A 60,948-nucleotide genomic window follows, 5' to 3' on the forward strand; every position below is an offset into this window, starting at 1 on the left:
ATTTTCACTCCCATGATCTAAGCTCTACACAAAGTTCCATTTGCAAAATTTCAGTTTGGAGAATGCAGCTGTTAGTATTGCTCTCTCTCAAAGGTTAAGCAAGCAACTTGCTCACCATTCATGGACAAATCGATAATGTATCATCATCACCATATGTGATGATGTACAGTAGGTAACTGTATCAAACAAGTAAATAGTTCCTGCCACAAAGAACACAAATCTAAAGACATGAGTGGTTACAACAAAGCATAGTCCAATACAGAACAGAGTAGGGTATGGTCATTAGAGCTAGAATGCTGAAGAGTTTAATCATTAATACGTGTCTAAATAGCATGTAACAGTATGAACAGGCCGGTTCAAAAGTTGGGCCTCAGTCACAGTGTAATTGTATTGCACCTCTTTTAAAATGAAAAAGGGAATAAATTCACTAGTCAAAGCTGAGACAGATTCACCAGCTCTTGGTTTTAGTGCAAAAATAAATACTGATTCCTTTTGCCAGAATTAGGTGAGTTACTTTCATTCCTTGTATTCCAGCAGAAACAAATATCTGTCGGCATCATTAGGCATGGAACTTTGTCACAAGAGTGTGAGAGAATCGTTCAATATTTAGTTGTCTTTTCAGCCTGTTTGCGTGTCTGAAACTGTGCTGATCTTAGGGAGTTTATTTCAGCTGAAGTGAGCTTGCTTGGCTCCCTGTCGAACAAGGCTGTTAGGCAAGACAGCTGCATGACATTTGTTTTAATTTGTTGATACTAAAAATCCTTGCATTCATAACTGATGGGAGGCAGAATATGTAATGCCTCAGTGAAGGACTTAGAGCATTCTTAGCTGAGCGATTTCAGACCAGAATGCATTGAACTAATGCTAAATGAATAGGAAGTCATAGAGATTTGGTAATTCTCATATTAATGGAAATCTGATTTTTTGTTTTGGTAGTCATATTTGGAGATGTTTTTAAAGTATAGAACAGTGGAGGTTTGAGAGAGTGAGATGCTGCAGGAGGAAAAAAGAAGGCTACAAACAGAAGTGTAAAATTTTACCTCATGACATATTTCATACATGCCTTGTTAAGCTTCTGAACAAATTACTTAAGTACCAAGGTTTTATATTATTACTCCAAACGGATACTATAGCCAGTTGCATATCCAAGCAAAGAATATTTCCATACCTGTCTGCCTAACAGGCATCAAACAATCTGCTTTATTTCTGCATCGCTAATAGGCATAAAAATGTTAAAAAAATTAGAAAAGTCTTTACTAGGCAAGAACATAATGGTTCTGACTTACAGTACTTTACCACCTGGTAAAGCATAGATGTATCTTATTTTGTTCCATATAGTAGCTTTCCTAGATATTTTTAATAATCATCTTCTAATTTCAACCAAAGGGTTGTTTTATCTATTCCCATGTTTAAAGAAATGTGACTGTTCAATGAAAGTACTGGTGTGGGGGTCTATTTTTCAATATGAGGTATTTTACTTATTATAGGGGAAATGGTGACGATAAAGATACACTGAAATGCAGATTGAATTCCCCTTACTAGTCATTTATCCCTCTGTTAACCCCATCAGTACTAATTTTTACTTTAGTCATACATTGAGATTTTAGAGTAGCAGCCGTGTTAGTCTGTATCCGCAAAAGATACAGACTATTATTGAGATTTTGCAAGTTTTCTACCTACCAAAAGCTCTTGTATTAGTTTAAGGGTGTACAGCCCTGGGAAGATGTACAAAATCATATTATTGAATTCTTACGTCTGACAAATTAATTTAGACTTAAACCTTAATCAACACTGTATTCTTATTCATTTTGACATAGCACCTAGAGATCAATCAGATCAGGGCTCTATAGTGCTAGTTGCTGAAGACATAGAGTAGAATGACAATCCCTGACCCAAAGAGAATACAAGCTAAAAGACAAGACATAACAGGTGGATGGGACAAACAAGAGGGGGTTGGAGGAGATGGAGTAACAAAAATAATAGGATTGCACAATTCTTAACCAATCAGGAGCAGTAATCACATGCTGTCACCTGTTTAGCCATAATCAGCTGGCAGTTTTCTGTATGCATTACAGAAGATGTGAGTTTTGAGGAGGGACTTGAAGGGAGATAGAGTGTCTTTACAGATTTTGTATTTAAGCATGCATGTCAGCCTTTATACACATACAGTAAGACTAACTGTAGCCGGAGAACACAAATGCAGACATTTTATTTTTTGTACTCTGGTACATGCCAATCCTATTTCTTATTTTTCTTTCATTTTAAGTTTTTGGGTCACATTCAGAGAAAAAGCTCACATGTATTCCTTCAGTGTTGTTGGGATTTTTTTTCTACTGCAATGTTTTGCCAACTTGTGGGCAGGCTGTATTAGCCTAAGGGGAATGGGGCAGAGGAGAACAGCATTGGTGAAGAAAGTAGTATGCCCTGGATCTGCCAATCTCCAGTGCAAATGTGCTCTTGCAGCCATGGCTAATGCAGTGAATGGCTGCTTGAAAGCCAGAGACCTTCTGTCCCTGCTGTGACAGCAGCACCTAATGCAGTCAGCCACAGGAGCCGCTCACATGTACAGTACAGGGCTGCAGGCTCTCAGTCTGTTCCCATGGCACTCATCTAAGCTGCAATATTGTATGAGTCTGGCCTCCCAGAGCCTCCAATGGATACCCTCCCTCCACCAAGCATCATGGAGCCTTTTGCTGAGAGAGGAACAGAGAGGAAAAAGAGAGGAGAGAGTGAGGCCACATAGTAAGAGAGGAAAAAATGAGAAATCACCCATCCCAAACAAATTCAGAGGTGGAAAAGTGATAGGAAAAATAGTTTGGGCCTATCTCTTAATAGAGACTAATGGCCCAGGCCTTTCCTGACTCGTTGAAAACAAGAGTTCAGCAACAGGAATCCAAAACTGCAGTCATAACTGGTGCCAAACTCCCACTGGTGTCACAAGGAGCTTTGCCTGAGCAGTGTAGAGTCAGACTACCATGTTTAAACGTTTAGTTTTGGATAATTGGCATCAAAAATCTTTCAGCAGTTAGTTGGTTAACAGGCTACATATACACTACCACTGCAATTTTAAATCATTTTTTTACAGTGTCATCTGAAGGCAGCCAATGCGGACCATTACAATCCACTGTAATTCAATCTAGTAATTACATTACTACTGTAAACAGACTATTAAAAGAAATGTACAAGTCAGGCTATATAACATCACTGAAGAACAATAGACATGCCAACAGATAGTGTAACATAGAAATGCACAATTAAAAGAAAACAATAGATTCCCTCATTAATTGTATTCTTGTAACAGCTAACGTGGCATTATGATGACATGCACATTTTACTATTAGATATGCCTGGTTCCTCTTGAATAATTGTAGGCTTTTGGCTAGGTTTACCTACAGCTATTCCAGAATGTGATCACACATGAAATTAGGTGTCATCCATGAGGATTTCACTTGGCAGGCAATGGCAGTGCTGAGAACTCTGGGTGTTTAGCCCTATCTATCTAGGTATTTATAAAGCACCCATTACTGCAGTATCCGGATACCTGGGAAAACAGAGGGCCTCTTGTTATTAAACATGAATCCCCTCCAACTAATTACTGTTATTTATTTACTTGTATTTATTTTACAATCAGATGCAGGGGTTTATTATTTAGTAACAGGAGGCACTTCTATTCCTCTGATCCTTAGCATTTTTAGTGACTGCAAGATTAAATTAAGGAACAACACTAGTGGGTTCTCAACCTCACCCAGGAAGCTAGTGCCTATGGAGTGAGGCATTGAGAATGGCGTTAAATTTATTAGAAGTCAGGACTCAGCAGGCAAGAGGAAGGGCTCTCCCCAATTGGGGGGAAAATAAGAATTTAATTTTGATTTAATAAGACAAAAAATTGTATTATAAGGGGAACTGGCTATGTAGGTTACCTCATGCTTCATTATAAAAGATTCTTGTAGTCATTTTCTGAGGAGCTCTAACAGCCTCCATTATTTGCAGCAGGCCTTTGAAATTCAGCAAAAAGAACACACTTTGGCCAGAGAAGAGCCTTTTTTCTGTCCCATGCAGTTTAACTGGGCTATAAACTATTGATAATTGCTATTTCCCTGCTGTCACTTGCATTCCTCAGGAGAAGATTGGCAATGTGTCAAAGCAATAACTGAACAAGAGCATTCTAAAAGGTCAGGCCCATCCTGCCCCCAGAGCAGCAGCAGCACACATTGGAGCTGTGCTGTCTCTCTCCTGTCCTCCCCAGGGGAGAAAAGAGCTGGGCTCCCCTGACAATGCCAGTTGGACCTAGCAATAGTCCTAGTGGCCCATCCCTGACCTCTGGAAACACCACATGGGACAGTAGCTCCCCCTACATCCAGAAGCAGGGAGAGACAGTGAGTCTGGGCTCCAATATATGGCCTCATTAGCCCTTCCTCCACTTTGGATGGACCACATGGAGCAGAACCCTCTCCCCCATCTCCTGGATGGGGGAAAAAGAGAAAGCCAGGCTGGGCTCACTTTGATCATCGCTCCAGACCCAGCACATGGCCCTTGCAGCCTATGCCCCTATGGGATAACAGCCTTCTCCTGCTGCTAGATAATGTAGTTAATCCGATAGCTCAAGCTACACTGCAGCGCTGAAGGTTCAAGTTTCAAATTCTACTGATCATGCAGCCATGGGGGAGGGGATGGTTCAGTTTTCAGCACATAACAACATTAGTTATCAGTTATCATTTTTCCTTTAAAAATACCCAGGAAATTACACACAAAAAATGATGTTAAAAGAATGTTATTACGGTTGTAAAATCAAGCATTCAAAGCTAGGAAATGCCAGATTTAAGATTGCTTGTGCAATACTAATCTGGGCCCCCCTTGTGCACATGCATTAGGATATACTCTTTATTTACATGATTACCTATTATTTTTCTCCATAGGTCACTATCTAAGTGGTGTATATTTATTGTCTCTTTTATCAAAAAGCAAGGAAAGGACATTCCCAGATGCAAATAATTTCCATCGGCCTAAATCCTCCTCCTTACCTCAGGACCTGAGAAAAGACATGGGTCTTGTACTGTGCCCTGAAAATCAACAAACCTGAGATCCGTTGCACCACTAGGCGCAATGCATTCTGGAGTCCTTTTAGCCCTCAACTAGGGATTCTTTGTTCCAAAATTGCAGGCAGTTAAGTCACGAGATTTAATTTGCGTGCTGCAGCTAGGGTGACCAGATGTCCTGATTTTATAGGGACAGTCCCAATATTTGGGGCTTTGTCTTATATAGGCACCTATTACCCTGCACCCCCATCCCAATTTTTCACACTTGCTGTCTGGTCACCCTGCAACTGATATTGGGAGAGAGGAGGCTCCAAGATAGACAGGACCAAAGCTACACAGGGCTTTATTGGTCAATCTCAATGCTTTGAAATGCAATGAGAAGCAAATAGAAAACCAGTGCAGTTGTCAAAGAAATGTTATAATATGTTCCTTGTGGCTAATACTACATAACGAGCAGGCAGCTGCATTCTGCATGACCTCTGGTTTCCAAATGCTTTTCAAATATAACCCCAAGTATAGCACATGACAGTCACTGAGTCAAGAAGCAATCGTGGTAAAACCTACCATGGCAAGATCTGAGTCCAATGGGAAAGGCTGTAAACACCTTGCTAGATGCAGATGACACAAGTCACTCTCAGTCGCTGATACCATAAGGGATTCCAGAAGCAGTTGGAGGTACAAGAGCAGACCCAAACAGCGACTCTCTTGGACAAAGGTTGGCTAGACTCCAATGGAATGGGGAATGGGCTGGCGATATGCCCATTAAAACTGAGGCAACTGGGTATATGAAAGCTGTTATCTTCAAAGCATGATCCTGAACACCTTACATGCTGCACCAGTATAAAAGGGCTAGAGCAGAGGGGAGAATGCTTCCATGCATTGTTTGGTAGGTCGTGGATAAAGGGGAACACAATGGATCAAGGACTGAACTCTTTGAACCACAAAAAATTAGTTTCAAAAGCAGATTGAGTGTTCCCAATTGATAACCTTGCTGTTGATTTGACAGCTATTATCTGGACCTGAACGTTCAGTGACAATTTGGGTGATAAACTCTATGCTGACAATTTTACACATAAAATCCCATGGACCACTTTGTTGTAAATTTATTTTTTGATCCTGAAATATCCCAGAGGTTGTCAGTGTGTTAGAGTCTCTGCAGAGAACATGTCTGTAGTAATTTCCAACAAGGCGTTTTATGATTACAAAAATTTCAGGATTTAGAAAGCTTTTCATGAGTAAACAGGTGGTCATCCAAATGCTAGTGAACAACAACTAATAGTGGTGTGAACTCACCATGTGTATTAATACAAAGCTTTCTTAACACACTTTGTATTATTTTTGTATGGTTCTAACAGCTCAACTCCTAGTGTAACCAACTGGTGAGTGTATACTCTCCCAGCCTTGATGTTTTCACTGTAAAACAGAAAACAGCCAGATGCTGATATAACAACAGCTTTGTCTCCTTTCATACTATGTGGTTGTTTTGCCTGCCTCTAAACAATGGCCCTGGTAATATGCATTGTGACCTCTGCAGATAGACTGTTGTGCCTGCATGGACCACAATGCAGTACTGTGGCCAAGGTTGTTTATCTCTGTGATGAGTTTTTGTCATAAATGAAAGCTCCGTAATTATTAAAAGTTTATATTTTAACATGAGCTTGCTGGATAAAGTGCTTTCCTGCATGCATAAAAAATGCACTCTACCATTTGCCTACTCATAACATTCTTCTGATCTCCAAGGTTTTGAATCAACTTCTGGAGTCAAATTCGTAACTCGCTGGATTTTAGTCACAAACTTTGACATGAATTACACAGTTCCCTGAACTGAAGTCATTTCTTAAACAAACTTTATCTCTGGGGGAGTAAAAGCTATTCATCACTTCCTTCCCCAAGTTATCTTCCATGCTGATTAGCACACATTGGGTAAATAAGTTACCGATGCCAAGGAGCCACACTAGCTGTTCTGCAGAAGGTGAATATAGTGCCACTTCCAATGCTGAGAATTTGAGGATGCTTGTGTTGAATTATACATTACAGACATCTTTACCCACTATGCAGTGTCTGTATCCTAGGCCATTATCTTCATTCCTTGGGGAATTACAGGGAACTAGCGAGACGGAAGCTTAAAAAAAAATTTAAAACTTGTTTGTTGCTTGAGGCATGTTTTCTTTTCTTGTTCAGCTCAGTTCATTTCAATGTTACACTTGATCAGGACATGCAGACAAATGAAGGACAGACACATGGGATGGATTTAAGTGGCAGGTTGCATCTTTATTAATTTAACACTAAGAAGTGATGCTGTGCTCACCCCCTGCTTTCATAGACCAGACATGGAACCCCATTGGTTCCAGCATGGGGTAACAGGGTTCCTACCATATAACCAATTGCTCAGGGAAGACCTGCCTAGGACTCAGTTTGATTCTAAATTCTCTCTGCCTCCCCCCCAGGTGAAGGGTGGCATTACCAAGTGGGAGGAGGGCATCAGTTTGCCAAGACTTCAAGTCGCCCATTCTCCTATAGGCACAAGGTCCAGCAGTGAAATCCCAGGTCTCTTTTAGTGGTGCTTGGGACACCACATTGCAATGCAGCACTCTCATCTTTATGCAGTTCTGTAAAATATGATGTGATCCAACCCCCCAGAAATCTACATCATTTGTTCCCAACAATAAGTACATGTGCCAATTCTGACACTGTAAGCTTTTGTGACAGGTACTTTATTCTCTGCCTCTCCATCTCTTTATGCGACTTTGTGCTGGACCCCACTGCAACTATATATGCTTTTACTTGCAACAGAGCTGGATTTCGGAGAAGCAGTAGCTCCACTGTGGTTTCGAAAATACACAGTTCAATGGAAGGTAGCAAGTACTGGTTAATACTGCTGAGGCCTTAGTCTGGTAAACTGATGCAATTTCAGTAAAAAGCTGGAACTACTTGTCGACAGGAGCAAGGGAATTTAGCTTATTAATGAAAATAAATATTTTAGAGGCAAGGTTTTTGTGAACAATCATATTTGATGATGGTGGTGCTCAAGCTCAGGCAGACCACTTGATCGTGCACTGGGTCCTTCCCAGAAGGCTTTGTTTCCACATTGGAAAAGTGCATGTCCCTTTCTTATGAATTATTTTCATATATATGGGCAGCTTTTTTTGTTTTTTTTGTTATACACACACTCAGACTACCATGGAAAATTACATACAGGTAGAACTGGGCCACACAAAGTAGATGATGCAGATAATTGGACCCAGAATTTGAGTGGCACACTACTGACCTTTTCACATCAGGATTTCTTTATATCAAGATGTGCATGATTAAAGATGAAGAAATAGGCTTGTGCTAAGAAAAGTGGTTTGTTTTTAAGCAAATGATATTATTGCTGCCTATTCCTGTTTTTTTTTTAAAAAATCTGGTTAGTACTGCATTACATTTGAGAACCGCTCTTATAAAGTGCTTTATCCCCTCAAAAACCCTCATTAAGCAATTTTACATCTAAGTTAATTTTGGAAGAATGTATCAAAATTTCACACATGGATCATACTACTTGTATAAATTGTGAATAACTGAAAAAGTTTAGGGTTTTTTGCAAATATTTTGCAAAGTATAGTATATTTTTACCCATGATCATGCAATATAGTAAGAAGAACAAAAAAGCCAATAATTCTTTATATTTGGAGCCAAACAACTTCTGTGAACTGGAATAACTTTTGCTACTTCACACTCCAGTGAAACAATACCTTGACAAAATGGTTCACTGAGAACAGATGCTGGCAGTCTGGCTAGGAAGCCTGTAGCAAGTTTAAGCAACTTTACATCTATCTGATCTAAGCCCTTTGATTGGAGTAGTGGAAAGGCCCTCAACCCCTTTTTTATGGATTAGAGTGGAAGAGGTAACATAAGCTTTCTGATTAACTTTATGGAGTGGTGGAAACTGCTGCAAGCGGAGAACCTGTTCGGTCTGGGGGATGAAGGAGGGGAAAATGGGAAGAAGAAAACCTGGTGAAAAGTTTGCAAGTTTATCATCTCTTTAAGAACAAGATTTTAGGGGTTGAGGTGAAGCAGTGTCTTCAGCAAAAAGCACACATGGGCCTATCCCCTCTCAAGACCTGGGTTCAGATCTTAAACTGTCACACGCACAAAGGAGTTAAACTGGTCGGTGGTCTTCTCTTAGCCCCCATTTGTGTGCACCAGACAAACATCATATATGACAATGGCTAGCCTGCTGCTATGCTGAAAATGCTGCTTGTCATGCTGATCAATATTGTCTCATTTCCTGTGCTCCCCCATCTGTCTATAGCCATCTGTTGTCTCTTTTCTTACGCTTAAGAGTGTAAGCTCTGTGGGGCAGGAACCATCTTTTTGTTCTGTATTTATACAGCACTTAACACAATGGGATCTGGCATGATGACTGAGACTCGTAGGTGCTATAACAATACTGTTTTGACACAATTGGTTGCCAGTGCCTGCTAAAGGGAAAGCCACGACTAGCGCAGCAAAAAAGATACAGGTCAGGACTGAGAAACCCTGGAGCCTGTTATATAGCATCCGACTGGCTAAAGTCAGTGCTCTGCTTTTCACTGTTAAAGGAAATAAATTTACCCTCAACTATTGAATAGTAGAAAAAATAGATTTCTCATAAGAGCAGTAAAGAGCAATGTTTCAATATCAGAAATGAAAAATTGTCCATCCTTCATTCTTACCAATGGAATATTTGCCGAAAGTCAAAAAAGAAGTGCAAACACCACTGAAGCAAAGTCAGGCTTTTATCAAATGAATATGGATTTTTTTTTAAAAAATATTCATCCTCCTCTGTTAATTTGGAATTGGGATTCCAGCACTCTACAATACATTCCTTCCTGAGCTATATGAATATTGCCACTGGTCCAAAGTCCAAACAGGGCCCAAATTGTGCCTACGGATACACACTCAAATCCCACTGATGTTAATGTTATTTGTATATGTGTATTTAAGGGTAAATTTTGACCTATAGTCAGAAGGTCAACTTTATATTTAGCGTATATAGCAATGACACTGTTTTTCATCTACTGCACCTTTAAATGTAAGGAGCTGGCTTGCTTGCCTTTCTCCTGGGGGTAAGGTAGTGTGGAGATTCAAAATGAAGGATCCTACAGTGATAGAGTCACATTTATTTCTCTCTCTCAGGGGGATTTTATCTTTGTTCTTTCTTTCTTTGCCGTTTTTCTTAATGTAAAATCTCTTAAATCAATTTGGACACCGAAGCTAGTGCAAAAGGAAGCAGCTCACGTTACTGAGCGGAGCTTGTTCTCCCCATGAGCATCTGACACCAGCACCCTGGGATCTGCACCGGCTGCCTGTGCATCTCCAGCTGGAGTTTTGAATATTGGTAGTGACATATAAAGCTCCATATGGCCTGGGACCTGCCTACTTGTGAATGACCGGTCTTTCTATGATATAGTGGCACAGCTGGGGTCAGCTGAGGTGACTGAGCTTTACTCCCCTTAATTTATTAGAGAGAATGCTGCTAGCAGGGCATTCTCTGTGAGGGGCCCAAGGCTCTGAATGAAATTTTATCTCCTCATCCATCTCACCTCTTGGTCCAAAATAGCTCAGATTTGTTTATCTTCAGGGCACGTTGCAAACTCCAGGCTTTTGGGAAGGAGGAGGAATAGAGTTGCTGGGGCTATAATAGGCATAATCAGTGTGGATGATGTGGCTAGAATTAGACTCTTGGGAGCTTTTTCTCCCTTTTTGGGTTGCCACAATTGTTGCCATTGTTTTGAAACTTTAATGGATGCTGAAAGCCCCTTGTGCTATTCGAAAAATGTTCTTTTTTTAAATGTTGACAAATCTAAAGAAAGAAAAATAAAAGTCTTTTAGATTTTACTCTTGGAATCTGGAAAACATATTCTCACTGGTAAAAATACACCTCTACCTCGATATAACGCGATCCGATATAACACGAACTCGGATATAACGCGGTAAAGGGGGGGGGGGGAGAGGAGACAGGGCTGCGCACTCCGGTGGATCAAAGCAAGTTCAATATAATGCGGTTTCACCTATAACGCGGTAAGATTTTTTGGCTCCTGAGGACAGTGTTATATCAAGGTAGAGGTGTAACAATTTCATCCCAATTACCAAGTCTGGTTTACATGCCATATATCGCACATGTTTGCCAGTTAGGTACAGTGTAAATAACAGTTGCCTTACTGTACTAGAAACCTTTCTGACTGGCATGAAATGAACCTGTGTCATTCACCGTTGAACTAGCTGGCCCTGTCAATACACAGGAGGATTCCAATATGTGGTTTGTTTGCTTGTTCTCACCTTATTTTGGCAGCAGCAGCTCTACATAACACCTATCTTGACCATATGAATCTTGATTTTTGTTGCTGAAATCTTCAAAACACCAGCTGTTGTGTTTTTTAAAGGTTTAATACATTTTGAACACGTGAAGAATAAGATTAAATGCTAACACCATGCAGGAGACCCTGACTTTGACAGTAATCCAGGAAATCATTTCAGAATAAGAAATGTAACACTGAGATACAATAGAATCCATCTCTAGGAAACAGTCTCCTTCCCAGGAGACTTAGCCTTTTAGCCAGATGTACCTATTAATGGAAACCTACAAGGATATGTTGCTAAAAAGAAATTTTCAGCTTATTTTTATCAGCACATCTACTTGCAGAGAAGAGTAAGATATTTTAAACTTGCTTAAAACGTTCTAAAAATGGATAGTTATGTAATGTTGGATATGCACAGACATCCTAGCTGCAAAGAGATGATATTCCTCCTTTATCTGGTTCTGTGTTCAATCCTGAGCATTTCAATACCAGGAACATTCCACAATATTGTTTAATATATTGAGGAATAAACTTTTCTTCACCTGGCCTTTGACATCTATTCAATTCCCAGGAGTGCACCTATCGAGTTAAATGTCTGACCTTTGAAAATTAAATTACCCTCCCATGGTGAATCAGATTAAAAGTGATTTTACAAATTGGGATAATCTCAATTTATCCTGGTTTTTCAGATTAAATATTATTTAAATCCTCCCTTGTTTGAATCACCTTTTCAAGTCCTTCCTGTTTCTGCCCTTGAGAGATTTAACAACATTTGTTTGGGCAATGGGACTATACCAATATGTTAATTGATATAGGAATCATTACATCAAAAATAAAACTATTGTGCTCTGGCATTTCCTTATTTTATTTCTTTATTGTTTGGCTTCATCATCCTATACTGCACTGGTGTAACAATGATCAATAGCAACAGTGAATTAATATAGAATAAATAAAGCATCCAGAGACACCTCGACTATATTCCATTTTTGTCTTGGTCAAATTCTTATAGACCTAAACTAACAAATCTATATTCAACATGTACCATATCAAATAGTTCAAAGCAGCTGTAAATTCTCAATATCCCCCTTTGGGAACCAGTGATTAATCACTGAAATCATTGGGAGTTTTGCCATTAACTTCATTGATATCAGGATTGATCCTCTATTGCCTTTTGTAATAATCCACTGTTTCTCCCATGTAAAAATATCTCCTAATTTGAAGACTGGCATAAGAAGATTAAGGTGTTTTATACAACTTCTAGATAAACAGGAAAAACTATAGGATAAAATCCAATTTAGGAAACAATATCATTATATTGAAATAACCTTGTCAGAGTATTTTCAAATTCAATGTTTTCTTAAAAATGTGACAGAGATAGCTAACAGAATTTGAACTTTTGATACAAAATGTTGATGTAAAAAAAGAGTAGAGTATTCCAAGTCTATGTTATATTATTTAAAAAGCAAGAGTAAAACAAAGAAAAATCCTCACATTAATAGTTGGAAAGCTGATCTTAGAATCTCAGAGTTTAGCGGGGAGAGGAAGGATAGAGACTTTTATGATGTCTTTGTGTTTGCTAACATGAAATGCTTCAAGGGCCTTCTTGAATCAACCACTCACAGGGTAATATGAAATGGAAAATGTTAAAGCAAACCTTTTACACTGGTGTTCTTCAGCATTCAGGAATGTGGTTCGATTATACTTGAGATTGATCTTTTGGGAACAAATTAATACAATTTTTCAGGTTGAATTTTATTGATTTTGGTTTCTCAAAGAAGATTAGGGTTGGAAGAGACCTTGGGGGATCATCTAGTCCAACCCCCGGCTTAAAGCTCAAAGAAGATCTGGGGCTCTGACTGGAAGAACCATCCCAAGCCATGACTATTGCAAAAAAGTTTTAGGGATGCTTTGCTTGTTCCTCCTCTCAGCTTGGTTCTGCAGTGGATGAAAAACTTCCACAGAACAATGAGGCCACTGCTTGGGATGGGGGCTGTAATAGGAGTGCTCTCTCTCTCTCTCTCTCTCTGTATGTATGTATATATGTAAATAGTAAATTAATAGATTAGGTACCAGTAAGTGGCACTCAAGAATACGTAGCAAGTTCCTAAATTTTGTGGGACCAATAATACTTCGTGTTGGGTTCTGCAAGTGCAAGTGAATGTGGGAATCATTCTATGCAGCAGGTTGAAGATCCTTGCTTTGAGGTCAGGATTCTTGATCTACATGGAAAATTCAGGCCCTTCCCCAATGGAGGAAGGAATATTACAGATTCGGGCTCCTTCCACAGAGCCACCAGCTCCCAAAGACAGGATGCTGCATCAGAACAGGAGACTCTGAAACCTCACTCAGTTTTAAGGTAAGTGTCCATCTCCTGGTCACGTTTACATGGAAATACAGGGAATTTTCCTTATGAAGGGGGATATCTTTCTGTTGCTATTCATTAATAATTCAGTCTCTTTGCTCCTATCACTTCCCCTTTCTTACTTCCTGCCCAAGCTGGATACTGGTGGTTATTAACCACAAGTTCTAAAATACTTTACTAGGTTTTTGAGGAGATTTAGAAGGTATTTGATGAGGAACACATTTACCATCCTCCCACCCTTCCAGTTCTAAAGACAGTTTATAGAGCTGTTTATGTTTGGGATACTGGATTATTGATATTTTAATTAAAATACCTCAGGGACCTAGTTTTAGATATCAAACTAAATATTTCTATGGATCTAATATATTCATTAACAGCCCTATAATCCTCACAATAAAGATTTTAGCTGTCGTGTAGCCATATCTGTCCTTGTATCAAAGAACTGAATACCAAGAATAAGACAGTGTGTAAATCCCACAATAGAGACCTTACACAAGTACCTTTGCAGATATAAACAGGGAATCCCCACACCCATATATGTTTTCCATATGCAAATGTTGCTGAGGATGGTACTGTATCTCTGCCTGAATGCTTGTAGGAACACATAAATCAGATAACACTTTCATGAACCATAAACACATTCCACACCCTACTCACACTCATGACTTCATAATTCAATGTGATCCAACTGTCTATGCCAACTTTTTTTTATTAATTGACTCCTTGACAATCATTGATTTATTTCGGTTTTTGAAATTATCAAAAATATTTAAAATAGCTTTTTTTTTTTTAGTTTCTACATTAAATGAAGCATTTCCTAAAATCTTGTTTATTTTTTTAAAATGCCTTTCATAATAAACCTAACATCTACAGTCTAGGCACATTATCTGACTAGTTTTATTATAACAACAAGTACAATGTAAACGCTGTAGAAACCATGTTAAAATTCATCCCTAGAAGGAAGGCTAAATTGCTTTTAGGACATTGTGGAATAGAAAATTTCCTGCTAAAATGGTCACTCTTTCGTTTCTTCGCTCTTCCTTTTTATAAACCATTTCTCAAACATCAGTCACTCACAGCTGAATTTTTCCACTCTGTGTGCATTCTGGGAAGGCCTCCTGCAGGACTTTGCAGTGTAGCATGAGGGCCACTTACCCTAGCTGCTTTCAGCAGACTTAAGGTTAAACATTGCTATAAATTAATGATTACATCTAAGCTAAAACCAAATCCTTTATTTTCAATTATGCATAAGGCAAAGCTTTTGCATGTTGCCAAAGTCTGTGGGTCAAGTAAATAAAATGAGATACTCATGATTTGAAAAGTTGACTTTGGAAGAAGTTACACAGTGGAGGGTAGATAGGGACAAGCCACAGGCTTAACTTCTGTAAGTTTTATTTTTAGGAGAGTAGATTTGTTTTGTCTTAAGGTATGTCTACACTACAAAATTAGGTTGATTTAATAGAAGTCGTTTTTTTAGAAATCGATTAGATACAGTCGATTGTGTGTCCCCCCACTAAGTGCATTAAGTCTGCGGTGTGCGTCCACAGTATTGAGGCTAGCGTCAACTTTTGGACCGTTGCACTGTGGTAGCTATCCCACAGTTCCCGCAGTCTCCGCTGCCCATTGGAATTCTGGGTTGAGCCCCCAATGCCTGATGGGACAAAAACATTGTCGTGGGTGGTTCTAGGTACATGTCTTCAGGCCCCCCGCCCTCCCTCCCTCCATGAAAGCAACGGCAAAAAATCGTTTCTCAACTTTTTTCCCGGGTTACCCATGCAGACGAATACCACGGCAAGCATGGAGACCGCTCAGCTCCCTGTCACCATATGTCTCCAGGGTACTGCTGGCAGGCGCAATACTGCAGCGCTACACAGCAGCATCCCCTTGCCTTGCCTTGCCGACAGCAGATGGTGCAATACAACTCCTAGCTGTCGTCGTCCCATGGGTGCTCCTGGCCGATCTCGGTTAGGTTGGTCGGGGGCACCTGGACAGACATGGGTGCTCCTGGACGGCCTCGGTGAGGTCGGTTGGGGGCGCCTGGACAAAAATGGGAATGACTCCAGGTCATTCTCTTCTTTAAGTTTCATCTAATGGAGATTCAGTTCTGCCTGGAATATCATGCTAGCTGGAGGCTTCTGCCTCAGGCTGCTCTCCCAGTTGGCAGCACCACGTGGTCCCACCTACCCCAGCCTACCCCTTGCTCCCATGGCTCACGAAGCCTTGACAGTAGTAAGGAGCAGTTCAACTATAGGCTGAGCAAGTGCATAATGTTGGTAGAATGTGCCTTTGGACGTTTAAAAGCTCGCTGGCACAGTTTACTGACTCGGTTAGACCTCAGTGAAACCAATATTCCCATCATTATTACTGCTTGCTGTGTGCTCCACAATATCTGTGAGAGTAAGGGGGAGACGTTTATGGCGGGGTGGGAGGTTGAGGAAAATTGCCTGGCCACTGATTACGTGCAGCCAGACACCAGGGCAGTTAGAAGAGCACAACAGGGCATGCTGTGCATCAGAGAAGCTTTGAAAACCAGTTTCATGACTGGCCAGGCTATGGTGTGAAAGTTCTGTTTGTTTCTCCTTGATGAAAACTTTCCCCCTTGGTTCACTCTACTTCCCTATAAGCCAACCACCCTCCCCTCCCCCCTTTGATCTCCGCTTGCAGAGGCAATAAAGTCATTGTTGTTCCAAATTCATGCATTCTTTATTAATTCATTACACAAATGGGGGGATAACTGCCAAGGTAGCCCAGGAGGGGTGGAGGAGGAGGGAAGCACAGGGGTGGAGTAGTTGTAGGGGCACCCCTAGAATGGCATGCAGCTCATCATAGAAGCGGCATGTCTGGGGTTCTGACCCAGAATGGCTTTTTGTCTCTCTGGTTCTTTGGTAGGCTTCAAGCGGCACTGCTGCGGGTCCCTGTTATAACCTCTGCCCTTCGTGCCCTTGGAGATTTTTTTCAAATATTCCGGCATTTCGTCTTTTGGAACGGAGTTCGGATAGCACAGATCTGTCTCCCCATACAGCGATCAGATGCAGTACCTCCCATTTGGTCCATGCTGCAGCTCTTTTGCAATTCTGGGACTCCATGGTCACCTGTGCTGATGAGCTCTGCATGGTCACCTGTGCTGATCAGCTTGCTACGCTGGCCAAACAAGAAATGAAATTCAAAAGTTCACGGGACTTTTCCTGTTTACCTGGACAGTGCATCTGAGTTGAGAGTGCTGTCCAGAGCGGTCACAATGGAGCACTCCCAGAGGCCAATACTGTCGAATTGCGTCCACACTATCCCAAATTCGACCCAGCAGGGTCAATTTCAGCGCTAATCCCCTCGTCGGGGAGGAGTACAGAAATTGATTTTAAGAGCCCTTTAAATTGACAAAAATGGCTTCGTCATGTGGACGGGTGCAGGGTTAAATCGATCTAACGCTGCTAAATTCGACCTAAACTCGTAATGTAGTCCAGGACTTAGTTTATTTTTACCATGGGGAATCCTAATTACCAATCAGTTGATTCCTCAAGGAAAACTTCGCAAAACTTCGAGGGGCAGTCCTTTCTACACTTAGAGCAGAACCTCACTGTTTAGCTGAGACTCTTTCAGAATGACCACATTTTGCAAAGTAGCAAGTAAGAGCAAGTAACTCACTGCATGTGGAAGGGAGAATTCTGGACTGGTAGCCTAATCAACGCCTACACCACATTATATGCTTTACCCTGAAGTCACACAAGATACACTCTGAGGGCAGGTCTACACTACCACTTAAGTCATCTAACTTAAGTCGCTCAGGGGTGTGAAAAAGCCCCCTCGTCCCCCAGCGACACAAGTTTCGCGCTGTCCACACTGGCGCTATATCTTCCACTTCTCAGCAAGGTGAAGTAATTATGCCGATGTACCTGTAGTGTAGAGTTGCCCTGAGTGACTTCTAGTAAGACAACTGATTTCAGAAGAACATTATATTATAACTACACAGTGGAGAACTCTGATGGTTAGGTAAAAGCTTTTTGATACCTGCAAGTATTTTTAGCCCTGCAAACCAAAGAGTTTGTAATTTATAACCTTGATCTTCCCTCTTCCTCCAAAAGGAGTTATGCAATTGGGTTATTTGGGGAATGGCAAGGGGAAGGGCTCTCCTGACTACTTCAGAAATTCACTTACCCCGTTTGTGTGGTCCAGCCTGGCTCTTCTTTTCCTCACAAATCTCTTCTCCTCTGCATGGGTCTGGTCAGATTCTCCATCTACAATCAGGTCTGGTCAAGCCCCTCGCTTCTCCCCTCTATCCCATTCAGGTCTCCCATCATCTTCCAGACCAGTACTAATTAGCTGCTGTCCCCCACAATTAAACTGGTCAAAAAATGAAAGACTAGTTTAGTAAAAAAAAAAAAAGTTAAAGTTGCTTTTGTTTTGAAGGGTTCAAAGTGAGCCTTTTAAAAAATCATTGATTGTTTTTGCTAAAAATCATTTAGAAAATCAATCAAACTTATTAGTGAAATGGTTATTGGGATGCTTAGTTTACTGAAAACTTTTTTTTAGCAAATGAACCCATTTAATAACTATTTTAATGTTTTTGATATATTTTTACATTAAAAATGTTAAAAAGAGATTGTTTAAAAATGGCATTTCTTGCAAAACTAAAAACCTCTGAAATATCAATTTTTCATGAAAAAATTGTTTTTGACAAAAAATGGTTTGCGTGGGGAGGGGGGATTTCAACCAGCTCTTCCTACAGTTATTCCCACCATTTAGCCAAACTCCCTGTCTTGCTTTGGAAATTCAGCACCTTTCTTTGACTTCTCCCACACCTTGCAGCTGTGAATTCTGACTTGAGTGCTATTCTTCTATGGAAAGGTTGCAGACTGTGCTTATAACCTGAATGCAGATAAAAGTCTCATATACACAGAAAAGCCTGCTGAATTATCTCTCTCCTCTCTCATATGGGGTTTTGCTCCTTTGGACCAGGCATTTTGCCCTTAATGAACACACAATATGAAAAAGAAGTTAAGAACACCACATAACAAAATGGACTGGTCATTTATTTAGACAAGTGTTTAATTATTTCTGATAATTCTTCAAGTTACTTTAGAAAATGTTCTGTAGCACATTTTGTAAATCTAGTGAAGTCTTCGTACGACACCACTCTGCTTTTAAATCTTTCTTGAGAAGTGAGGTGAAATGGTGCTGTGTGTGCCTGAGAATTATCAAATATCTAGATTAACAATGTGAACTGTAAAAATGTTCTACATTTTTTGTCTTTCTATTCTCTTGATACAATGCTGGTGTGTGGTGGATTAGATAGGTAGAACGTCATTTGGTTTAGATGACTATAGGGTCTTTTTTCATCAGAAATTTCATCTGCCCCTGCTGTTTATTACACTTAGCTTGCTTGTGACACTATGAGCTCACTCCTGAAATCCTTACTGAATTCTTACTGAGCCTTTGACTTCAAAGCAGATTTTGCCACAGGGAAGACTACAGGATCTGGGCCCATAATTGCTTGCTTCAGAAATGGGGAGTATAATAATCAAGGTCTAGGGGAATACACAGCAATAATCAGGAGGAACATGATTTTGCAGATAACAAAGATCTTCTTTTTCATGAAAATATTCCTAAATAATAAAAAATAGAGAAGAAAGCAGATGAGGTGTAATTATAGAGGCACAATTATATCTCCTCCGTACCACTGAAGGCACCATCAACAGTAACCACCATATCTTCTTAGACAGAACACAAGACCTTTTCTCCATTCGCAACCTTCTCAGTCTATACACTGCCTTCAACAAGGTTGATTGCTCCTGGAAGAATTTATAATTATTCTGTTCTCTTGGAAGTCTTCCAACTTCTTCATTACTGTCTCCTTTGGAAGCATCTCTCACACTATGTCCTCTTAGGACTCCATCCTCAGTGGTCTTGTTATCACCCTTTACCATATCAACACCAATGGTTATTAGATCTCTCTCTCCACTCCTTACCTTTCCCATTTTGTTCATGCTCACATAAGGATGTACTTTTTCATTAAAGCCATTAAGATTCTCCTGCTTTTGTAGAATATAGGGGTCAATACTAGCATCTTACCTGAAAAATGGTTACAGAAGATATATTGGGCCATATCCTCAGTTGGTGTATATTGGCATATCACCACTGAAGTCAATGGAGTTACATCAATTTACACCTGCTGAGATCTGGCCCATTCTGTTTTTATTTTAATTATATCATCTGTCATTTCCACAGATTCTGGCTGTGAAAAGGCAATACAATTAAAGTTGAAGAATGGAATAGCATGAATGACTGTTAATTTGACCATAGGTTCCTCTTTCTAGAGATCTCTGTCTGCTTCTAAAGGAAATGTTGCTTACATGTTGCCTTTAAAAGATGAATGCAGCAATATCACCCACTGTGACATCTCAGGAAGAAATACATAGTAGTTGGGAAAAAAATAAATATTGGTGTTGTGCTCTCAGCGCTGACCAGAACAAGGCATTTTCACATGGCCCTCTGAGAACGTGTGTGAAAGGACCTTAGAAACTAACAGGTAAAACAAGTGGCTAAAAGGGTAAAAACTATAGCTGTCATGCAACTTATCAGTTGTGACTTATCAGTTCTTCTTGTACAACTACAGAGAACGTAGAGTGACAAAGAGCAAAGGTTATTTTGCTCCATCAGAGACACAAAGGGTCAGATTCAGCCCTAGTATGATCGAGTATAACCACACTAAGGCTGCATGGAGCTGCAGCTGTTTACACTAGTGCTGAATTTGGCCCAGAAACAGGTGGGGGGAGAGGGGAGGCTCAAATAAACCTCATTTACAGTAAAAGAGTATAGAACATTAGGTTCACTGTCAAAAAAATGGAGAATAGAAAAAGGGAGTATAGTTCTAACTTTTATTACTCCCTTCTTCCTTAGAGCTGTATAAGTCAGATTAATTATCTTACATTAACAAGACTTACGTATATATTTCTTTGTGCTCTGAAACTGTCTATTAGATTAAATGTTATTTTAAGGCTATTCTCCAGTATAACTTGTATTATTCAAATTAAACACTGACTATTTATCTCTGAATAGACCTATGCCCAAATTTTCCATTACACAGTTGCAACCCCACTGAAATCAGTGAAATTACACGTGTAAAGAACAGCAGAATTTGGCCCATTGTGTGTGTGTATGTGTGTGTGTGAGAGAGAGAGAGAATGTGTGTGAATATATGTGAAGAAAAAAGTACTATCCATCAGAGTCTAGACATCACTCATACATATTAGGAGGGAATACATAGACATGATGGTCACATAAGTTAATCATTCTAGGTCACAGATTTGGAAATAGCTGAGAAATAAGAAGAACAGGAGTACTTGTGGCACCTTAGAGACTAACAAATTTATTAGAGCATAAGCTTTCGTGGACTGCATCCGAAGAAGTGGGCTGTAGTCCACGAAAGCTTATGCTCTAATAAATTTGTTAGTCTCTAAGGTGCCACAAGTACTCCTGTTCTTCTTTTTGCGGATACAGACTAACACGGCTGCTACTCCGAAAGCTGAGAAATAGTTTGTGATACTCAGATATTCTGCTTTCTCAAACCTTTCCTTTATTTTTTTTTAGCAACTTCAGAGGCATACTTTTTGCTAGTGTTAGTGTAGCCATATTGCCCTCATTTCCAAAATGGGATTGAATAAATATATGTATGTGTAACAATTTGTTTCAGTAGCATCTGAAGTGCAAATTGGCAATTGTTTTACTCCACTGAAATCTAACTTGAAGTACCAAACTTCTAAACAATTATTTAAAACTGAACAGTGCCTGGTCTTTTTTTTTTTTTTTTTTTTTTTAACTGCTGTAGTATTTCCATGCTAACACGCATACTGCCTAATTCCTTCCCTAACACATCAGTAAATATGACTATTGCCTTATGCTTGTTGCACGCTCTTTTTCTTCTTTTTTTTTTTCCTTCTGTAAGCAAAAGAGCAACAAATGCAACATTTTCTCATCTGCTGACAGCGTTTTCCAACTCCTTCCTTCAGTGCTTGTGTCCTCTGTCTGTTAATGTTACTGTATAATGGGCAAGTGGAAAACTTTTGATCATTGACTGAAGCACTCTCTGCAGTTCAACATTCAGTATTGTGTTTTGTTGTTCCATATTTGCTTCTTCCATACTTTATAGGTCTTGCTCCTCCTTATATTGCTTATATTTTTAATTTTTTTTTAAAGCCTTCTGCTTATTGCTTGTACTAATCTTTATATTCCTACTTAACCTCATTGCTCTCTGTTTCCCTTTCCTGTGGTTAGGCTTAGCCAGGGTAAATTTCAATTAAAGCCTTTCCACGTGTATCTTAGATATTTTTCACTTTTCCATAGTAGGTTTCTCCAACAGATACAAGATTCCAGTATAAATTCTTGTGGCTTCCCACAAATTCAGCATCCTGAAAAACGAAAAATGTGTCCTCTAGATAGATATCTTCATCAAGTCTAAACATTTAATTAACTTGAAATGACTAAATCTTAGATGCTTCTCAAATTCAATCTGCTTTATTACAATTAGCGCATTTCTTAGGATTAAGACTAGAGTAGTTACGAAGGTGTTCAATAAACAGCAATACTTGAAAGCAATAATATCAATTATGTATTAGCCTATAGTCTGGACGGGCCAATACCCAAGGCATTAGTAAATGAATAGCAAAGAAAAGGAGTATGCATATTTTTTTTTCACAAAATGTGTCTATTGTAATTCTGATTTGACTCAATCATATGTTTCACTATAGCCACAGGATAATTTTTCAATCACTTCTTATGTGACATGGAAGGGGAGGATATAAATTACACAGTGGTAAATGGATGTGCATCTGAGTCTAGATAATTAAGATTGAGCAACTCTAAGTAAGGGCTTGTCTACACGGTGAGTAAGTGCGTGGCAAGCCAGGATGTGACTCTACAGCACACTAGTTTGCCCCATACTAACTTGCCAAGTGGACCCTGCCAAGGCACACTAAAAGTTCTGGAACTATAGCAAAACACACTATGGAACTTTTAGTGCACATGAGGGTCCACACAGCGTTAGTGCATGGCATGCTATTGCACTATAGATTCACACCCTGGCTTTCACTAACTTGCCATGTAGACAAGCCTCAAGTCTAGTGCGAGTTTAAACTGCTGTAATAGACACGTTGAAGAAATTAGAAGAAAATGTAAATTACATGTACTTAAATTGGACTAATTTAGGCTGAATTTGGCCCATTGTGTCCAATGCACTTTTTCATATACCTGAAATTGCCTATAGGGGCCTGGGGGAAGTTGTGTTTTTGTTGCATTTTTATATTTCCTGTACTTAGGTGATCATCATCTTTATTATTGACCCTGGGCAAGATAAATGGTTAAATCACTTGGTTTCCCCTGAATAGCTTTGCATAGCTGTTATCCCAGTTTATGGCAACTATTGAAGTTATCCATGTTCAAAATTCTAGGCTTATTTCAATATTTTCTGATCCTGAGACTTACAACAATGTTCAGACATTTCCAGCACCTCCTCTATTTGGAGTGATATCTTTCTAAGGGGTCACTGCTATATCCTTTTAGCTAACTCAGTGTCATCCAACCTTTGAATCCTGGTATTTTAAAAATAGGCATTGTCCTGCTTCAGCACTGCCTGTTATTTCAGCCATGTTACATATATTCTTAAAACTTGCAAATTCCATCTCGCAGTCTTCCTATATCTCTTATGAGTATGTGCACATATCGATTTTTTTTCATAATCCTCCATTGTTTTACATACATACTTTGTACTAAATGTTAATCCACTTGCCCAAGGAATCAGACTTTTCCTTGGTGAGGTCAATTTCAGGCACTTACTATGCTGAAATTATTGGTGTCAGAATTTGTTAAACAGTAGGGCCAAGTCCTATCCTCACCTGTGAAGGCTCCCCAAACAGCAATACCAGGGTAGCTGTACTGTAAAAAAAAGAGGCAACACTCTAGGGGCAGGGCAGCAGGGGGTAGGCATGGGTCATGGGAATCCAGAGGATCCACTTAGACTTCCCCCCACTAAGTGCAACAGGAGGAGTATTAGGAACACAGGAATTATCACAGTCTCAGAAGCAATTCTGCTGTGGCTCCAAAGCTTCTCCAAACCTGGTCTGGGGACAGGCTAATGATTCCTAGTACTTAAACTGTGTGCTCCTGCCCAGGATTTGGGCCATAGAACATACCATTGTCACATACGCATTCTTCTCCTCTAAATGAGTCCAGTTTTGACCAGCCCTGTGAATCATCCTCACTGCAAGTCTGACAGACATTGACATTTCATAAATGCTTTTCCTACATCTCTTTCCCCTAGTTTCTCTCATTGTTACATTTACCCAGTGAGTTCTTTGATCACACAGTCAAAAGAATCTCTTGGAAGGGATTAAGGTTGTATAAAGCAAGCTTTACCACAAAAGGATTTCTTAAATGTGCCATTCATTAGCTAAAGTGTTTGGTGACAAAGATGTAGGCTTTCTACCTGCTGCTCTGACCTCAGTTGCCACAAACCCTTGGTCATTAAACAGAATTATTTATCCAGCACCTACAGAGTAAATAAATGAAGTCACCAGAACCATATACACATTTCCAATGACAGATTCCAAATGTTTGTGAGCTATAAATACAGTAGCTACAAATATTATCATCCATCAACAATAATTACTATGGAACAGACTGTGCCCTGCTGCTTCACAGATGAGCCAGGGTGGCGAGGGCACAAGAAGCTGCCTCCTCTTTTCAACCAGCAGTTAACACAGTGGCACCATCCAGGCACAAATGCAGGAATGTGCCTCCATACTCATTCTGAATCACGATACCTCAAAAGGGAGGGGGAGTTGTAGCCATAGCCCTGTCCCCATACAGCCCAGTCAATAGACATAGCTGGGGATGAATGCAGTACCCTTACTAAGGTATCTTGCAGCCGACATGCTCCCCTTGCACACCGGGGAGCAATTCTGTCTCCTTGAGATGCAGTTGCTCCTAGAGTCTGTGGTGGCACTATTCCATGCCACCCAAAACCTATGATTATGCCTAGGAATAAATTGACTTAGTTCACCCTCATCATGATGTTCCTCCCTTTGAGGATGCTATGAATCTAATCATGTAGGGGTTGTCTACATTACTGGCTGGATCGATGGGCAGCGATCGATCCAGCAGGGGTCAATTTATCGTGTCTAGTCTAGACACGATAAATTAACCACCGAGCGCTCTCCCATCAACTTCGGTACTCCCCCAGGGCGAGAGGCGCAGGTGGAGTTGACGGGGGGAGCATCAGCCGTCGACTTACCATAGGGGGGGATGGGGTGGATTGTGACAGGGAGTGTGGGGGGAGAGAGAGTGCTTTTTGGAGCATGTCAGCTCTCTATTTTGCAAGTTCTGAACTCCCAGCCCCCCGTTCATTCATTTACTCACTCAAAGCAAGCTGCAAACTGTTTGCTTTTCTCTGTGGTACGAGCTTTGAAACCGGCACGTCCGCATTCCTGCAGCCGGTCACAACAATGGAGAGGATTGGCCACTTGACAAGGTGATTAGTACAGCGCCTCAAGCGTTTACACTCACACCCGTGAGTTGTAGCCACTCCGCTGCAGCTGTTATTCCTCTTGGAGATGTGGAGTACCTGCAGCGGTGTACCCAGGGAGATACAGCGCTGTAAGTGCCCTGCCAGTGTGGATGGGGAGTGAGTTACAGCGCTGGGGGAGGCTTTACAGCACTGTAACTTGCAAGTGTAGCCAAGACCAAAGTAACTTCAATACATAACATTTCACAAATTATATGCAAGCCTTATAGAGAGTTAAGCTGTTGTCATCATTGCCTTTCTTCATGAAAGCCAAATTATGTTTTTGTATATTATATTAATGAATTATTAATATAGAAATATTAACATCCAAACCACTGTTGTAACTAAGTTCACTGCACTTTTAAAACATGAATTGTTTTGAATAATCACTGTGCAAATCACTGCCACGAAGCTCACCAAAAACAGATATTCTGAAATAGACTCCTAGTGTATGACAAATCTGAGGGACTTCTAGATCCCAAACTAGACACATTTAGAGACTCAAGATTTTGGCTGGCAAGCGCTTTATATTTTTAGCACAAAACATATGCATTATGTTAAGTGACATAAGGATAATTGCTACATGCCAACTATGAAACACCCATCAGATGTGTCTAAGTCTGATTTTTCAAAAGAAATAGCATCTGTTTACAATTGCCAGTCATTCTTATTGAGGGGAGGGACGGATTGAAAGCAGCAGGGGAATGATTAATATCAGTTTGAGTAACAAAAAAAAAGTGTTTATGCCTTTTTTGTTGTTGTTTTGGCTTAATTAAAAAGAAACCCTGAGTATTTTCCCCCTCTTTAAAAAACTTTATTTTTATTTTATTAGATTAGATATTTAGGTAAAAAATAAAAAAAATATATGGAGATATACCTATGTCATAGAACTGGAAGGGACCTTGAAAGGTCATTGAGTACAGTCCCCTGCCTTCACTAGCAGGACCAAATACTGTCCCTGACATGTTGTTGTTGTTGTTGCCCTCCCCCTCCCAAGCCCTAAATGGCCCATTGAACTCACAACCCTGGATTTAGCAGGCTAATGCTCAAATCACTGAGCTATCCCTCTCCCCCAAAACAAGTCCTGTCTGTTTTGTTTTTCCTGGAAGACTATATGGACAACTGATAAACTAGTAGAATTTACATCAGAACAAGTACCAACAAAAAAACCACCACAAAACCCCTGAGCAATTGAGAGAGGAAGAAATTTTGAGTCACATTGCTTAAAATGTTGTTGTTTTGGTTTTGTTATACTGCTATAGTGTCCTGACTCAAAGTCCCAGAATCAAACTCGCCTGAACTTAGGAAAAGTTTGGATCTGGATCTAAATGTAATGGCTCATGTTAATCACTAGTTAAAATCACCGCCTGGAGCCAGTCCTAGTGAGAACAACAGGGGTTGTAGTACCTTAGGAGAGGTCACTGTCTCTAGTGTAATACTACAAATAAAAATAGAAATCTAAGTGTGGCCTTATGCTCAAATGATTTATTCATTATTAGTAAATTATTTAGGTCATTGAGGAGCATGTTACTTTAACCATTGAAAAATGGAAGTGTTGTTGTGAAGTGTACAAATGGAATGCATTTTAAAAATATCTTTCAGGCCAGACCATGAGGTCTGCCTGGGTTTCCCAGACTAAATTTACAGGTGAAAAAAAGCAGTTTTCATTCACAGAAGTGCTTTTTGTTATTGCAGTGTCCCAGGTAGCATTTCTGGAGTTTGGTGAAAAGCCAGTAATTTGTTGTTTTAGCATTTAGTGCAGAAATATTTACATGATTACAGATTTACACTTTAACAGACTTCACATGGATAAAAACATACTGAAAGAAGTTAACTTACAAAATGGACACAAACATCTGTCACGGTTTCATTTGTTTTTTTTAAAAAAAGAGCTGAACAAAGCACTCCTTGATCTGATTCAGAGACTCCAAGTACTTAAAAGGCTGCAGGAATGTTTAATGGTTATTTGTGAATAATGACACCAGCCAAAGCTGTATATATGAGTATCTTCTATATGTTTACAGATTGATTTACTGCACTAAATATCAGCTTGACTTTCTAATACCAGTGTAATAATGAATTGTGAAAATCCTTATGTTACTTTCTGTATATCTCATTTACCTGTCTAACCTGAAAGGCTGTTTTAAATTATTCCTACCTGTCCACAAGCAGCTAGGAACTGCCAGAGTGCAGTGACACACTTATGAGTATAGTAGTACATGAGCTCTGTGCCATCTGCAGTTTCTTCTAGCCTGATAGAAGCACCACAGGAACAGTGCAAAACAGCTTTAAGAGAGCCAAAGACTTGGTCCTGTATATCTAACTGTTTACTTATTTGTGAAGTTTCCTGTAACTATCCCTTTGAAATGCAAATAAAATGGTGAAAAACATTTGTCTGCATCTCACCTGCGTTGAGACTGACTGCTAGCATTGCACGAAACCTCAATTAAAAAATTGAACACCTGATCAGAGCCCCAAAACTTAGCTCACATGTACGAGCATCAAGAAAATAAGAGCTGAGTTTCAGGTACTGAAGAGAAAGGTATAGTTGCAGGTGGAAATCCTAGAAACCATAAAAGTTTTCTATGGATTTGACTCCAAAGTAGGCCCCACTTTCTGTTTTCAGTTTTGGTTTTCTTTGAGATTTTGGTGGTTTTGACACCAAACTCAAAGCAAAACCTAGGGGATGGACATCCAAGTAAAGCAATTTTTAAAAAAAAGTTCACATAAACTCTCCTAGTTTCACACAGCTTTGCTGACAACCCCTTATCCTCCTGACACAAACAGGAACAACAATTTCAAGTGTCAGCATCAATGATCTTCTCTTGTTACCCCCCCTCGCCCTTCCCAAGTATTCAAGTAACAAAGGCTACAGAGAGATCTAAAGGATTCAAACAAATGCTGCATTAGAATCCACCTGAGAATTTCAATCCCTCATTAGGGCAATGACATTACCATGACCTGCTCAAAAACTTGATTGAAATTTCTCCAACAACACACAGTGCTGGAGACAGGAGGACATAATTTCTGCCGAGCACAGCTTTTTTCTGGAGAAAGATAAGAAAGGTAGATTTGAAACAGAGCAGAAATTTGGGAGAATGTCTTAAAGAAAATGAAAACCTCTCAACTATAGAATAATTGCTTTAATATCCACAGTGATGCAGGAACTCTACCAGATGCTAGAAAAAGTGGTAACAATATATGTTATTAAAGGAGATATATCTCTGACGCTCTGTACCTCGGGGGAACACCCTACACCCCCAAGTTCATCTTTATAAAATGATTGTGTTGTATCCTATGCAAAGTTTGTCATGTTGGGTGTCTTTGGAAGGCTCATGATGCACTGAGCATGGTTGTTATAGTAATTGTTCCAGTAATGTTACAGTAATGTTATAGGTTATAATTCCATGTATGTAGTTATGAGGCCAAAAACATATCCTCATGGCTTAAAATAAGCCCAGATAGGGTGACCAGACAGCAAATGTGAAAAATTGGGATGGGGCTGGGGGGTAATAGGTGCCTCTATAAGAAAAAGACCCAAAAATCGGGACTGTCCCTATAAAATCGGGACATCTGGTCACCCTAAGCCCAGCAAAAACTCTCCAAGAGCAGAGAGGCAGTTCACACCTCACCAGGCCAGGTATGGGACAAACCCAGTCCAGCCTCACAGGAACAAGAGATGCTGGTCTAGGCAGCAACAAAATAATTTGTTAGACTCTCGAGTGAGTCACCCCCCTTCTTTTGGTCAGTTTGGAACTGCAATGAGTTCCAAACTGACCTCACCTGACTCTGAAGGGGGCGGGGGGCAAAGCCAAGACACCACACCAAGTGACTGAAGAGCTGATCAAAGGGGAGAGCCTGGCTGAAGAGCAACCAGCCAGCCTGTGGTGAGAAGTTTCTAAGGGCATTGAAAGTGTTAAGATCAGCTTAGAATGTGTTTTGCTTTTATTTCATTTGATCAAATCTGACTTGTTATGATTTGACTTATAATCACTTAAAATCTATCTTTATAGTTAATTCTTCCTGAAGAGGTGTGTTTGGTTTAAAGCATGTCAGAGACTCCCCTTGGGATAACAAGCCTGCTACATATCAATTTATTTGTTAAATTAACGAACTCATATAAGCTTGTAGCATCCAGCGGGCATAACTGGACACTGCAAGACGGAGGTTTCTAGGTTTGTGTCTGGAACCAGAGATATTGGCTAGCGTCATTGGGTTGCAAGTAGCTGGGAGCAGCTTACATGCCAGAGACTGTGCGTGAACAGCCCAGGAGTGGGGGTTCTCACAGCAGAGCAGGGTAAGGCTGGCTCCCAGAGTCAAGGATTGGAGTGACCGAGCAGATCATCGGTCTAGATAACACCAGAGGGAAACATCACAATCTCCCATTACTAACTTAATTGTACCTGGTGGCAATGGAAAATAGACACGTGTGGACCTTGGAAGCAGTGCCACATCTATAATTGGGGGGGTGAGATTTTTTAATCAGATATGCATGGGAACTAGGACAAATTTGCCCAATTTATTTTTTATTGTGTCTCAAGGGTGAGAGTGCTTCCATAGCGAAGGGCAAGTTCATCAACTCATTGCTCCATGCAGACCCTTCTGGAATCCTAATTTGATCTACTCCCAGAGCATTTAGGTTGCAGTTCTAACAAGTATTCAATTTGAATAATTCCATCTCATCTGTTGTGATGGTATCCAATTTATTCTAATAATCTGCTGTGTGGGTGTCTTAAGATTTAATGAAGTTTTATTAATATCTAGGCACACTTTGCCAGTGAGTAGCGTACGAGGAAACAATACAGCAGAACCTCAGAGTTATAAACACCAGAGTTACAAACTGACTGGTCAACCACCCACCTCATATGAAACCAGAATCACACAATCAGGTAACAGCAGAGACCAAGAAAAAAAAACAGGGGGGGAGGGGCAAATACAGTACAGTACTGTGTTAAATATAAACTACTAAAAAAGCAAAGGGAAAGTTTAAAAAAAAAGATTTGACAAGGTAAGGGAATGTTTCTGGCCTTGTTTCATTTAAATTAAGATGGTTAATGTTCAGTTGTAAACTTTTGAAAGAACAACCAGAAGGTTTTGTTCAGCGTTATGAACATTTCAGAGTTACAAACAACCTCCATTCCTGAGGTGTTCGTAACTCTGAGGTTCTACTATATATCCATCCCCCTAAGCCCAGCTATTTACCATTTCCATAAGCATTCATATTGGAGTGAGTTTGCTATAGATTTTTGTTCCTGGGCCTTCAGTGCCTGAATGATATTTGAAAACTGAGCCAGAGACAGAGGATAATGTATATATGTAATGTACTGAAATGATATATGGGTAACAGAGTATTACTCTTCATAGGAAAAGCTAGGCTGAATTTTGTAATTTACAATGTCTGGCTGAATCTGGATCATTCCAATTTGTCTCCATGAGACACCTGAAGACTAGCAAACCTGAGTAACAGTTTCTCAAATTAGTCACTTGAAAATGTGATTTTGGGTATTTTCATTTTTTTTTTTTAAAACAAAGGCAACCCCCCCTGCTTCCCAGCCAAACAAAAAAAGCCAGTCACTTTACATTTCCCAAAATGGCTTAAGAAGTTTTCTCCCACTGAGCTGTCATTGGATGAGGTAGCATCTACTTCCCTTCTTTCCCACACACTTATGTTGTGTTAACACACCAGTAATGGCTGAACTAATAACATTTACCAAATTTGTGAAGGAGGAGCAGTAATCACAGAGGGCTTGGCTCTTGCTCCTATTAAACTCTGTGGCAAAAATCTCATTAACTTGAATGGTGCAGGATCGAGCCTAGAGTGTTCTGACTTCCAAGCTTTTATAATGATCTCTCTCAAGTAATCAGAAAACATCAGCAAAGGGTATGGTCTCCCATTACTGAATACACAAATATTCTGACTTTATAATAAATAAGCCCCAAAATGGAGACTATCATCTTTTGAGTTTGGAATGTAATTTTTGGATATACTTTAATTAATCTCTTTCCAATTCCAATTTAGGGCCCTATTCAGCAGGGCCTATTTAAGAACATCTAGGATTTTCCAGAAACTTTCATATGCCCCCAGAGAACCTCAGTTAGGCTCATTTAAAAATGTAATTAATAAATAACTGTATTTTAAAACAGTCAGATTTAAAGGGATGATGATAATAAAAATAATAAAAAACCCGATGAGGGCCCAAAATCCTGTCCATGTTGAGCAGGTGTGTTCAGGGTGGGAATGGGGAAGAAGGTAAAGAAACAGTCTCTCACATCCTCCAGCTCACCAGTGCAGAAGCTGAGCAAGATCCACTCATGAGTAAGCTAGGTTGGAGGAGCTCACGTGACCTGCCCGCTGGTATACTGCAGGCCTAAGGTAAGATGGTCTACCAGCTTAGGGGCATGGCCATCCCAGTCTCCAGAACTCAGTGCATAGAATGTTGATGGCAGCAGGTGCTAGTAGGGAAGGCACTGCACTCTTTTTTTAAAGGAGAAAAGTAAGGGGTGTTACAGCACGCGTCTTCCTTGGGACCTCCAGCCTGAAGCCAGTAGGATGGGTCAGAGACTTTCCTCATGGCCATCCCTGCATCCTGAAAGACCCAGGGCAGGATGTTTGCATCTCAGAAGAAAAATTAAAATACATTCTTCAGCTCTTTTGACTAGATTGGATGAACCTAATCTGAAAGAAATGTTAATTAGACTGGAAGAAAATAAACAGGAAGAAAATAGGAAGAGATAAACCACACGGGCATAATCTGTTTTAAATGATCAGCTTAATGCAAATAACTTCAAATAGGCATGAACATGCTGTCAGCAAACATTTTAAATGAAACTCTGGAAATCTTTGATGCTATTTCCCCCCCTCCTTTAAATTCCACTAGCCCTTCTTTTTCACAACACAAAACTGCTGTAAGGCAAGGCATTTTTTCTTTAAACGAATCCCAGTGCCACGGCTGTTCAAGTACTCATAATGGATGCAATCCTGCGAGGTGCCGAGTGCCCGCATCTCACACTCAGGACAGTGGGAATGAAGGGCGCTCAGCACCTTGCAGGACTGGGCCCACAGCACAAAATATGGTTTCATGAATTGGAAATCATACTCTCTCATTGCCTCTATGGGTAATAGTGACATTAGGAGCATTGGTAACTGGAATCATTGTTTTTATTGCATAGCTTTACAACCACCAACGGAAATAGCAGTAGCTGAATTAATTCCTTAACTGCTATTGCAGTATATGAAAATGAAATCCTTGATGGTAAGGAGAATAAGAAATAAACCTGATTATCTCACTGGAATGTGGAATGCAAATGACATTTCTGTGTTGCTAAATGAGATACAGGCCAGAAAACAGCTACAGGACTCCTGGTGTCTAGGCCACTGAAAGACAGGACAGACTGGTATAATACGCTTTCTAGAAGCTGTGCTGGTAACTGGGCAGCATGACTTCTTTAAAATAGGCCAGTAACAGATTAAGATCTGTCTTAGACTGACCTAATCTATGTTACCCCAAGCCTGATCATAGGGGTAGGCAGGAAATTAGCACAATAAGAGCCTGCTTACCTAGAGTATGGGAGAGAAAAAGTGATAAAAGAATTAATAATGAAATAAATAAATGTCTTTTTGATATAGTATTTTCATCAGTAGATCCAAAGCACTTCACAATCTTTTAATGCATTTATCCTTATAATACCACCACGGGGAAAGCTATTATCCCTATTTTACAGGTGGGCAATAGAGGAATATGGAGGCTAAGTAACTTGCCTAACGCCACACAGAAAGACAACAACAAAGCAGGGAATTTAACATGGTCTCCCACATCTTGGACCAGGACCCTCACCATTGTGCCATCCTTCCCATTCAAACAGTCTTGATTCAGACATTCTAAAAAGATCTATATTGGCTCCTGTTAACACAGAATAAACCAAGACAAAAATATTCAGAACAGGTGATTATCACCCCAAACATACTTATGTAGTACAAGACAGGATTTAGACAGCCAAAATCACCCATTGATTTAGTCATAACAATTGTTTTCTGTGCACAAATTATTTTCTTGATAGATTGGATGAGAAAGCCAGAGATATTTTCTTGTAAAACAGACAGGTCGATAAAGATGGAAGAAAATGAGAGAGAATTTAGTTTAAGAAAGGAAATATCTGACTACAGATTCCACCTAAATTGTGTTTGGATCCTTTAGATTGGGAAATGATACCAAGCGGCACTGAGAGGCAGAGGAAATCACAGTGTTATGCTCCTTAAGCATCTGCAGATAAATAGCTGTTAAAAAATATGGTTAATGTTTTAAAAATACAACACAAAAAAGAAAAAGAGCAAAATGATGAGATAAAAAGATGATTTATCCTGTGGCCAGTGTGCTTCAAATTGACCAGAGAAAGTAATCTAATCAGACTTTATTAAACTGATTCTGCAGTACATCCCCTATGCCTGGAAGCATTGTCTGAGCTGGTCTGTAGTCTAATCCTACTTTAGGAGTCTTGCCAACTATTTAGCCTTTCAAAGCAAAAAAAACAGCTACACACAATTTAATTATTGTGACCTGCTTTTATTAGGAAAAACAAGGATTTTGACGATGATAAACATCTGAGATGGGCTAAACTGGTGCCAAATTTTTTTTGGATACCCCTAAACACAGACAGAGGATCAATCTTGTTCCTAGGCATGGTAGAATTGCCATGGTAACCATCCATCACACAGCCTAACAAGACGCTGCTAGGTTGGATAGGTTTAGAGCATTCATCCAAGCCAGCCCTGGAAATGGAACACTGAGGGGAGCCTTATTAGAGGGCTTCCCTGTGCTTCGGACACTTTCTCAGTTGTGCAATAATCACTCCCTGACAAGGTGGCAACACTGCTCTGATAGAGAGAGGGCAGACAGAAAGTTCTCCGCCTCCCCAAAAGAAGCAGTGGAAAGCATCCTCAAAACTTGTTAAAAACAGATTGTGACCTGCCTTTGCCTAGGTGTGTGCGTTGGGAGAAGAGAGGACGTACAAGAAGCATCTCCCCATACTATGTGCATCTGGGGAGTCTCAATCACTGTCTTTGTGAACAGTAAGTACTAGATCCTTGCTCCTTCTGGAGAACAAATCAGTTGGGAAGGGGATGGAAGAGGCAACTCCTATCTGCACTGGCCCACAAAGCAGGGCCAGTGCACCCCAAAAAACAGTCTGCACCAGGCTAAAGTAGGGTGTAAAGTGGACTCCAACACATGCACACCAATCAGTTTCAGAGAGACTGCAGCTCCTGGGGCACAATCTCTCCTGGTGCTTCACCAGGGATGCTGCAGTTCATTTCTTCCCACTACACTGGGCTTTGTACAAACTGTACAATTACCTAGCACTTCTCATAAAAGCTTCTGGAAATGATCACTGGCTGGACTTTGCCTTTACTAAATACTTCTCCTTCTTTGATTTCTTAATAGAAGAATCCCTTCTCCCACCATCACATCATCTCACCACAGGTTCCCCTTGTCAAGCTGTCTGGAGTAGCTCACGAGCAGGAGTACCAACCTTTGGCCAGACTGTCAAGAAGCAGGGCACAACCCCCAAATTGGTTGAGAGTTCTATACTTAAATTTCACCAAACAAATAGCAAGTGTGAACTCCTCAAGCCCTATAGCAGCTTAACCATGGAGTCACAGACAGTCCCCATGGATACTCTGGTCTATCTTGCCACCCAGACAAACTTGCGTTTGTGAAAGATGGTCCCTCACACCAAAAAAATCACAATATTCAGGTTACTCCCAATCTCAAAGGACCAGTCACTTATATGTCAGCTGTAGAATGATTACTTTGTGTTCACCGATAGGTGATGGGGTGTTTTTGTCTTTATCATTTTCCTGTGAGTTCATCTGAGAGCATACAGACTGGCTGGTTTCACCCATATAGCTCTTATTGGGGCATTTAGTGCACTGGATGAGGTATACCACATGTTGTGATAGGCATGTGTAGGATCTATGGATCTTGAAAGCTGTGTTGTGGAGGTGTTGATCATTGTATCAGTGGAGATATGTCTGCAGGTTTTGCATCTGTAGTTCTGGTGCTGCTTTGAGTTGGTGTGTCCTGATCTGTGAGAAGCTTGCTTATGATGGTGATGACCATGATTCCCTGGCCAGAGAAGCAGCCTTGGTGCATTTTTTCTTCCAATCTATAAACTTCATTTTAAGACAATCTGACACTATCGAATGCTTCTCCTGGTCCTCATGAGTTAATTTACTGTCAGGCTGCTGGAAAGCTGGACTACAATGCTGTGGAACAGTGCAGAGTCATAATAACTGACAACCTCTGATGTGATTGGACAGGTCCGGTATCAGATGCAGAATCAGCAGAGAAATGTGCACTCCCTCTGACCCTGATGCATAAGCTAGAACACAGTGGCTGTCAGAAAAGTTCTGCATGATCTCAGATAAAGATCAAAGAATTATGCTAGGATAGAGCTAGGATAAATTCCTGTATTGGCTAGTTTACTAAGAAACAAAAAAGGGTCTGTGCATTAGTACTGGCTACAATGCTGGCACTTCATCCATATTAGGGGCTGGCCAGTAGTAATAACTGTCTTCCTTGCCTCCTCCCTCCCCCCCCCCCCCCCCATCTCAGGCTGTCTTTTTGACATCTCTTCCTGGATTGTTTGCCATCAGTTTAAATTTAAGAATCCCATAAATGAATCCCTGATCTTTCCTCCCAAACACTCATGTCTCTCCAGTTCATTGTCACCAGTGACATCCCCACCATCTTCCTCGTTATTTATGCCATAACCTGTCATCTATTTGTAGCAGCTCCCTCTTCTTTCCCGCACAAACCCAGGCTGTGTTCAAATGATGCTCCCAGACTGCATAATATTTCCAAAATCCAACTTTTTCTTTCTGTCCATAATGTCAAACTCACGTCATCTCCTGTCTGAACTACTGAAATCTCCTCCACTCTGCCTTCCTATTTCAGACCATTCAAAATGTAACCGCTAAGATTATCATCCTGTTCCATTGTTCTGACCATGTCACTCCCCTCTTTGAATAGTTCCACTGGCTCACCATTTTATAGGAACATAGGAAGATAGGACTGGAAAGGACCTCCTGGGTCAGAGTCCAGTCTCCTGCTATCACAGACAACCCTGGCATATACTCCCATTAATCGAATTTTCTGTTGAAACTAGTTAGGTTGCTTGCTCCCACTACTCCTATTGGGAAGCTGTTCCAGAGGCTCACTCCTCAAATGGTTAAAAACCATTTTTCTAATTTCCAGCCTATATTTATTCATGGCCAATTTTATACCCAGTTGTTTTTCCACTGCATTTAGGCCTCTTATCCTGAACTTCAAGTCCCCTCACAACCATCCCTTCTTATCCACTCTTGTATTTTATTTGTTCCCTCCACCACTCCCTACCAATGATGCCAGATTTGAAAACCAATTTGCCATCTTTCACCACAAAAATCTCCATGTTTTCTTCCATGCTGCCCTGTATGCATGGAAAACCTTCCAAAATTAGTTCATAAGGCCACTGTCTTCTCCTCCTCATTCTTCTTAAGACCTACTTCTGCTGTGATATTCACAAGAAATCTCAACCAATGTTGGCTAGGTTGCACAGCAGTCAGGGCTAGCTATTGTCTGATTCATTTATTCTTCTCTGTTTCAAAGTAAACAGTGAGTTCCTTGGGGCTGTGTCTCCCCGTGTGTTTGTAGAATACCTAGGTAAATGGGCCTGATACTGAGTGGGGTCTTTGGGTGCTATCACAACACAAATAATAAATAAACAATAAAAGTTTAATCTAGTGGCATGATTTAATTTTAAACCATATTAAAAGCCTTTAGGAAACAAGTCAAAAGGTGTGGGTAGAATGCTCCCACTAACTAAAGGGTCTTGCTAGCCACCACACTTCAACCACTCTTCCTGATCATCCAAAGTGCAAAGACCTAGCCCCAATCCCTAGTGTTACATCCCCCTTTATCCCTCCTCCTATAAAATGTCAAGGCAATTTATGCCTGCTGCCCATCCAATTTTTTGCTTGCATGATGGCCTTGCATTTGGAAGGCTGCCTGGGGAGAGATGCCTGAGGGAAAAGCAAGCAAGCATAAAAATAACTTGGATTTCCTTTATAATAAAAAATGCATGGGCTTAATGGGACCCCCTTCTTCCACATCTCCAGCTGAATGTAATAGAAAAGAACATCATTATCACTGTGATATATGCAGTTGTGATGTGAAGGATGTGCTATTTACAGCATAGTGTTCTGTATTGAGGTGCTGATCTGCTAGCGACAGCAAATCTATTTTTAGCATTGGATAGTGGAATTCTGCCTACTCACTGTTTCTCCTCTCTGCATTGGCTTCATGTTGGCATGCAGATTGGATTAACAGATTTGAGGTTCACTAGAGATCAGCCAAAACTGAAATTTTGAGTCCAAACCCTTTCACATTTCTGAGTGTGGGTTGGATTTGAATTCCAAAGTTAGAAACAGCTTTTCTGCTTTTAGGATCACATTGTATCCAGAACCAGATGGGACTAAATAGCTAGTTCTACTTCAGATCCAGCCCAAATCCCCCAAACACTGCCTTTCTCACAAGATTTTGGGCTAAGGTGACAGCAATTTCATGAGCAGAGGGAAGATGCAAGATTGCCCCAGAGGTAGCAGAAATCTCACAAACTTTATTGATTTTTGATCCTGGGGTATGCAGAAGTTAAATGGGCATGGCCCATTTTTTGCTTCAGTGGTTCAGGGATTATGGATCCTGTGCTCCTTATCTATGAGATTGTGGGGTAACTCATGGACTTAACCTTGCTTAAAAATGGTTAAAACAGTGAAGCAAAATCTGGGTATGTTCTTAGTGTAACTTGTTGTTTTACACACATACCAGTCCTGGAATAGAGGTGGTCACAAGCAGTATGCAGGCATCTTTCAGGCATTTCAGCCAACACCACCTGGTTTCAAGGGAGTAACTCTTCCCAAGAACTTTTCCAGTGAGCCTGATTAAGGCAGAGAGCAAACTCTTACTGCTTGCAAGAGGTCCCTCAAAAAGAAAAATGCATCCCAAAACTAACAATGATACAGCATTTCTTTGAAGACTGAACAGTGCTCCCACTCTAAAAAAATACCATGTCTATGTGCAATAGTGCCACAATAGTGTCTCTACCATAACAGTGACAGTCAATAACACTTACAAGGCACCTATTATGCAAGAATCAGAAAGCACTACAAAAATAATGCCTTAATCCTTACACAACTGCCAATTAGGTTGATTAATGTCACTATTTTCATTTTTCAGATAGGAACAAGAGGCACAGAGAGGGTAAGTATCTTATTTACCCAAACTCACAGAGGAAGAGCCAGGAATAGAACCCACTTCTATTGACTCTTAGCCTGGGCTTTAACCATGGAAGTATAGAGCTGAAAGAGTATGTTTACACTGCAACATAATCCCAGGGTTAGTGGAATTTGAGTCAGCGGATCCTGAGAAACCAGGGCTTGAGCATCTACATTGCTTGTCAACCCTATGTTAAGATTTTTTCTAACCTGCGCTCAAACCTGGGGCTCCAGGTGTCCACACTGCAGCACGCAGACTCAAGTCAAACCAGCCATATCCAACACTCCCTAGCGCTCTCCCAAAACATGGTCACTTGACCCAGGGTGCACAGTAGGAAAACCACAAGCACCAACTGGTGGAATCACATCGTCATGCAGAATTGGGATGACCAGCAATGAGTCCAAAAATTTTGCATAAAGAAAGCTACATTTCTGGTACTTTGGGTGCAGCTTGCCTGACATACCAGTGTAAAGACACATGCATAAGGCCACCATTGCTCATCCAGAAGCAGGTTGCTATAACCATCTGGAAGCTGGCTACCCAAGACTTCTACAGGTCTGTTGCAACCCATTTTGGTGTTAGACAATGGATAAAGTGGTGGTGGTGGTGGTTTCTGAGGCAATCAGGCATGTGGTTTACTCCAAGGTGGCAGGTATAAAAGATATTCCTGAAGTAATTGCTGACTTTGAAAGAATAGGGCTTTTGAACTGCACTATGGCCATTGATGGGACTCATGTGCCCATAGTACACCCTCCTCAAGGAGCACATAAACAGCAAAGGGTGCCACTCCATTGTTATGTAGGCCCTTGTGGCCCACACTGGGTGATTTATGAATGTCAGTGTGGGTTGCTGTGGAAAAGTTTGAGATGCCAGAGTTTTTTGCCGATTGAAGTCAACATTCATGGACTCTCATCAAATACCATTGTCATAAATCAAGTTACTGTCCCCACCATTATTCTGGGAGACCTATGTAACCCCTTTCACCTTGGCTTTTGTAACTGTACCCTAATTTCAGAAGCTTGACAAAAGAAGGTTTAATCATACTCTCAGGAGGTGTAGAATCGCTGTTGAATGTGCTTTTGAGAGACTGAAATCCCAATGGAGATGTTTACAGACTTGTTTAGATGCCAGTGTCATCAGTGCTGACTGCATTAATGTGGCTTCCTGTGCACTTCACAATCTTTGTGAAGCCAGAGGTGAGCCATTTCCCCCTGAATGGACCTATGACAGCGAGGGGCAACTGAACCGGTACGCTCAGCCAGAAAGTGCACCTACCAGAGCTGGAGTTGGATGCACCCAGGCAACAGAAGTCAGGGATGCTCTGTGCTCCAACATTATGAATTTGCATGGTCCAATGGAAAAGGGGAAATAGTACCTGTATGAATGTGCGGGGGAGGGGACACATTGATTGTGGGGAGTTACAGTGCTTGGGAAGGAATGGGGAGTTTAGTGTCATGCAATGTGTTTATAAATGACATGACCATTTATGAAAGGGGGGGAAGGGAGTTAGTCATAGTATGGGTTAATGTAAGAAAGTGATTGAAGTATGGATTGATGTAGATAACTGTATTGAGGAATAGTCCTTGCTTACTAATTCCTAATTGTCCCTGATCACATGTTTAACCTTATTATTTTGAATAAATATTGTATGATGTGATGCAGTGAGAGCAATAAACTTTCCTGGTGAATAAAAAGCTTTATATTATACATTCACCCATTCCCAGGCAAGCCAGCTGCCATTACTATACCAAAGCCTTAAAGGGGGAAAAAACAAACTCAAAGTGCATGAACAAATGCAAACAGTGAAATCATGTACAAGACAGAAACCCCCTACCATGGTATGTCCCCTGGCCACCCGTTCTCCCCTTCTTTCCCCATTTGCCACTCACTTGGTGCTGTGGGAGGGAGATGGAAGCATCCACACAAAGATGAGGCAATATGGAGGGCTGCATGAGGCAAGGTTGCCCTGCCCAGCAACTTATGGGGTCCTATTGCATGTGCCACCCCACCATGGAGTCTTCCAAGCTGCTTCTGGACTGCAGCACACAGTAGTGCACAGGAGATTCAGGCCGTGGTGTGGGTGATGTAGCAGGAGCTGCCATTCTTAATGATATGAGCTGCTCCAACAGAGCTGCTGAGCTCTGTCCTCTTAGCTGCCGTTCATGTTCCAGGAACTGCAAAGCAAGTGCCTGGTCCCATGTTGAAACCCTGTCCTTAAACTGTGCAGCCAGCCTGAGTCTTTTCTCTTACCTTGCCTTTCCTCTAGCCACAAGTCCCTCTGCCTTTGGTACTGGACCTGCCTGTTGGCCCTGTCCAGAGCTTCAACCATAAGTTCATCATGGAAATGCTTCCTGTTGGAATGGTCCATGAAGGTATGTTGGCTTAGGCTTCTGCTGTGGTGTGGGTGAGCTGTGGAGGTACTGAAGCCAGTAGAGGTCGAGGGGCCTGGAACAGGACAAAACACAGAGAGTTACTGTCTCAAATAGCTCAGTGCAGGAACACAGAAAAATGTCCTTGTAGAATTTCAAAGACATAAAATACTTTTCCAAATTGAACTTCAGTATCTTGTGAGAGAGATGCTTCAGATCACAGAAGCTCCCTGTACCCAGTCTAGTTAATCACAGCAAAAGAATTGCAGACAGGCACAATAGTAAATTAAAAATGCAAACTGTGGTGGGTGCAGTACAAATGCTTGGAATAGAAAGCTTGTGTCATTTATATTATAATATAACAAAAGAAGATTATAATTCAGAAGACGACAGTACCCAGTAGGGTGATCAGTCATCCCGATATTAGGGGCTTTGTCTTATATACAACTATAGCCTCCCTTCCAAAAAAAAAAAAAAAAAAAAAAACCTGTGTCCCAATTTTTCACACTTGCTATCTGGTCACCCTAGTACCCAGCTGCCAGAATTATATGTATTTCAATTTTTCATTTCATGTAATTTTACACAGCATTATTTAAATCATGGTCAGTGCATTTGGGATTCCTTTAGAACTCTGATTCCTATATGCGCTTAGTAAAAATCAGATATCCTTGCCCTACCCAAGGGTTCTGCACTCCTGTGCAGATGTGATTGAGTAACAAATGCTCCCTATAATTGACAGCAAGCATTTATCTACTGGCTTTACAGGATCCCTATGTTTAGGGTTAAACAGTGGCAGCAAAGGGAACATACTGTACTTTTCTTCTGCTCCAGTTAGTACCAAGTGTTACAGAAATTAACTGATATTGACTGTAGTATTCCTTGCACCAAAATCTTTGCAGAATGTGACATTGCAACGTGCCTCGTAACTGGTGATACAAAGTAATGGGGGATGGGGAAATGTTTCTAAATAAAGCAACAGATTTTTTCCTCCTGCCCTCCCTTTTGTCTGTGGGTTGTAATGCTGTGATATTAATAGAGAATGACAAGTTTAAAACTTTTATTTATAGTAGTGGAGAATATTTTTGTGAAAACTCTAAAATATAGAGTCCTGTGACTGAGACATTTTATAGTGGTGTTTGTGAGGGAAGCAGAGAGTTCCCTAAAAAAGCATTACTCAAAGCAGTACAGCATTACAACAACATTATTTCAGGAGCATTTCTAACCAGTGTAACTAAGCAAATATGCACTACTAAAATTGATATTGTTAAATATTTGTTTCACTGTAGCTAGCTCAGGACTGGGGCTCCATTGTACCAGTCACTGACCAAATACATGAAGGCACAAAGGGGCAGAGCCCCTGTTGATGTAAATTGTCATAGATCCATTGTAGTCCCACCCAGTCAACCTGATCCACGCTGAATGTATTCCTGTGGGGTGGCCAGGATGAACAGTGGTGAAAGGAGAATTATAGGAAAAAGCCCAGCCACTCAGATGGTGTGTTACAAGGCTGTCCATACTACACCTCCCCCACACACAAAGGGTCTGCTCTGTTGGGCCTGCATGGCCATAACTGATCTAAGTGCTCACTAATAGCTTCCTGGTGCATTTTCCCCCACTTACGAATACTAGGCTTCTATGTAGAACTGGGAGTGGTAAAAAGGCCCTCAGGACTGATATTGCCCTCCTCAAGTGTCTGGTGCCACCTGATTGATATTTCCACCTCCCCTTAGAAGGAAGGGAAGGGAAGGGATTACTTTATAGCTGCCTCATAGACTGGTTCTATTCCCCCAGCTGTCCAGTGGCATCAGCTTTCTGGCACTTCACTCACTCCATCCACACCAAACAGGTTGCTGCTTTGCGGGCCTGGCAGGTGGTGAAGGAGGAGGTCTGAAGTCCAGTCCCACCCAATCACGTTCAGCACTAATCCACACTGGCTCTAATCCGGACTAGATTTTAGTACTTCTGATAGATAAAATAGTCTGAACAACAAGATTATGGTCTCAGACTGTTCACATGGAAATTTAAGATTAAAAACAACCTCCCCTCCCCCCGCAAAAAAACTATTTGATCATCTAGAGTATGTCCACACAGTCCAAGGCAGTAAGACTCCCCATCCAGTTAAACAGATTTGGGCTAGCAGGGCTTACGCTAGCACGCTAAGAATAGCTGTGTAGACACCAATTTGAAGTTGCTGCTCAGGCTGGAGTTTTGGCTCTGGGTCCCCCCCCCTTTTTTTAAATCATCCATTCTTACCAGTTCTATGCTCTTTGACTGCTCATATCGCTATTGTTATCTTATCTATTTATACATCATCATAGGTGTGCAGGGCATTTTTTAATGACAGGTCTTCACCTTGAGGAACTTCCAGTTGAAATAAGACAACTTGGTGAGGGATGGCACTAACCAAAGGCTTTAGAAAGGAGCAAAAAAGTGAAAAGGGTCACACAATATGCTGTTACATTAACATTGTCTGATGTCCTTGTTGAAGATTGTTTAGCTATTTAGAATCATAGGACTGGAAGGAACCTCGAGAGGTCATCTAGTCCAGTCCCCTGCGTTCATGGCAGGACTAAGTATTATCTAGACCATCCCTGACAGGTGTTTGTCTAATCTGCTCTTAAAAATCTCCAGTGATGGCGATTCCACAACCTCCCCAAGGCAATTTGTTTCAGTGCTTAACCACCCTGATAGTTAAGAAGCTTTTCCTAATGTCCAACCTAAACCTCCCTTGCTGCAATTTAAGCCCATTGCTTCTTAACCTATCCTCAGTTGTTAAGAACAATTTTTCTTCCTCCTCCTTGTAACAACCTTTTATGTACTTGAAAACTGTTATCATGCCCCTCTTAATCTTTTCTTTTCCAGACTAAACAAAACAATTTTTTTCAATCTTCCCTCATAGCTCATGTTTTCTAGACCTGTAGTCATTTTTGTCGCTCTTCTCTGGGCTTTCTCCAGTTTGTCCACATCTTTCCTGAAATGTGGAGCCCAGAATTGGACACAAAACTCCAGTTGAGTCCTAATCAGCGCAGAGTAGAGCAGAAGAATTACTTCTCGTGTCCTGCTTACAATACTCCTGCTAATACATCCCAGAATGATATTCGCTTTTTTTGCAACAGCGTTACACTGTTGACTCATATTTAGCTTGTGGTCAACTATGACCCCCAGATCCCTTTCCGCAGGTAGTCATTTCCAATTTTGTATGTATGCAACTGATTGTTCCCTCCTAAATAAAGTACTTTGCATTCGTCCTTATTGAATTTCATCCTATTTACTTCACATCATTTCTCCAGTTTATCCAGTTCATTTTGAATTTTAATCCTATCCTCCAAAGCACTTGCAACCCCTCCCAGCTTGGTATCATCCACAAACTTTATAAGTGTACTCTCTATACCATTATCTAAATCAGAGGTTCTCAAACTGTGGTCCGCAGACCACTCCATTCAGGTGGTCCACGGATAATTCCTTCTAAGGTGCATGCCTGGGCGGCCACACATGGGAGAATGAAGGGCCATACACCTAATTAGTAGAGCTGCGCAGGCGTGGCTCTACTAATTAGGTGCCTGGACCCTGGAGAAGATACACATGTAAGGTGAAGTGGTGGCCTTAGGGGGAATCGGGGGTAGGTGGGAGGGGGCAGTGGGGTGAGAAGAGAGGGTTGGGGGAATTTGGGACATGCAGGACTGTGGAGGCCAGAGAAAACAGCGACTTTCCCCAGCTCCAGGACTGCGGCTGCTGGGGAGAGATGGCCCTCCTTCCCAGCCTCAGCTCTGTGACTGCTGTAGTGGAGGAGAGACCCCCCTTCTTTCCAGCCCCAGCTTGGGGGCTACCACGGGTGGGGGAGAGAGGGCACATCCATCGCATTAGAAAGGTAAGACTACTGATATTAAAATATGAATTGTGTGCTTATATATGTAGAACAAAACATTTTTTATTATTAACTTTTTTTATATAGCGCTTTTATCCAAAATGCTTTACAATAGTTAGCTAACTGTACAAACAACATTTGGAAAGATCATTAAGTGGTCTGCCGAGACCCTTAGCAATTTTCAAGTGGTCTGCGAAAGAAAAAAAGTTTGAGAACCACTGATTTAAATCATTGATGAAGATATTGAACAGAACCAGACCCAGAACTGATCCCTGCGGAACCCCACTCATGTCCTTCTAGCATGACAGTGAACCACTGATAACTACTCTCTGGGAATGATTTTCCAACCAGTTTTGCAAACCACTTTGCATCCACCTTATAGCTCCATCTAGTTTGTATTTCCCTAGTTTGTTTATGAAAAGATCCTGTGAGACACTATCAAAAGCTTTATTGTAGTCAAGATATACCATCTCTACTGCTTCCCCCGTATCCACAAGGCTTGTTACCCTGTCAAAGAAAGCAATCAGGTTAGTTTGACATGATTTGTTCTTATTAGTTTTTCATTATTCAAATGCAGGAAGTGTGTCTGGAGTGGAGGCTGGGGCAAAGGTCAGCGATGGAAAGCTGATAGAAAGATTTGAGCTTGGAGGAGGGATTTGAAGGAAGAAAGTTGAGGTTGCATAGCACAACGGAGTGGGAAGTAGAAGGGATATAGATGCACGTACCTAGTTTTTCTAACCCCAGGTATCATGTGGTATGATGAAAAGAAAAGGTCTATTCCACCCTTTTGAACCTTCTTATCTTTTGAGCCACTTGTGTGCCAATGTTACCTTATACTGTGCATGGCTTATGGAACTTATGATTTGTACTTACCCTGAATAAGATGTAGACCTGCATAATGGTATAGAACAGGAGTTAAAATCAATGTTCACATTTATTTCTTTCATAGACAGCACATGGATGGGTAATGTCTACTTTTCACCACTGAACTAGATTCAGGTGCGGACTGTGCCTCTTTCAGATGATTTATACCAAAGCTGCAGGCCATCCACAGCAGAAAGATTTGAAGTTTTTCTAAAAAACATGCTCTAACCCAAACCGGAATTATTTCAGGGAAAATTCTCTGGGCTGCATGGTGGCCAGATTAAATGATCACAGTGGTCCCTTCTAGTCTTGGAATTTATGAATCTCAAGGGTTGTTTCAGAACCAGAAACCTTGATAATGCAGCTAACTAGGTAGTGCACTGAGGCCACAGTATCAGAGAGTGCATGTTCTGGGACTGCAGAGCTATAGGACCCAACCTATGTGCACACAGCACCTGCAAATACTACACAAATGGCTCCAAGGCTCCTCCCCTTTCTATCCACTTACTTTTGGAGTTGCCTTTTTATTGGGGGCTTTTTTATCCCATATTAAAAGGCCTTGAATTCCCCCTCCCTTCCACCGCAGCTTCCAGGAGTTTTTCTTGCTTGTTTTCCTTCTTAGAAATTTCAGGAATTTGAAATCTTGTCTTCCCCTTTCTTGTTGGGGATGGGCTACTTCTTGGATAACTCAAATGTGTATTGTGAGCTTCCTTAGCCTTTAATTGAAGGGCTAAACCTGTTGAATCCTTAACACAAAGATTATTTGTCACCCTATTATTTTAGACAAATAGTTAACACAAAACAGGGCATTTTAAAACACTCCAAATAAAAATGGCTTTTCCTCTGCTTGGTATCTCTCATGTCATCATCCTATTAGTCCTCCAGTCCATAGCATCCTTCACTGCAGCAGGACATATGTATGTAAATGACCTTACTGTAGCACCAAAGCAATGTTCTAACTTTACATTTGAAAATAAATGAACAACTTCAGTTTCTTTTCCCCTCTCGCCATGTTTACTTGTGTTGAAAGTGGAATGCCTACTGTAGTTCCATTGTCCTGGGTTAAAAGGCTTAGTCAACATCAATTAGTCTGCTAGGAAACTAAATTAAATTTGAGTGCAGCAAGAAGAATACAAGCAGAAATAGGACAGTATCACCCACATCTTTGCTACCCTTCTGTAGAGGAGCGGACTCACCCCTGCGGCACCTCCTGCTGGTGATTTCTGGGAATTAGCTCTTCCAGCATCCTGGAGCGCCCTCTGCAGGCCAGTGATCCACCTGTCCTCTGGACCCCGGTGCCCTTTTATCTGGGGTGCTGCCCCCTGGCAGTAGACCCCTCAGTACTAGGGTTTCCCCTCCCTGGGGAACCCCCACCCACTATCCCTACCTCACCTCAGAATAAGGCCACTGCCAGTCACCATCTAGCCCCCGTTCCCTGGGGCAGACTGCAGTATAGGCCACTCATCACAGGTAAGGTTGGGTTTGGACCTGCTGCCTTGGCCTAGCCATGGGTTGCCCTCCGCAACCCCCAGTACCTCTTGGCCTCCTACTAGGCCGCAGCCTGGGGCTATCCAGGCTGGAGCTCCCCAGCTCCTCAGCCTGTCCCCAGCCCTGCTCCACTCAGGTACTCTGTCTCTAACTCACTGCAGCCAGACCCTTCTCTCTCTGAATGCAGAGAGGGACTGCTTGGCCTCTGGCTCCCAGCCTTTTTATACAGGCCAGCTGTGCTTGATTGGGGCATAGCCCAGCTGTGGCTACTTCCCCAGTCAGCCCAGCTTTTAGAGCTGCAGCCCTCTGCCAGGGCTGTTTTAAGCCCTTCCAGGCAGGAGCCGGGTAACCACCCCGCTACACCTTCCAATCCAAATTTTAAGGAAAAATGTGAGTGTCTGTTGAGGAATTAAACTAGCTTTATGCATCTTCCAGTACTTAATTCACAGCATACTCAGTAAACCAACTTTTCATTTTTAATTCATCTAATTACCTTTTAATTGCATTCTCACTGTAAACCAGCTGACAAGTTGAAGAAAAGCACCACAATTGTAGATCTAAGGCTTTACATTAATTGATGCCATTCTACGGACGGGAGGTTTTTAGTGACTTTTGCCATAAATAATCCTACATTTCCTAAAGTGACAGAATCTCATCATCTTTACCAAACACATTTTAAAAATCAGACACTGTAGTAGCTACTATCTGCCTTTACTTTGTTTTTTCTTTCTAATCACTATCTAATCTGTATCAGACTTTTTGGAGAGGTTATTTGAAATTGCAGTGTTTTCACCTAGGCCTTCAAATGCTGTGAACCATCCAATGATGCCCATCCAGTCAATGTCAGTCTGGATAGGGCTGCCACTGGAGCCTATCATCAAGACCAGTCTGAGCACTATGTACGAGGTGGGAGCTAGGGTGAACATTGGGCCAGATTCTCCATTGCCCTGCACCTTGTGTAGTCATTTACAGTAGTGCAAAGTGGGTGCAAATAACTGCTGTTTGGATTTAACAACATTTGACCCCTCCTTGACACTGGGGTAAATGGCTATCCAAAGTGCAGGCAAGCGGAGCAAGTGACCCATGGTGCTCTTTCTTCTCAGGAGCTGAGAACCTATCAGTGCAGTTTTGCCTTTCTGATATCAGTTTACAGATCTGTGTGGGATAGAGGCAGGGGAATCTCTCTCTCTCATTGACAGCCCAGAAGTACCTGGAGGGCTTTTGTGGTCTGCTTGGCAAATACAAGTTCAATCCAAATGCTGATCTTTTCTGAAATAATTAATTTACACAGACATACTCATCACCCTCCCAACAAGCATCCACCTCCCTAGGGCCTCCAAATATTTTGGGTATGTCTACACTACAAGAGCTACAGCAGCACAGCCATAGTGTAGACACTTCCTACATTAAAGGAATCATTCTTCCAGTGACCTACTTGTGTCTACAGTGGGAGAGAAGGGGGTTAGGTTGACCTAACAACAGCACTCAGGGCTCAAAATTTTTCACAACCCTGAGCAATGTAGCTAGGTCGATCTAATTTTTAGCATAGACCCAGCCTCATGTTTAACTCTTTCTCCACCATCTCTTTCTACTCCCATTTAGAGAATCAAGGTGAAGCTATTATCCCAGCATCTAAATTCCCAGAATCCCTGAGTAATTGCACATCCACACTTTTCCCAAACTTCTTTATATACAGTAGTGAACATAAACATTCCAGTTAAGTGTCTAACTGAAAGGCATTTGAAGGGACAATCTAAGCTCTTTTCTTGTAATACGAGTCACATAATTACAATTTTCTTTTGGGCTTACAGGTTAATCGATGATAGTCTGTGTTTAAGGAACCACTCCAGCTATACCCACAAATCACATGGTAAATAACTATTCAGTATACCTTTACTTTTCTAATACATGAAAATCTTGCAGCCATAATGTGTTTACAAATCGCTGCCATTATCCTCTGGACTATATATTAATGTAAGCAATTTTACAATATAAATATTTGCAAGTAAGCTATTGAAAAGCATTTGCAAGAGATACTGTGATTAAGCTTCAATAAATGCACCCTTTTCCACAGTGGCATTATTGGGTAAACAGAGAGTAAATATCAGAGGCTTAAGGCTCAGAGTAGGTGATGGTGGAAGGTCTCAATCCATATTGGGCAAGATAAAATACCTTTCCTCTACAATGTTGCACATCCCCTTTTAGTTACCCTTTTTATGACCTCTTTTTATTTCACTTCTTGATAGTATCTCAAAAGCCCTTTGAATTTGTAAATTCATACAGATTGGATATCCTGGATTAAATGAGAGGAGTTCTAAGCCATGTCCTACAAAAGACAAAAGAACATGATCATTCACAGTATTTCTAGGAATGGACCATGTCATAATTCTTCTCTGCCAACAGAATCAGCCTGATTGTTAAATCTTCTTCTGAAAATTTTAAGCCAACGATTGACAAATTCAAGGAGAGGTTCCTGGATGCCTTCCTGCTGACCTTAAGAACAGCTCAAACAGATTATTTTCCTCTGTCAGTAACTAGTACACTAAAAATAGCGTGGCATATTCTAGATTAATTTTATTTGACTATACACAGTTTTGTGTGTAATGTTCTGCCAGCTGAAATCTGATATAAGTACCTATTGAAGGGAGAAGATTAAAGTGTGGGGGAGGAATGTGGTGTGCCACAAAGCTGAGGTCAAAGTTTGGCACTCTGCCCTCTCCCCTCCCCGACAAACACCACTGTTACCCTTGACCCAGAACTCTAGTTCTCAGACAGATCTCCACACTGGGAAACCAGGCACAGGGAAAAGCCAAGTGGTTATTGTGTGAGGCAGAGAAAAGTGTGGTGTATTTTGACGTCACATCAGATAGCAAATTTGAACAGGATTCAATAAGAAACTTTAATCTGACTAAAGCAACAGAGGGTCCTGTGGCACCTTTAAGACTAACAGAAGTATTGGGAGCATAAGCTTTCGTGAACCTCCTGAGGTTCTTACCCACGAAAGCTTATGCTCCCAATACTTCTGTTAGTCTTAAAGGTGCCACAGGACCCTCTGTTGCTTTTTACAGATTCAGACTAACACGGCTACCCCTCTGATACTTTAATCTGACTGTTTGATCTTTCTAACCTGTATTTAACTGACTGAGTTATTTTATAGTTTTGATATTTAGATTATCAATTTAAAAATCACCCTTTAATCTGTTTTGTGGTGTTATTTTTAAACACACCTACTATTGTTGCAAGCACCCATGATCACTGTAATTGAAAGGTGAGAGAAAAACCTATTTTAAGTTTATTTACTTTGGCCTGAATCTAAGCCCTGCTAGCATGGTGGTAAGGGGACATGAGACACTTCACAGGGTAGTAGATATCCATGTAATAGGTTGTGGAGCAGGGAGGGGACAGGCTGTACAGGACCACAACTTTCCTTTTCGCATGCATGTGAATGAGGGAGGCAGGGAGTGGATGGAGAAATACCTAAAACTTTATTGTTTTGTTTTAAACAGATTAGATTTCAAGATCTGGTTGTTCCTTTATGGAGTTATCCCTTCCTGTGAATCAAAGACTCTACACCACACATGTAGTAAAATGTTTTGTGACCTTGGCTTTTGATGGTACTCTGTGAGAGATCTTGAAGATCAATTTTGATTTAGATGTAGATAATGTAAAAAAATTAAACAGAAGTGGTTAAAAAATAGGAGTTCTGTTCCTTTCACTTATCTGTCAGAGCAAGTGCTTGAAAATGTGGGAAAACAGACATTCTATTCTGTCTGTAAATCAATTGAAATTTCATACAAAAGTCCCCAGTCCAGCAAAGCACTCAAACACATGAATACTCCCCTTAAATCATTGGAACTATTCACATGTGTAACTGCTTTGCATGCATCTGGATATGTGGCAATTACTCTTTAACCCCTTCACTACAGAAACAAGGTAGCACTTTGAAGTTTCACTTGGTACATAGCAGGTACCAGGGATGTGTTTGTGTGTGGTATTGGAAGTATATATTCTCCACATACCACCTTCCTCATTTGCAGATAGCAGTTTAAAAAAAAATAAAGCCCAACATTTTCAGAGAAGATACATAGGAATCAGGAAATTGAGGGATCAGACTTTTCTTAGCCCAACTAATGCAACAACCAGATGGCATTCTTCTCCCCACCCCTTTTATTTCTACAGTAAAAGTGATCAAAACTTTAAGACAGATGTTGTAGATTTTAAATTTTCCACATCATACCTGGCCCTGTGGCTGGTGTGTATTAATCTGCAAATGCTCAAGTTCCAAAACAGATGCAGGATCGCTGCATTAACACAGCATGTTGCATGGTCTATATGTAGGCATTATTTTTAGTTCAAGAGCAATTCATTTATTTGCTGCCTTTACTGTTGCTAAGGAGGCTTTTCACCGTTTAATAATGGATAACAACAATGGGCTTGATTCTGACCCCACATGGGTATAAATCGGAGTAATCCATTCAAGTCAGTGGAATTACACTGGCTAAAAATTGGTACAAGAGAACAATCAGGATTTGTCTGTACAAGTCTCATGCAAGAATGGTTGATAATCAATATCAGACAGTAGAAATGAGGAGACACATCCAGTCCCACTGCAGCAGCCTCTTAGAATATTAGCAAGGACAAAAAGCACCCCTTAAGTTTTAGAAATGTTTCTTTATATATCAATCCCCCTCCTCTGATACCGCATCCAGCTACCATGCTGAAAAGACCTGAATAAAATAGATGTAAGGATCTTTCCAAAGTTTGGGGGAAGTTTAGAGGCGAAGATTGTTGGTGGTGGTAGAGAAGGAAAGGGGTGGGAGTTTGGGTTCATAACTGATTGTGGTAGTAAATGCAGCACACAAACTAATTTTGTGGGCACTGATTGTATGCAAAGTATTGAAAGGTTATTGTAGATGTCAGTTGTACAGCTTTTTGTTCTCCTATTCAACAATAGGCTAGTTACAGCCAAAGTCAGCGTTGGTGAGTTAATACAACTGATAGCCAAGGCATTTTAGGTGGTAGGGATTCTAATAATTTTATGGAGGACACCTCCAGTCCTACAACTGCACCAGTCACCCAACGTAAAAACTCAACATTTATAGAATTTGTTGTGTCATTTTATGCTATGATAAAGTAGTTCCATGCTTTGGAAACACACGGAACTTCAAGGCCACAGTCAAAAGCAAGCAAGCAAGCAGTCTGGTTGAACAAAAACTTTTATTTAAATCCAAAAGTAAATGTTTCATTTGCATTTCAGGCATTTTTAACAAAAGCAAAGGGAATTTGGAAAGGAAGGGTTATATTCGCAGGGATAGCACCTAACTCCAGCATTTTGGCACCATTCACAAAACGAGAAGAGGGAGGAGGTGGTATCCCTTTGCTACCCAACAGCCCTGTGAGCACTCACTCACTGGAGCAGGGACTGGAACCTCAGCGAGTGTCTCTCTCGCCTTATGCTTAGCGCACTCTCATTCCTCCTCCCTCTGGCCCAATGAAAATGTAATTATTTATACAAAGTGGAACAGTGTGAACAGGACAGATTGAGGGAGACCCACCCAAAATATCCAATATCCATCCTAAAGGGGCATTTCCTTCTCCACAATTTTGTGAATGGCACAGACATTTTGGAGTTAAGTGCCTAAGTCCTCTTGTGAACCTAGCCTGAAAAATCAAAATGTTTCATTCTGAGAATGTCAAAATGAACCAATGTGACATTTCCAATTTAGTTTATTTTTACTGAAACAATTTGCCAAAATTGACAAAAAATTGTGAAATGTTTCAGTTGACCTGACTTCTTTTTTCAGGAAAAAAAGAGTTTGGACCAAATTTTTGTTTACCCTGTTGTAGAAGACACATCATAGAGGTAAATTGCCCTCTCTGAAATTGTTCTTTTTGCAACTCCAAGTTATCATTTCAAAAAGTGCTCCAGGGAGAATTTGATTTCAAAATGACATCACTATTGAGGATTGATTTAGATATGGGTGAAAATCAGAACCATTTTAATCAAACTCTCTGAAGCGGACAAACTAGGACCTGAAGTTGGTTCTGTAAAGCTAAAATCTGACCAAAACTTTGAAAAATCAGAACCAGTTACAGTTTTGCTCTCATCTAGGCTAAATGTCTTAGATTTTTATTATTATTTATTTTTGTCTTGCATTTGTTGAAATCTAAATTGGAACAATCGTTTTAAATAAACCATTCTCTCCCTAAATGGTCCTATTTCAGGAAAATATTCGAACATTGTTGGTGTCAGTACAGATAACACCTTTACTTGTATGCTGCTCAGTGACCTAACCTACATGAATAAAAGGGCAAGTGCAAACATGGTAGAATACAGTGTTTCAGTGAGGAATACATGCTTAATATTATTTGGCATTGTGCCACTCTGTTCAGAATTAAAAGATGGATTATTGTGGATTTGTTTTCTTTTAGGAATTAGGGCTGGCACTGGCTTAGCTTCAGTACTGCAGAGGTATTAACTGAAATGCATTTCTGTCTTACAGCCTCATCCCATTTAGCCATTGTGACTTTGGAGTGACTTCCAAAGCAATCCAATCAGAATGAGTTGGCAGATTAATGTTAACTTTCATGTCAGTACTGAAGGCAATGCAAAATGAAAATGCTATAAGAGTAGGCATTGCACCAGCCATGCCGCAGCTATAAATAAAAATGGACTGTCTCATGTGAGCTAATGAGCCTTTGTTTAATCTGCAAATGGGTAAATCATTAGTAACCTGGCGTTGTGTGTATTAATCCCCCTCACATTTGAATAAAAATGATGTGATTGCTCCTGGCCAGAACAGTATGTCATGCTTAAGGGGTTTTGGGGTTTTTTTCTATTCATGCAAAATTTCTGACTCAACCACAAATGTTCCCCTCCCCCACACAGTCACCCTTTGTACCCACCGAGACTAATCATAATAAATGTTATCATAGTTCAGCAGGAACAGCACTGTCAAGATTAGAATGGGATTTACTTTTTCACCTTTTGTGTATGCCTGTTTTCCTTCCTGAAAGCAGTGTATATGGAATATGGCCATGTTTTATGAAATCATATCTGAAGGGTGGGAGTTCAGTACAGATATAATTTAAAACATCCACTGTTAATTTATATAATTTTAATATTTAAGTAGAACCAGTTACCAAAACTGTTGTAGAACCAGTCAGGAGCGAGATAGATTGTCAGAGCTGTGTAGTGAAGTTTACAGAGATCCTGTTCAGACATTGTTTGACCTAAGTCTGTAGTTCCACCACAGACCTCTCAGATGATCATGAATTACCCTCAAAGTTTAAAAATACATTCTCCTTTTGGCTCCATTGTACTAATTATGTGGAAAGCTATTTTTGGTCTTGAGATATCTGAATGATCTGCATGACTGGTAGTCCACATTTGAAATTCCTGCCAAGTAATTCATGTTCTCTAGGAACACAAATGACACCAACATGCAGTATTAATGGGTATCTGGCAGAACACTTGCTATTGACCTAGATATAACATCATCAGTTGCAGTATATCTAATAGGATGTATTGCAAAAGGAAGCCATGAACCATTTCCATCCAGATCACTTTACTTTCAGCAATAGCTGATAATTCTGTGCGTTGAGATAATTTCTTATGCAGTACATTGAGTAGGTCTCAGATATTTAAATTCCTAATTTGTAAGTGTGGCAATCCAAGAGTAACCGATTGTGCTCACAGCTAATTGCACCCACAAAAAAGAAACCAGGTCCAGCCCTCGCTAAAAATGATGCTATCAGCAAACTATGATGGTGAGTACCATACCAGTGCAGACAAATTGACTCTGCTTCTTCCAGCAACTTTTATTTCAACTAAAAGGACATCACTCTTGTTTCATTTAATAACTATACTCTGTCCCATCACTCTCTTAAAATTAAACAAAGGGGAGAAATACAAGCCAAAATAGGGAAAGAACAGGTTAAAGGACATTTAAATAAATTAGATGCAGGTGCGGTGAGTTGTATGGACCCGTGGTGCCCGGGCTCCAGCAAATTCAGGGCCCGGGGGGCCAGGCTCCACCAAAGTTCGGGGCCAGGTCTCTCCCGCAGCCCGCCTCCTGCCCCAGTGTGCCTCCCCCAGAGCGTCCCCCAGCCCTGCCTGCCACCCCTGCACGCTGCCCCTGAGCATCCCTGCCTGCACAGGCCAGCTGCCCCCTGCACCGCCACGCTGCGCTCCCTCACCGGCTGCTGGCACAGCCGGCTACAAAGGAGCGGCGCCAGGGGCAGGTTGAGGCGGCTACTGTGCCTGCGGAGGGAGGAGGCGCATGGCAGCTTTCCCCCCCGCAAGCGACTGACTCCAAGTCAACTCCGGGGGGAAGAAGGGGGCTTATCTTGTCTGGACCTCCTGAGCAGCAGCCTGTGGGGGGCTTGGGTAAGTGTCATGCTGGGGGGGGGGGCCTCCCTCCCGGAGCTCGCTGCTGTCGGGGAGAGGGCTGGGGGAGTCCTCCTCTCTGACCCGCAGCCCCAGGACAGTCTACCTGCTGCACCCCAACTCCTCATCTCCAGCCCTGCCCCATGCCTCACACCCCTTCCTGCACCCCAACCCCATGTCCCAGCCCAGAGCCTGCACCCAGCACCCAAACTCCCTCACAGAGACCACACCCCTCCTGCACCCAAACTCCCTCCCAAAGCCCGCACCCCTTCTGCACCCAAACCCCCTCCCGCACACCAACCCCATTTCCCAGGCCAGAGCCCCTTCCTGCACCCAAACTCCCTCACAGAGCCCTCACCCCACACCCTCTCCTGCACCCCACCCCCCTGCCCCAAACCAAAGTAATGTCTTTCTTTGACAGGGTTTCTTGGCCTAGCAGATGGGAGGAAGCAGTAGATGTGATATCTTGATTTTAGTGAGGCCTTTGACACAGTCTCACATGACATTCTCATAAGCAAACTAAGAAAATGTGGTCCAGATTAAATTACTATAAAGTGGGTACAAAATTAGTTGAAAGATAGTACTCAAAAATGTAATAATCAATGATTCATCATCAAACTGGAAGGACATATTAAGTGGAGTCCTGTGGGGATCTGTTCTGGAGTGCTATTCAATATTTTCATTAACGACTTAGATAATGAAGTGGAGAGTATGCTTATCAAATTTTGCAGAAGACTCCAAGTTGGGAGGTGTTGCTAGCACTTTGGAGGACATGATTATTATTTGAAGTGATCTTCACAAAATTGGAGAATTGGTCTGAAATCAACAAGATGAAATTTGATAAAAGACAAGCGCAAAGAACGACACTTAGGAAGGAAAAAAATGCACAACTACAAAATGGGGAATAACTGGCTAGGTGGTAATATTACTGAAGGGGATCTGGGAGTTACAGTAGATCACAAACTGAATGTATCGACAATGTGACGCAGTTGCAAAAAAAAGGCTAATTATTCTGGGGTGTATGGTATGGGGTGTTCACCTAAGATCAGCCTCAAAAGGGTTAAGGAAGCTGAAAAAGGGCCAATTAGTGAGAAAGGCCACAGAAAGGGTTTAGGCTGGTGGATCAACTCCCGACTAAAAGATAGAGCTCAGCTAAGCAGGTAGGAGCTGGGGTAGTATAAAGCCAGAAATGTGGTAACAGAAAGGGCTTCAGTGAGGAAGTCTTCAACCACTCTCTATGCATTAGAAGGAAGGAGGGAACCCTTGGAAACAGTAGGGACCCTGGTCCTCAGGGAAGGGTATACCCAGAAAACAAAAAGGTGGAGAAAAAAGCCTGTGGGTAAAAAGTAGCCCAGAGAGAGCGAGAGAGCGCAATGAGGTGGGACTGAGCAGACCTTGGCTGCATGTTGTAGGGGCCCTGGGCTGGAACCTGGAACAGTGGGTGGGCTTGGTTCCCCTACCAGCCACTGAAACAGCAGATCCAGTGAGACTCTATAGTCTGGAAGGGAAAAAAAAAACACACACACAGTGACCTGCCCGAAGGGCCAAATCACAAAGAGGAAGCTGCAATCTCTGGAGCAAGAGAGGGTCTGCAGAGTGAAAGAGAGGACAGCAGGTGAAGAGACTGCAATTGTAGGCGTTGGACCTGAAAGAAAGCTTTTCCCCAGAGCAGCCAGGAGGAGGTACCATCCGCAGTGAGCAAGTACCCCATGACAATGTACTAACAGGAGTGCCGTATATAAGATATGGGAGGTAATTGTCCTGCCCTACTCAGCTGAGGCCTCACCACTGCTGGAGTACTGTGCTCAGTTCTGGGTGCCACTCTAAGAAAGATGTGGACAATTTGGAGAGAGTGTCAGTCCAGAGGAGAACAAAACCGACACAAGATTTAGAAAATATGACTTATGAGGAAAGGCTAAAAAAACACTGTGCCTGTTTAGTCTTGAGAAAAGATGACCGAGGGGAGAACAGGTTGGACAAACCCCTGTCCTAGATGGTCTATGTATAGTTGGGCCAGCCTCAGTGCAGGGAACTGGACTAGATGATCCCTCGAGGACCCTTCCAGTTCCAGTCCTATATTTCTATGATTCTATGGCCTAAAACAAGTCTCTCTCTTTGGTACCTTAATTTGGCCTATGGTACTGAATTTGCAATATTTATATCCCTTAGCTTTAATATTTAAACAGTGTTCTTTTTGTTCCAAGATTCATTTTTTAAATCTCTAATTACTTTTGTTGTTCACAACAGTGTGGCAGTTTCAGTATATAATCTTGTATGCCCACTCATTTGGCGCCTTGTGTATTGGGGGTGTCCATGGCCTAGAATATAGATACATAAAGAAAACTAAAAATTCCAAAAAGCAGAAATTCCCACTTCTGATAACTTACCTGATCTAGTTTCTCAAACACACACGAAAAGTTATTTTAACATATTGTCCCAGGATCTAACAGCTGTATGAAATATATTATAAGCTTGAAGAGAGAAAGAGCGAGAGAGACCAGACTTACCAAGTGCAATTATTCTAAAATGACAAAATTCTTAGCTAAACAAATATTGTCAACAGAATGTCACCTCCACAGTTATTGACAATTTCTGGCAGCAAACTGCTCCAGAAATTAAAAACAAAGATATACAATGGAAAGAAGACAGATATACAATTCATGGAAGGATGTTTTGAATTAAAATAGTATATATGAAATATCACCACAACATACACTATAATAGATGGGTCAGGATTTCACCCTCAGGATCCTTGGCATTACAGTAATACAAATAATAGTAATAATAATAATAATCTCCTGGCTTTTCAAGGCTAGTTCCAGCTGTAGGCTGTACCAATTGGCTACAGACCAAATGGGAAAGTTGAATTTGGGGTCAGTTTGTGCCAGCAGTACCCAGGCATTGGCACTCAATATTGTGATTTTAAGGTCCTGTATCTCCAGACCTAACAGATTGTTCCATTGGAAAGCTTGAAAATGTCCAGTTTCAGCTGTATAGAAATCCTATTTCTAACTCTGAAGAGTCATACGGTAGGAGATTTTAAATTGGTCACTTGTGCAGTTTTGCCCATTAGGGGCCTCTTTTGAAGGCTGGAAAGGGAAGGGTGGAGGGAATTCTAGCTTTGGAACATTTCTCTGTCAGGTTTTTACCAACACTGTCCCCTGGTCCCCCTAAATTTAGGAAACCATGTAAAATAGACACATTTGCAATGTGAGCACTACCTTGTTTTCAGTTAGTTGTTTTAGAGTGGCCATTCACACCTCAAATATGTGAGGTGCTGTTAGCAACATGTCACTCTTCAAAACCTAATGAACTAAGGTCTGAACTTGCAAAATTAAAGGATAGACAGAAAACATATTGGGAGACTGCCTTTTCTTCCCTTTGGTGATTGTACAGAACACACCTATAGGATATTCGCCACAAACCTCATGCAGCGCTGTAAGGGGGAATAGAGAATGCCCCATGGAAGTTATTTGCTCTCCTTAAAGTTTTTAAAATAGCATCCCTGCCTTACATGGGCCTCATCTAGCATCCATTCAACTCAAGAAGATCATGTCATTAAATTTAAGAGATGGAACAGGCCCTGGACTTGCAAGTTATTAACGCAGATCATCATTTTCAGAAATCCATATGAACACTTAATTCTTATCAGATCAAATCAAACCTTCAAAAGCATTTTCTGGTTAAATATTTTTTTGGGTAGAAGATAAGAACGTGCCTTGAGCAAAGATTTTTGTGGCACTAACAAAAGCCAAACAAAAAACAATTTAGCCACTTTAAGAGCAAATATAGAAAGTTAAACAGAAAATCTTTATACTGTAATAAAATACTTTGCACATGCATAGGACTTGCAACCAGAAGATCAATGCACTTTATTAAAATTATTTAGCTTCACACAATTCTTGTGATTAAAATTGTGAGTCCCTTGTTCTTTGCAAACAACTCTCACCTAAGACTTGACAAACTCACTACAAAAACGTCTATTATAAGATACTTATCCATAAAGAGTAACATGTAGGGAATCTATAGAAAGCCCATAACTTGCCAAGGTTCATAATCATTGTGAGATGTATGTTCAAGTAATATTTAAGGAATAATGTATTTGTATTGCAAGTATGCTTTAGGGACTGAGTAAAAATTAGTTACCAGGGGATGTGTGTGTCTCGGCAATGGCCCATTTGGGCAGGGAGGAGTTGTCCACCCTGCCGTATTTAACTAGCAATGTAATGCAAGGCTCAATTGTTTACCCTTGCACAATACTAAATTTCAATGGGAAACCATCAGAGCAGTGGTTTCCAAACTGGGGTTTGGGAACCCGTGGGGGTTCACAGAATGTTACAAGGGGCTTACCAGAAAAATTTCACTAATGGCGGCCAGAGGACCCCGGGCACTGAAGGCAGCAGGTGGGACCTGGTTGCAGGGCAGACAGCTTGAGCCCCGGGGAGAGCGGGCAGGGCAGTTTGGGCTGGCAGCCCGAGCCCCAGGGAGAGCAGGGCAGGGCAGTTTGGGCTGGCAGCCCGAGCCCTGCCCCTGTCAGTGGGGGAGCTGGCAGCCCAAACCCTAGCACTCTGCACGGGGCTGGCAGCCCAAGCCCCAGGAAGAGCGGGGCCAGGCAATTGGAGCTGGCAGCCCGAGCCCTGCCACCATCAGCGGGGGAGCCGGCTGCCCGAATCTCAGCGCTCCACATGGGGCTGGCAGCCTGAGCCCCAACGGTCAACGGGACCTGCAGCCCGAGCTCAGTTGACCAGGGTGGTCAACGAGGTCCAGCAGCAAGAGCCCCACGGAGTGTGGAGCCAGCAGCCCAGACCCTGGCATGGGGCCAGTAGCCTGAGCCCTGTGGTGGGCAGTGCAGCAGCTGACACCCCAGGGACGCAGGTGTCCTTGTCAGACAGAGGAAGTTGGCATCCAGGGCAGAGTGAGCAGGGGCCACGCTGTATGTGGGAGGTGGTCCAAGCTAATTTGTCCGTCACAGGGCACCCTCGTAGGGACGGACCTCGTGGCGGAAGTAAAGCTGTTTGCGAGCCAAACCAGCTGTTTGCGAGTTGTAGCCAGTGTAGCAGTGTTAAGGTGCCTCAGTAATTGTCATTTTCTCTGGAGTGCTGTTTTGCTTCAGTGAGACTTGAGTGAATCTTCTCATTTTCTAGTTTGTTGGTTGTTAGCAGTCTGTGTTACCAGACCTGAGACTTTATCTTACTCCAGTGTTCTGGACTTCCAAGAGCTATGCAGAGCAAAGCAAGCACATCCATCACGCTGAGTAAATCTAAACTTTAATCCCTGGAAATATTTATTTTTAGGAGGGGGTTCACAAGATTTCACAATTTAGTGAAAGAGGTTCGCGGGCTGTTAAAGTTTGGGAACCACTGCATCAGAGGGAATTGCAAACAAAATGAAAGC

At 41.4% G+C, this 60,948-nt stretch overlaps 1 long non-coding RNA gene across 3 annotated transcripts; it reads right to left on the reverse strand.

The window, feature by feature from the left end:
• Positions 1-21,540: 21,540 nt before the first annotated feature.
• On the reverse strand, positions 21,541-47,342 carry LOC135983153 (uncharacterized). Of its 3 annotated transcripts, XR_010600673.1 has the most exons (4): positions 46,874-47,342; positions 43,202-43,358; positions 40,830-41,024; positions 30,248-31,945 (listed from the first exon to the last, which is right to left on the reverse strand). It is a non-coding gene; the product is annotated as an uncharacterized LOC135983153 (long non-coding RNA). The 3 variants fall into 3 exon arrangements; XR_010600674.1 differs by lacking the exons at positions 30,248-31,945; positions 43,202-43,358 and adding an exon at positions 21,541-22,120; XR_010600672.1 differs by lacking the exon at positions 43,202-43,358.
• Positions 47,343-60,948: the final 13,606 nt, after the last annotated feature.

Source organism: Chrysemys picta, chromosome 4 (assembly GCF_011386835.1).
Source record: "Chrysemys picta bellii isolate R12L10 chromosome 4, ASM1138683v2, whole genome shotgun sequence".
Taxonomy (NCBI): Eukaryota; Metazoa; Chordata; order Testudines; family Emydidae; genus Chrysemys; species Chrysemys picta.